Source organism: Gossypium raimondii, chromosome 9 (genome assembly GCF_025698545.1).
Source record: "Gossypium raimondii isolate GPD5lz chromosome 9, ASM2569854v1, whole genome shotgun sequence".
Taxonomy (NCBI): Eukaryota; Viridiplantae; Streptophyta; class Magnoliopsida; order Malvales; family Malvaceae; genus Gossypium; species Gossypium raimondii.
In genome coordinates, this window is record NC_068573.1 from 38,547,051 (window position 1) to 38,619,139 (window position 72,089).

The 72,089-nt window shown below is 32.9% G+C and overlaps 5 protein-coding genes, 1 long non-coding RNA gene, 1 other non-coding gene and 1 pseudogene across 7 annotated transcripts in view; 7 read left to right on the plus strand and 1 right to left on the minus strand.

Moving 5' to 3' along the window:
* LOC105799526 (transcription factor bHLH130) overlaps window positions 1-343 on the plus strand; it is a 2,333-nt gene extending 1,990 nt beyond the window's left edge. Inside the window, exons 5-6 of the mRNA XM_052621093.1 lie at window positions 1-16; window positions 117-343. The exon at window positions 1-16 is cut by the window's left edge and continues 53 nt beyond it. Of these exons, the coding sequence (XP_052477053.1) occupies window positions 1-16; window positions 117-161 (61 nt within the window). The 3' untranslated portion in view covers window positions 162-343. The remainder of the gene's footprint in view (window positions 17-116) is intronic.
* A 1,468-nt stretch (window positions 344-1,811) lies between these two features.
* Window positions 1,812-5,754, plus strand: LOC105799529 (ras-related protein RABA4d). Its single transcript, XM_012630146.2, has 2 exons — window positions 1,812-2,439; window positions 5,090-5,754. Exons 1-2 carry the CDS (start codon window positions 2,213-2,215, stop codon window positions 5,529-5,531), a joined length of 669 nt encoding a protein of 222 aa, XP_012485600.1. The 5' UTR covers window positions 1,812-2,212; the 3' UTR covers window positions 5,532-5,754.
* A 1,219-nt stretch (window positions 5,755-6,973) lies between these two features.
* TRNAL-UAA (transfer RNA leucine (anticodon UAA)) lies at window positions 6,974-7,056 on the minus strand. The gene has a single exon. It is a non-coding gene; the product is annotated as a tRNA-Leu (tRNA).
* Window positions 7,057-10,516: 3,460 nt separating this feature from the next.
* LOC105797932 (cytochrome P450 93A2) lies at window positions 10,517-12,452 on the plus strand. The gene is made up of 2 exons (XM_012627801.2): window positions 10,517-11,598; window positions 11,725-12,452. The coding sequence occupies exons 1-2, from the start codon at window positions 10,648-10,650 to the stop codon at window positions 12,334-12,336; spliced, it is 1,563 nt and encodes a 520-aa protein (XP_012483255.2). The 5' UTR covers window positions 10,517-10,647; the 3' UTR covers window positions 12,337-12,452.
* A 345-nt stretch (window positions 12,453-12,797) lies between these two features.
* LOC105797687 (cytochrome P450 705A12-like) lies at window positions 12,798-19,396 on the plus strand (annotated as a pseudogene).
* A 2,097-nt stretch (window positions 19,397-21,493) lies between these two features.
* On the plus strand, window positions 21,494-22,423 carry LOC105797933 (uncharacterized). Its single transcript, XR_001134863.2, has 2 exons — window positions 21,494-21,856; window positions 22,106-22,423. It is a non-coding gene; the product is annotated as an uncharacterized LOC105797933 (long non-coding RNA).
* Window positions 22,424-26,851: 4,428 nt separating this feature from the next.
* LOC105799531 (3,9-dihydroxypterocarpan 6A-monooxygenase) lies at window positions 26,852-28,702 on the plus strand. Its single transcript, XM_012630153.2, has 2 exons — window positions 26,852-27,829; window positions 27,951-28,702. The coding sequence occupies exons 1-2, from the start codon at window positions 26,906-26,908 to the stop codon at window positions 28,563-28,565; spliced, it is 1,539 nt and encodes a 512-aa protein (XP_012485607.1). The 5' UTR covers window positions 26,852-26,905; the 3' UTR covers window positions 28,566-28,702.
* An 8,559-nt stretch (window positions 28,703-37,261) lies between these two features.
* On the plus strand, window positions 37,262-39,559 carry LOC105799532 (3,9-dihydroxypterocarpan 6A-monooxygenase). The gene is made up of 2 exons (XM_012630154.2): window positions 37,262-38,467; window positions 38,648-39,559. Exons 1-2 carry the CDS (start codon window positions 37,559-37,561, stop codon window positions 39,290-39,292), a joined length of 1,554 nt encoding a protein of 517 aa, XP_012485608.1. The 5' UTR covers window positions 37,262-37,558; the 3' UTR covers window positions 39,293-39,559.
* The last annotated feature ends 32,530 nt before the right edge of the window (window positions 39,560-72,089 follow it).

The following is a 72,089-nucleotide window of genomic DNA, read 5'->3' on the forward strand; positions in this document are numbered from 1 at the left end:
TCAAAAACAGTTCAAGGTAACTGAAAGAGAACCTCAATTTCCAATTCAACATTTCTTTCTGGTGCTCTGTGCTTTTTTTTCATCTTACACTTGCAATAACATGATCTTTTTTTCAGACGCTAAGCGACCGTCGTGCAAACTGCAAGTGCTTAAATATCTGAAGCCGATCCCTAATCAAGTTTTATGATTTTACTTTGTTTTTCAGATTTCTCTCTTTTGTTTAAAATTTTCCCTTTTTGTGATGTAAAAAGTTGGTTGCGTTTTCATCACAGAATTCTTAATCGTGTAAGCTAAGAAAGCTTCCCACTTCATAGCAATATTGGAATAAAGCGAAAATTGTATAGGACAGGTTTATGCATTGCATTCCTCATATTACCGTTTCTCACTCTACAATCTCTTCTTAGTTTGTTCATTTTTTTTTGGTACTGCATCTCTATGTTATATAGATTCAAGTATGTATCAAGCATGAATGTATTTTATTTTTTTATTAAGTAAATTATACTCAAGTTCAGTAAATAATTAATAAGTTTACATTTTGATCACTATACTATTAGTAAGTTTACGTTTTGATCACTCGACTTCAAAAAGTTACAAAATAATCATGAGCTATTCGAAAGTTTTCATTTAAGTTAGTGAACTATTAATGTTTTTTCTTATAACTAGCGAGCTCCAAATGACGACCCAACGATTGGTATGATGGACCAATACCCATCAACAACTACAATAACGCACCTTAGATCCAAGTCGATTTGATAATCGGTGTTAGAGGTTGGAAAAAAAAACTGTTTAGATTTTGGTTCGTAATTTTGTGAAATTTATGAAAAAAAAAGAATTGTAGTTGTACAACAATAATTTTATTATTTTTATTGGAAGGAAAAGTTTGGAAAGAGGAGGGGTAGGAGGGTTGCACTCTTGGTTATAATTTCTCACGTAGTTATGACTTTTGTTGAGTAATAAATATTTGGTGATTCAACAACCCTTATCCACTCCCAAATTAGCTATTCCTAAAGATGGCTTTTGGCAACCTTCATGATTGTATCAAAAATTTTGGAATAAGGGAACCTTCTGAAATAAGTATATTCTTGATTTCTAAAATATGGATTACCCACTCAATCTTAATTTTTACAAACTCTACTTAATTATAGTCCCACATAATTATTGTTGCACATCACATATATAATGACAAAATTAGTTTATATAATTTGATATAAAATCATACGAAAATAAAATGATGTAATAATATCATTTTGATAAAAAATAAAAAAGATCTTTTTATCATTAATAACATTATGTAATATAAAGTTAATTGTGGAGTACTAAAATAATTAAATATTACGAAAATTTAAGTATTATGGACAATATTATTCATTTATAATTGGGAAATAAATTGGACAAATGTATACACACATTTTAAGAAAAATATTCATTTCATATAATCTAAAGTTTTCTAAATTAAAATTAATTGAACGTACAATGATAGTTTTATTTTTAAAATATTAAGATTTAATAAAACTTTTTAATATATTTAAATTCCATTTCATATTCTTTTAATTTAAATATTCCAACATTTTGTATTAGTTTTAAAATAATTGCAAAAATCATTTAAATATCCATGAACTTTTTTGATAAAAAGATCATTAAAATTGTATTAATTTAAATATATAATAAAACTTTTTTAATATATTTAAATTAAGTCCTCTCAAACTTGATTAGAGTATAGGGACTAACCATTGTTTGATTTGAATTGATTTTAAAATGATTTTATCAAGAGTTTTATTTATGTATTTAAATATTTAAGCCATAAACAAAAGAATAGCCATAGGTAGAACGTTAGAAACTAAAAACCGTTGATGGGGAAGTGATCGTCTTTCTCCTTCACCTATTAACCCAAAAAATAAATAAATCAAAGAAAATTTACTGTTTCACTGAATCCAAACTTTTCTGATCTTCTTCTTCGTTAACTGGCTTCCTATAACCCTAACCCTAACCCTACTTGCGGGTTCGAATCTCCCATTCACCATCATCCCTTTTAGCCGTTCTCCCCATTTCATACTGTGATTATAATTATGCCATGCGAAGCTTCATTTCTTGCATATTGTGCCAGATCCACACGAATAATCTGAATATTTATCATTGTATTTTATGATCGGGTTAAATTCGTGGATTTTGAGCGGCGGATTCATCTCAGTGGGCATCTGATTGGGTGGTGACGATGTCAAACTTATATGGCGATTATAATCAAAGGATTGATTATGTATTCAAAGTGGTTTTGATTGGGGATTCAGCAGTTGGGAAATCTCAGCTGCTTGCTCGTTTCGCCAGGAACGAATTCAGTGTGGATTCAAAAGCCACAATTGGTGTTGAATTCCAGACTAAAACCCTTGTAATTGATAACAAGACTGTTAAATCGCAGATTTGGGATACTGCTGGCCAAGAAAGGTGCGACTTTTTCCCCTGAAATTTTCAGTTAGTTATTTTACTTTTATTTTATTTTGTTTTATTGAATTTGCATAATTGTTATATTTGATGGAAATAAAGAATTGGAGTAGAAAGTGTCAAGGAACAGTTATGTTACATCCTTCTTTCTATCCTCGGAATATTTGTATTAGGCAGACCAAGTCTCATTATTTCAAGCTAGGAAATTAGGGCACTATCATTATTTCTAGCTAGGTAATTAGGAAACTTAATATACATTAGAAGGTGCAACTGGATCAATGTTTCATTGGATGGACCAAGAATAAGATAGGAAGACAATGCCTTTATACATCCTGTAATGATAATATGGAGGAGTGGTGCCGGAGTTAAGGTTGTTTAATGTGGAACTTGAGTCCTATAAATTCTATTTCTGATCCTATCATTACGCTGGATTGAAATGGTTAGTCGCAATGTCATAGAAGCTGAGCTACCTGGCCAACAACCACTTACCAGGTCTTTTTATTGTTTGTGTTCTCTAGGAATGCTTTTAGATGGAATTCATTGGAAAATTTTAGTCCTCTAATGTAGAGTAATTTTCTGCTGGTTAAGATGCTAGTTTTTTAAATGAGAAGTGAAATGTAATGATCGTGGCTGCTGTTGTATTGTTTCCTACTCTTATATGTTGCAATGCCAACTAGTAAAACATCAAAGTTAACTTCAGGATTTTCAGACTTGATGGATTGTTTGTGTTATGGTTTATTCTTGGGCTGGAGTTGTCCATCAAGCAAGTACAGAGAACAGTTGTGCATATATCACTGCCCTGGGTTCTTAGCTTATTGCTGCATCATTTTACTCAATGGTGAACCCTCTGCATAATGGTTACTGTTTCTCGTATTCTTTACCCTAACCCTTCATAGTGAGAGAACACAATTACATATAGATATAAGCAGGGGCAAAGCCAAGATTATTGTTAGGCTGGGGAAATAGATACGAAGAGCAAAGTTAAAAATATTGCTAGTTTGAAATATATGCATATGTATATGCATATATATAATGACTAATTTGATGGCTTGGTCCAAATAGTTGTCTAAATTTGGATCGACTTGGATTTTACTTTTTTATTATTATTGTATACAACCTTTTTTTTCTTTTGTAATATGAAATAATTCTATATTGATTTTTATTATTTTAGTTAGACTGGATATCTTTTTAACATAAAAATTTACATATGTAACTATGCTAATTACGATACTTAAAATTGATATTTTATTTTATTTTAAGGAATTTATATATTGTTTGCTAGATTAATGTCATATGTGATATTTAAACTTAATCTGTTCATGCTAAGCTATTTATTTATGGATCAAGCCATGCTTGAATGACAAAAACTTTAGCTTGTTCAAAACTCAATCTAGGTTGTAAGACCTTTGAAACCTTTTAATTTAAAATTTTATTTTTTAATATTTTAAATCTATTTTATAATTAAATTTAAATAAAATATATTTTATAAGATTTTCACAACAATTTATTTACTTTAAATCTTTAGTTATATATATATCTATATCTATACACACTTCAGCCTTGCAATACGACAAAAACCTATATGCTTGGTATTCTTCAAGGACCTTGAAATAATCCTTGAATTGTGATGGAAACATGAATTTTCTGTTTGCATCTAGAAAGTCTTAATTAAAATGTGCATGCATCCTTTTTTTTCTATTGCCTCAAGATTACTTTTTCTTATCCTGATTCCTGACTGAAAAGCCATAGAGAAGTGTTGAAATTTTAGATGAAGCTGCTCAATATTTTTGCCAGATATTTTGTTCCCTATCGAGTTCAATTACTGAAAAATCATTTTTTCCCCTTGTTTACCACTATTGTAGCTATCTGCTATTTTTTTTGTATGTGTTTTTGCACAAGCACATGGATGAGCCTATCATGTATAAGTATGCTTATTTTTTCATTACATGGATGCATATACCATTACCTATTTGCATGCATGTGCATGTGTTTATCTGAATGAGCTGGTGCATTCACGGACATATTTAGTTTATTTTTGCGATTTCTAGAGCAGCTCAAGCATATCAAGGGATTTGTGTATATGATTATAAAGAGGACTTGTTGTCTAGGGAGATCCACAAGTTCTGCCAGAATTAGATTGAATCTATAAGATAAGCCCTGATATAGATTACTTTATGCAGTATGCATATTGGCAAAATGGGTGTTATTGGTCATACACATTGCATCCAATCTAATCTTGAAATGCTACTTGTTAGTGCATTCACATAAATGAAAGGAAGAAATTTGATTTATCAGTTTGTTATGGTTGTTCATCTTAAATATTGATGATGACAATTACTTTGCTTTAAAAAAAAAAACTAGTTATCCTGCTGTGGCAACAAGCAGAGATTGCTAATATTTATATTTGACAGTCTTCGTGCAGGCTGCTTTGATGTGAAACTATATAAAACCAAACCATTCATCAATGTGGAACTATATAAAATCAAACCATCTTCTTTGGCATACTAAGTGATTTAGATTTGGTCCTTAATCATTTTAACTCAGTGATTAAGACCCCAAAGTAAACATGGCAATGGCTGTCTCGTCAAGCTTTTGCTTTCCTTCATAATGTATGAGGTGCGGCTGAAGTACCCTTGTTGCTTTATGAAATCAGGTACAGGGCTGTGACAAGTGCATACTACCGAGGAGCAGTAGGAGCGATGTTGGTTTATGATATGACCAAGCGGCAATCGTTTGACAACATGGCAAGGTGGCTAGAGGAATTGAGGGGACATGCTGATCAGAATCTAGTGATCATGCTTGTGGGAAACAAGTGTGACTTGGGAAGCCTGAGAGCGGTACCAACAGAAGATGCACAAGAGTTTGCACAAAGAGAGAACCTGTTCTTCATGGAGACATCAGCACTAGAATCTACCAATGTTGAAACAGCTTTTTTTACGGTTCTAACAGAGATATATCGAATAATCAGCAAGAAAACACTTACTGCTAATGAGGAGTTAGATCCTAATGGCAATGCAGCACTTCTTAAGGGAACCCGGATTATTGTTCCCAATCAGGAGATGCAAAAAGACAGTAGAGGTGGCTGCTGCGCATAATCCTAATGTTACTTTAGGTTCAGTTTTGTAATTCATCTACCTACGCGCTTATGGGGGCAATTGCACCCACCCAATTTTTTAAAATTGATTAAAAACTCTTAATAAGAATATTACCCTTCCCACTCCAAATTAACAAAATTAAATGAAAATTGTAGTTTTATTCCCACTTAATTCACCAACATCTAAAATGTTGAGCATATAAATGTTATTTTGCCTTTCATTATACTGTATGAAAACCCTAAAATCTATAATGGAAGAGTACTATCATTCTTTCAAAATTTTGTGAAAAACATGTAGAATAAAGATGAACTTTGTTTTCTTCAAAAAGACAAAAATCCAATTTAATATAAACTGGTTATCATATGCGATTTTCTGTGTTTATTTCTAAATTTATTAAATAATATATTTTATAAATTAAAAAATATTTACTAATTGATTTAATTTGAAAATAAAATTTGAAAAACAATCAATAGTAAAATATTAAGCAATTAAATAAAATAACTTATCATTCCAATCAAAGTTTCACATTAAAAATCAGTACTTTAATATTCCACCACCTTTGATATAATATTTAAAAAATATATATATATATATATATATATATATATATATATATATATTCACTTCGATTACTTCTTCACAATTTAAAATATACAATTAAATTTTAAATTAAAATATAGAAGCAAAATATTTTAGCATAAATCATATTCGTGGACAACTTATTTTTAAAATAATAATATAGTACAAAGTAATTCATATTTAGAATTAATGTATATATATATTTTAAATAAAAATATTAATTGATGTTTTAAAACAATGTTGGTTTTTTTTTGGGTACAATCAAAATATCTTCTATATTTGTTTTACGGTTTATGAAAATTAATTCTTTCAGGGGATCTGTGGTTGCCCCTCCTAACAATGTCATCTCTAAGGTTTGGACTTACATTTTTCCGTGAGAGTATAATATATCTTACTTGGCTTGAGCTTGGATAATATTTTTTTATGACTCAAGCTCAATTTAAATAATAAAAATATTTTTAAATTTAAATTTAATTATAAATATTAATATTTAATATATTAATAATTTTTAAATAGCAAAATGAGTTTTTTAGGCAAGTTGGACCAGAAATAGGCTTGGGATTGAAATCTTTTTTGGAATCAAGATGCCGCTCGACTTGGCTCGGCTTATGAAAAATTTAAATTATATAAAATTTAAGAGAATAAGATGTTATCTTTTTTCTACTAAAAAATAAATATATTTAAAATAATTATTGCTTATTATGTTTTTCATACATTTGTGTAAATTATACTCAAAGTTAAAAATTTGATATAGTAGATATCTCCACATTTACAGCCGCTAATCATTCTGAATATTTTGTCTCCAATATCCACGGATTTCCAAATTGCCATTGTTTTAATATACAATTAAAAAAACTTTATAATGCAGGCTGTGGGGTTCGAACCCACGCGTGCTTATGCACAGAAGATCTTAAGTCTTCCCCCTTAACCTCTCGGGCAAACCTGCTGTTGAGGAACCTTCGTGCATAAAGATATATAATTCTAAGTAGCAACCCGTCTTGAGTTGGTGTCACGAGTTCACCAACTCAGCTAAAAAATGACAATATTTTTATAAAGTAAATCATATTATTATGAAGTTACTTTTTTATTATATTTTATATAAAATTAATAAAACACTAAAGATTTAAACCAAAGATATCATGAATTTCAAATATTTAACTTTAGTATTTCAACTAAAACTACGGTTCTTACATAAGTTTTTAATAAATATATTTTTTACATAATATTTTTCACTCATGTAAAACTAGATTTCTTGCAAAATAAAAAATTAAAAAAAGTCCAAGTAACAATTTTTTTAGCGCATAGAAAAATTGCAACCATTTCACCTTAAAAAGAAAATTTAGGTTTAAGGATTCAAAAGTCATATAATTTTTCAAAAGAAATAGGTAAGCCTTTATGAACATTTTGCACTCAATTAAGCTATCAAATTAAGAAAATACATCAAGTAACTCTTTCGATAGACAAAACTTTGCATTACCTGTTAAGTCCTCACAACCATAACGATGTGTTTGTTAACGATTGTTAATTCAGTTTATTGTAATGATGTAACATGTTACGTGTATAATGATACTGATTTTGCACTGTTTTATATTAGGGGAGAAATTCACTTATTTCGATGTAAAACTAAAACGGTTTTATACTATTCTGTAACTTTTTATATGCTTAATATTTTAATAATTTAACCATCATATTTCATACTCCATTCATGTAGATCATGCATGTCAAGTTTGGCGTAAATTAAAATATTTTAACTATTTATTTTATGTAAAATTTTTTAACTATTTTATATTATATGTCACGCCAGAAAATAACTAAAAAATGTTAAAAAAATATTAAAAACATATAAAACAATATAATAGTTTTTTTAAAAATAATCAAAATAGTTCTAGGACCGTAATGGGGAGAGCGTTTGTATTCAAGAGTGAGAGATGGCAAACAAAGTTGGTGTCGAGGGAGGAAGAGAGACCGACATTACCTAGGTGCGTGATGTGGTCTAGGGGCCCTGATGTGGTGGCGATGATGCCTTATAGGTGGCCTACAGACTCCTCTTAGCCTTCAAGGAATGAAACTACGGAGTACGTTGAAGGAGAAGCTGTGAAGACTCTAGGGATCGATGTGTCGGGCACCAAAGGGGCTAATTCTAGAACTTCAGAGCTTCAACCAACCTATGCTATACTACAATCCATTGTAACTAGGAAATGACTATCACCATATCAAGCATGGTTGTTAACAAAAAGATGGAAACTATTCTTTACACGGTAACATCTTTTATTCCAATTGATCTTGTCAAATTAATTTTTGATGAGATTGTCAAACACGTAGAGATCACCTAGAAAGAAATGGCACATGCTACTATTTCTCTCACTCATTTACTAAATCTTGTTGCAACGAAAGAAAGACTTAGTTCAGGAATGAGATGTCACTAAGCCACCATAACCTGAGTTGAAGCATTCACACAAGTGGAGCAGAGAGAAACATGCAATTGTTGACTCGAATCTTGTTGTTGAGGACTTTGAAGCTAATGAGAACCAAGTGTGAGATTTTGAACCAGTTGTAACCTGGGTTTGCAACTACCAGAACACCTGTTGTTGATTGGGCTAGACTAATAATAGAGTATCTAGATGAAGAAGTGACTTGTATTGATAAATAGTTGACCCGTTAAGCTCTTTAACAAGCAGAAGAGTTGAGCATTATTCAAGCACAATTCTAGGGTTTTCATGTTCACACTAGTTAAAGAATTGCAAGCTTATAGTGACTATTTAAAGAAGATTTGTTTACTTGATTTTGTATGATTGAGAGAGATCACTTATCCATTCAATGTTAAAAACTTATTCTTAGTGCAATTAATATAAACCGTTTTTATGTTCAGTTTGTAATTAAGTTTTAAGACGAAAGTTTTAGTGGGGAGAGTCGTCTTAGTTGATGTTTAGGAGTGACATTGTAAATTGACAAGTAAATTAAACTTAAATTATATATTGTGCTATTGATTGATGATGGATTATTCTTAGGATACAGCTCCACAGACATAAAGTCTCTGAACTAGTAATCAACTCTCGTGTCAATCTCTATTTTTATTCTTTTAATTGTTGATCCATTTGCCACTTGACTAGCAACTAACAGACATTTTCAACATTTTACAAACCTATATATTTCAGAGAAGCAATGATAGCTAAAAACTATTGTGATAATTTCTTTATGACTTGCGGAGGCTTTTACGCTCCTTAAAGAAAGAGAGATCAAATTTTGTTGATTGATAAACAAGGAAAAGGGTTAGACCAGTATCATCTTGGTAAGTCACAGGTGAGCTGGGAATTCTTTTCCACATACAACCATTGACAAACCAAGTCAAACTGGTTCAAAGTAATAATGAAGTTTTGAGATTAAGGAAGGAGACGGAAGAATAGCCTCGTTGGTGATATATATTATCAAAGACGAGCAGACAACAATAAGCAAAAACGTGCAGCAAAGGAGCATGTATCTGTTAGCTCTAGCATTCAACAAGAAAACAATACATTTAAAGTGAAATACATCACCAAATACTCAACCAATCCCACTAAACTATCTTGAAACTTGAAAACATTATTTGACATGTCATTCATTACCCAAGCACAACAAGGCTTAACAACTAAGTTCATTTTCAACTAAGTAACATAATAAAGGAACTAAACAAAAACCAAACCAGTGCAGCATGCATTCGAGCTGAGTTTGCATGCATCAAGACATTAGCTGCATCTCGCCACCTGCGAAGTCATCTCGCACTTCGCTATTTCGCGGTGCTATTTTGTAGTTCACCACTTGACTGTGTCATTTCATAGTTCATTTCGCAGTTTGTCACTTCACGGTTCATTTCGCAGCTTGTCACTTTACGGTTCATCATGTGTTTGAGCTGTTGCATCTTGCATGGTTGGCCAACTTGTAACATGCATGACTTTATGTTTCGAGTACTAATATATCCTTTTATTGAATTTAAAATTTGTAGTGTTTTTCTGGTACTGGTTATAATGGCTTAATCTATAAAAAAATTTAAAATGTTAACATAGTAGGACCAATGGTTTTAGCCGCTAGAGTCGGATCCTGGGAAATCCAACAAATGAATTACCAGAAGTGTTGGCAATTTGAAGTTTGAACAAACCTGTAAACCAATCATTCTAAATAATGTTGGCTTACTGTCGTCCTAGCGAAGCAATTAGACTCGAAGCAAAGTCATATTAGGAGCTTTAATTAACAAAAAAAAGTACCATTACAGTGGTAAATCACGTGCTTAATTTTATATGAATTTAGTCCATGTGACTACATGCATAGAATCGTTTGACATTGGGTTATATTAATTATTAGGTAGTAGTTTATAAAAAGATTAATGAAAAACCGATGATCCGATAAATGCATGGGATGCAAAATTATAATTATAGAGATGAATGTATTATTTTTACACACACAAAACTACTCATTTAATCAAGCCATATGCTTATGGTAGCTAATGAATATAGCATAAGCAGACATGAATCATCGTATATGTTTTTTTTTATAAGAAGAAAATATGGTTTTCTCTTACATTACCCACAGTAGTGCTGCCATGGCGACAAGCAGCAAGTTCTTGCACTGTAGAAACCCCTTTTTGGTTTCCGTCCTTTCAATTATCATCGTTTATTTGCTCATAAAAAGGTGGGCAAAACCGAAATCGTCCATCCGGTACCCACCCGGCCCTCTGGCACTCCCCATTATCGGCCATCTCTACCTCCTAAGCTCCTCCTTGCCCAAGTCTTTCCAAGCCCTAGCTCGGCGGTATGGCCCCCTCATGCGCATTCATATAGCCCAATCCATCTTCATAGTTGTTTCAGATGCCGTCGTCGCCAAAGAGGTACTGAAAGTCCATGACGCTGAGTTTGCTTCAAGGTTCGAGTTTGGTCCAGCCCAGTACAACATATACAAAGATGCTGGTTTCATCACTGGTCCTTATGGCTCCTACTGGCGGTTTATGAAAAAGCTTTGCATGACAAGGCTCTTCACAGGACGACAGCTCGACCGGTTCAACCATATACGGGAAGAGGAGATGGTGAAGCTGTTGAAATCATTGGTTAAGAAATCCAGGGAAGGAAAGTGGTGTGATTTAAGTGCGGAGTTAGCCAACTTAACCAACAACTTGATATTCAGGATGACAATGAACAAGAGGTTTTCAAAAGATAATAGTGAAGGCAATGAGATGTGGAAATTGGTGACGGAGATAATGGGATTGGCGGCAAAGCTAGGAGTGAATGAAGTGCATGGTTTATTGAAGAAATTCGACCTTTTTGGAAATGGGAAAAAGCTTAGAGAGGGACTTGAAAGGTATGACAAATTAGTGGAACAGATTATAAAGGATTATGAAGAAAATTATGGGGTGGATGATGGATCTGGAAATGAAGATCTGATGGATATTCTGTTGGGAATTTATAGAGACAAGAATGCTGGATTGAAGATAACAAGAGAACAAATCAAGTATTTCATTTTTGTGAGTTCTGTTCATTTTACTTTTTAATGTACAAATTGTAAAATGAAGCTAAAGTTTATGCTGGACTACATGTAGCATACATAATCAAAAGTTGCATTGACTAACTTAACAACAAATATGTGACAGGAACTGTTTACTGCAAGCATTGATACATCATCGGCAGCCATACAATGGGGCATGGCAGAGCTGATGAACCATCCACAAGTATTTAAGAGGCTAAGGGAAGAGATCGATTCAGTAGTCAACAACAAGAGGGTAGTCAAAGAATCAGACGTGCCAAACCTCCCTTACCTGCAAGCAATCGCCAAGGAAACCTTGAGGCTGCATTCTCCGGTGCCTATTTTCCATAGGGAATGCATCAAAGACTGCAACATCAATGGCTTCGACCTTCAGGTGAAGGATAGAGTCCTCATCAATGCCTATGCTATTATGCGACACCCTGAAGCCTGGAGTGACCCTGATACGTATTTGCCAGAGAGGTTTTTGGAGAATTCGGGAGGAAACAGGGATCAGGATTTTTGGTTCCTTCCATTCGGGAGTGGTCGAAGAGTATGCGCTGGTTCCTTACATGCTTACCTAGTTATGCATGGGACAATTGGGAGCTTGGTTCAATGCTTTGATTGGAAAACTAAAGATGGGGCAAAGGTTGATATTACTGTTGGGTCAGGATTTTCAGGTGCAATGGCACTTCCCATGGAATGTTATCCTATTTTACGCTTTGATCCATTTCAGGAATGAAAAATAACCTGTGTCGTATAAATGTTCCAAGCACTCTCAATAAAACTCTCCCGGAGTAGTATGTATGGCTTTTGGGTTTGCAAATTTCTGGGTTATGAAATAATTGTTCAAGTTAATTTCTTTTCTTTTTGGAGTCTAGTTTCCCGTAGCAATATTGAGCCCTGACTATTTTGAAGTCGAGTTGGTTTGCAGAGTCTAATTTTTCAACTTGCAAGACTTGAAATCAAGATCCATTAAGCTCAACATGCAATGAAATGGTAGGTACCCGATTCCTTTTAAATAGCATAAATAATCCTTTTGTTCTACATTCCAAATTTTAGACCCCGCACAATCCTAACACACAAAAAATAAATGAGGAGAGTATCACGTGAATGTAAATATCGTCACCATTTCTTAGAATAACAATGCTTGCCACTTGATGTCAAGTACAATCATATAAGTCTGATTGTTATCAGCCCATATGTAAAACAAAAGAAAACTACTTCTCATCATCTGCCATACCAAAATTTCATGGCGCCTACTCTTGTCCTCACAGACTTCTTACTCCTGATAATTTCTACTCTTTTGCTAGTTTTGTTGGTCAAGTCCTTGAGAAACTCCAAGTCCAAAGGCAAGTATCCACCCAGCCCTCCAGCTCTACCCATCATTGGTCACATCCATCTTTTGAAATCTGGATTACCTACATCTTTCGCAACTCTACCCAGAAAATATGGCCCCTTAATGCAGATACGCTTGGGAGCTGCTAAATTCGTTGTGGTCTCAGATGCAAAATCAGCTCAAGAAATATTGAGGACATTTGACACTAATTTTGCCTCCAAGTTCCAACCCGGTCCCACTAATTACCATATCTATGAAGACAGTTCTTTCGTTAATGCCCCTTATGGTGCTTATTGGAGGTTCATGAAGAAATTATTCATGACCAAGCTGCTTGCGGGTTCACAGCTCCAACGATTCACCAATATCGGAGAGCAAGAGACAATCAAGCTCATAAAATCACTGCTGAACAGGTCTAAAGCAGGGGAACCATGTGACTTGACAGCAGAGCTGACAGAGGTGACACATAGCACGATTTATAAGATGGCAATGGGAAGGAGATATTCGAACAATCCTAGTCAAGCCGCAGAGATCAGAAAAATTATTACAGTTACCTTGAAATATGCAGCAAAGTTTCATTTAGCATAAGTGTTTGGTCCTTTGAAGAAATTTGACCTCTTTGGTAAAGGAAAGAGGTTTAATTTGACCCTAAAGGGTTACGATCAGTTGATTGAGCAGATTATGAAGGATTATCAAGATAATGATCTGAAGTACAACTGTGAAAATGATGATGAGAAAGATGTGATGGATATTTTGTTGGAGACTTACAAAGACGCAGATGCTGAAGTGAAGTTGACTAGGGATCAGATCAAGAACTTTTTCATGGTAATTATTGTTGGATAAAAATGGCAGCAGCAACAAACAAAACAAAACAAATTTCATTAAGCATAAGCTTAGAAGACAGCAAGCATAAAAAACAAAGAACCAAAAAGATAGAAAACAGCAAGTAACCGATGATGATTGTATTTTTTCATTAAATCTTTGAAATATATGTTGTTACAAAAGTAGTATGACAGTTACCTAACACATGTAACAGCTCCCATCAGTTTTAGTAACTTATAATACAAAAATAATACAAATTCAAAAGCTGATTGATTCAACTATACATCTATCAAATTCAAATCCTACTAACTATGAAATCAAGTTACATATCAACTTGTTTCATTTACAAAAAGATTACAAAATGAACTAAACAAAAGAAACGCTTCTGGTCCTGCTCGAATGCTGGTCTGCTATGTTGGTCAGCATCATGGTCGACTGTTGCATTGCAGTCCTTGCTCAACACTCCTCCTTGGACTGTAGGCAACAAACACCAATCGATTCCCTTAGAAGTTCAAACCTCATAGTACCAATAGGCTTTGTCAAAATGTCAGCCAGTTGGTCTTGAGAGCTACAATATCCAAGACTTACATCCTTTGATTGCACTGCCTCTCGAACAAAATAAAATTTCAGTTTAAAGTGTTTTGTTTTCCCATGGAAAATAGCATTCTTGGAGATTGCTATTGCTGATTGATTATTAACCATAATCTCAGTAGGCTCGAATTGTTCCTCATTCAGGTCACACAACAATTTTCTAAGCCAAATAGCCTGGCTTACTGCTCCAGCTGCTGCTATGTACTCTGCCTCTGCAGTAGATTGAGCAACTGTCTGTTGTTTTTTGGAGCTCCAACAGAAAGCTCCTGAGCCAAGTGAAAAAAGGTAGCCTGAGGTATTCCTCATATCATCAATCGAACCTCCCCAGTCACTGTCTGAGTAGCCAGATAGCTTCAGCTGACCTCCTGACTTGAACATCACTCCAAACTTCAAGGTTCCTTTCACATACCTGAGGATTCTCTTTGCTGCCTTCAAATGTGATGTGTTACAACTATGCATGAAACGAGATAACAAGCTGACCGAATGCATAAGGTCAGGTCTAGTTGCTGTCAAGTACAGCAAACATCCAATTAAGCTTCTGTACTCCCTTTCATCCACTTTTTCTTCATCTCCATAGCTACTCAACTTCTGGCCTATAACCAGAGGAGTACTCACTGGTTTGCAATTTTCCATGTGAAATCTAGTGAGTAACTTTGATGCAAAAGCATGTTGGCCAATGAAAATACCTTGGTCAATCTGACACACTTCCATACCAAGGAAATAGCTCATAATTCCCAAGTCTGTCATTTCAAACATAATCTGCATTTTCTCCTTGAACTCTTAAATCAGTTCAATTTTGCTTCCAGTAACCAGCAAGTCATCTACATAAATTGACACAATCAGCAATGTCTCATCATTGGACTTCTTCACAAACGAAGTTGGTTCACTCAAGCTTTTCTCAAAGCTGAGTTTGGACAGATACTCATCGATTCTGTCATACCAGGCTCGAGGAGCCTGTTTTAAACCATAAAGTGCCTTCTTCAGCCTATAAACCTTGTCCTCCATTCCTTGGACTTTGAAACCATCAGGTTGTTCTACATATATTTCCTCCTTAAGGAAGCCATTCAAGAAGGCTGACTTGACATCAAGCTGGTGGACCTTCCAGTGCTTCTGTGCAGCCAAGGCAAACAACAATTTGATAGTGTCCAGCCTTGCTATTGGAGCAAAAGTCTCCTCAAAATCAATGCCAGCCTGTTGGCTATACCCTTTCACCACAAGCCTTGCCTTGTGTTTGTTAAGAGAGCCATCTGCATTAAATTTTGCCTTGTAAACCCACCTGACACCAATGACCTTCCTCTGTTCAGGCCTGTCCACCAGATCCCAAGTATCATTCTTGTGGATCATGTCGATTTCAGCCTCCATAGCTTTCCTCCAGCTCTTGCTTCTAGTAGCCTCTTCATAATTTGAGGGTTCAATAATGGCCACATTGCATCTCTGGTAGATGTCAGCAATGGACCTAGTCCCTCTCATAGGAGCATCATCAACATTGGCATTGCTGGCATCTCTTTCTGCCAAATCCAGGTTGCTATCACATTCCTCTTCTTCAAACTGACTTGTATCTGAACCATCAAAGTTCCAAAAACTTGTTTCATCAAATTTAACATCCCTACTTACCAAAATCTTCTTGGTCAAGGGATCAAATATCCTGTAGCCTTTCTTACAGCCACTGTAGCCAACAAATATGCCAGCAGTCGACCTCTTTTCAAGTTTGGTTATTCTTTCAGCTGGTATAAGCACATAGCATATGCAGCCAAACAATTTCAAGTGTGAGACAACAAGTTTAAGTCCATACCATGCTTCAAAAGGTGTCTTGTCCTTCACAGCACGTGTTGGTAGTCTGTTGAGCAAATAAACTGAAGTACTGACACCTTCAGCCCAAAAGATGCCTGGAAGCTTGCCTTGAAACAACAGACACCTGGTCATGTCCATCACTGTCCTGTTATTCCTCTCACTCACTCAATTTTGCTGAGGAGTGTACACTGTGGTCAGTTGATGATGGATTCTAGCCTGCTCACATAGCTTTTGGAACCTTTCAGACAAGTATTCAGTACCATTGTCTGTCCTTAAGGCCTTAATCTTGTAGCCTGCTTGATTCTCTGCCCAAGCTTTGAACTTTACAAACATGTCAAACACCTCTGACTTCTGTTTCATGAAGTTTACCCAGCAAAATCTGGTCAAATCATCAATAAACAAGACAAAGTACTTACTGCCATTCAATGAGGTGTCTTCATTGGTCCACAGACATCTGAGTGCACCAGCTCAAGTCTGTTTTGAGCCCTCCATGCATGGTTAGCTGAAAAGGGCAACCTGGCTTGTTTACCAAGCTGACACACCTCACAAACACCTTCACTTGTATCTACCTTCACCATGTCCTCTGTCATGTTCACTTTGTGCAGCAAATCAAGTGATTTGAGGTTAACATGGCCAAACCTCTTGTGCCAAAGATCAGTATCATCCACTGAGCTTGTGTAAGCTCTTTTCTCAAGTTGACTCACATCCAGCATGAAGCATTTGTCTGCCATAGGTGCCGAGACTATCTCCCTACCATAGGCATCACTTATAACACAAGAATCATTCTTGAAAACTAGTGAAAAGCCTTTCTTAATTAACTGGCCTACACTAAGCAAATTTTGGTCTATTTCTGGCATATAGAACACATCAGAAATGACTTTGTTACCTGAACCAGTATGAATCACCACATCACCTCTGCCCTTTGCTTCAATCAAGTTGCCATTGCCTATCCTGATCTTTGAGACAAAACTCCTGTCAATGTTCTTGAATAGGCTTTCATCTGCAGCCATGTGGTGTGAGCAACTACTGTCCACAAGCCAACTACATTTACTGTTCACTGCAAAGCATGAAGCTGTGAACACATGCTCCTCCTGAGCTTGTGTATCCTCAGCAATCTTGGCTTGTACTGGTTGAGCTTGCTCCTTCTCATGACTTCTACAAATCTTCTCATGATGGCCATACTGCTTACAACTTTTGCACTGTATGTCTGGTCTGGTCCAACAAAATTTTTCCAAGTGATTGGTCTTTTTGCAGTGAATGCATGGTTGAAACCTCCTTCTGCCTGCATCTCTGTTTGCTTCTCTTCTTGCTTTGTCCTTTCTTTCAAACCAAGGTTTCTTAGCTCTCTGATTTGAGCTAGAACGTTCTCTGGCTCTTGCTTGAAAAGCTCCTTCAGGGTTCTCCTCCTATCTGCTAGATCTCCTCTGCTTAAGTGCATAGAGAGAATTAACCAGTTCAGACAATGAAATAGTTGTAAGGTCCCTCGAGTCCTCCAGTGAGGAGATTTTCGATTCAAACCTCTTTGGAAGGGTTGTAATCACCTTCTCAACCACTCTACTGTCACTAAAGTCCTCTCCTAGGAGTCTTATATTATTCACAGTTGCCATAATTCTGTCAGAATATTGCTTAATAGTTTATGACTCCTTCAGTTTTAAGTTTTCAAACTCCTTTCTTAGGTTAATGACCTGTTGCTGCCTGGTCTTGTCTGATCCCATAAACTCCTCTTTCATCTTGTCCCATGCTTGCTTAGGAGAATCACAGGCCATGATGCGAGTGAAGATAACATCTAACACTCCATTCTACAAACAGGCCATTACTTTGTGTTTCTTGGCTCGTTCCTCACCATGTTGCCTGATCTGAGCAATGGTAGGATTTGCTCTTAAAGGTGCTGGCTCGACATCACTCTCCACTGCACTCCAGAGGTCAAGTGCTTGAAGATATGTCTTCATCTTGACTACCCAAATATGGTAGTTATCTCCAGCAAAAACTGGTGGTGGAGGAGGAGCAAAACTCATGTCTTTGAAACCGATTTTTTGAAACAAAAAACTGACTTTGTTTTGAAAGCTAAAACATAAACACAGAGGTCCTCAAAGATAAGAGGCTCTGATTACCATTTGTTGGATAAAAATGGCAGCCGCAACAAAAAAAAAAACAAATTTCATTAAGCATAAGCTTAGAAGACAGCAAGCATAAAAAATAAAGAACAAAAAAGATAGAAAATAGCAAGTAACCGATGATGATTGTATTTTTTCATTAAATCTTTGAAATATATGTTGTTACAAAAGTAGTATGACAGTTACCTAACACATGTAACTTCTCCCATCAGTTTTAGTAACTTGCAATACAAAAATAATACAAATTCAAAAGCTGATTGATTCAGCTATACATCTATCAAATTCAAATCCTACTAACTATGAAATAAAGTTACATATCAACTTGTTTCATTTACAAAAAGATTACAAAATGAACTAAACAAAAGAAACGCTTCTGGTCCTGCTCGAATGCTGGTCTGCTATATTGGTCAACATCATGGTCGACTGTTGCATTACAGCCATGCTCAACAATTATACTTTTGCTTAAATTTTCACTCCATACAAAAACAGTCGACCACCATTGATGACAATTTGATGCCTGCTCTGCTGATATAGGAATTTTTATGGCTGGTGTGGATACAACAGCAGAGGCAATTCGATAGGCTATGGAGGAGCTTATCAACCATCCCAACATATTCAAAATCCTTAGAGAAGAGATAGACTCAGTTGTGGGGAACAACAGACTTATCAAAGAATCTGATGTCCCGAAACTCCCTTACCTGCAAGCGGTAGCGAAGGAAATCCTAAGACTACATCCTCTATCGCCCTTTCTCCGCCGACTTTCAAACAAAGATAGCAAGATCAACGGCTTTGATATCCATAAAGGGACTAGAGTTTTCATCAACGTCTACATGTTAATGAGGGATCCCAATTGCTATAAGGAACCTGAAAAGTTCATGTCTGAGCGGTTCTTAGGCAACTGTACTGAAATGAAGGACCGAGATTTTCATTATCTTCCATTTGGCAATGGAAGGAGAGGTTGCCCTGGTACATCCCTTGCTACATCCCTATTGCATGCCACAATTGGAGCCCTTGTTCAATGCTTTGATTGGAAAGTAAAAGATGGGGAGAAAGCTGATACTGAAGCAACGGGAACAGGTTATTCGGGTGCATTTGCATCTCCTCTCCCGTGCTATCCCATTACCCGTTTTGATCCATTTCAGGAATGAGCCCAAAGATCTGAAAACTTGTTTGATTTGGGTTTATTAATCTAATTGTTTCTGTTCCTGTTTCATTGGATCAGATTATATTACCCTTTGAATTATGTAAAAGAAAACTGTATTGATTGAAAAATGCACTTGAATGTTGAATAAGACAATTCAGTGATGGCAATATTTTTAATTTGTCTAACACAATTTTCAACAGTAGATAAATTAGACTTTCTAGTTTATATTCAGCCTAGAATATGATCCGACCTTAACAGAAGTTGCTTTCCATTCTAATATCCTCCATCCTTATTCCACAATTTTGCATTAGTTTAGGGTTTAATGCCTTAATGGTTGGAGGCTTTGGAAGACATAATTTTCTTTAGCTAGTGGTTGAAAATTCAAATTGCTTTTGGATTTCATTTCAGTTCCATCATCTTAAGTTTGATGTTCCAAGACATTAATTTTTCAGTTTTTCATATGTTAATTGAATGGGTTCAAATTAATATTTTGATTAATTAATATTTAATAAGTGAATGATATATATTTTGATGTGTCTCGAAATAATAAGTAATAGGACAATATGTTTGTTAACACCATTTTTTTGTGAAAACGGGGTCGACTTGGATTTTGAGAATGAAGCGAAAATCGGAATTGCCACCAATCTTTTATTATTTAGGTGTGATTGGATCACCTCGTGAAGTAACCATTTTAATAAAATTTTAAATTTATTAAAACATACATTTTTGGTCTACAAATTTTCAAAAATGGGTTCGGGAGCCGGTTACGCACGAGGAAAGGTTAGCACCCTCGATGCGCCCAAAATTGGTACCTTAGTTGATTATTTAATGTCTTTATGTCGAAAATGAAAGTTTGAAAAGATTTTGAAATATGATCCTCTTTTATTAACATTGACTTTAAAACACTTTAATTAAATCAAAATAATTGCTAAAGATTCTCTCGTCTCGATATATTGGAGTATCACATCCCGTAAGTTAGGGCATGATACTTTGAATTCCCGAGCACGAGTTTGTCTTTAACTTCTAATGAAATTTCAAGTATTTTGAAACTCAAAAGGATATTTGGCCATTTAGGTTTAATGAGAAAATCGAAACCCCGTAAGTTAGGGCACGATTCTTCGAATTTCCTAAAACGTTTAGATATTGCCTTATTTTAAATTTTCTTTTTGAATAATGACAAGTGTAACACTTGAACGAGGTGTATTTATTTTGTGATAAAATAAAACGGTTCATTATATGTATACAAATCAAACGCAATTTTCAAAGTGATGAAACGAAACGGGATAATAACATAGCACACATTCAATTTATGAAAAAATGTAAATAAACAAGTTATAACGTTCATAATGATAATGACCACACCACATGCATCATTTTAACATACCCATATTGTTAATCCAAGTAAACGAAACGAAATAATAGGACACAATTCTACGTAACTAATAGTCTAAAATAAGTAATTTACAAGAACTTTTCAAAATAAATGATAAAAGATTTCAAATAAACAATATATAAGAACTTAAAATGAACAATAAAAGGTTAAAAAATAAAAATAAATAACAGTAATAATGTATAAAACAAATTTTAATTTAAAGATAATATAGAAAAATTTTAAAAGATAATATATATGTGATAGTTTGAACTAAATAGTATACTATAAAAATACTAGATAACAACTTAATGTAAATAATATATATAAAATTTAAAATAATAATAATAAAAGAATCCCCCTTTTTAAAAAGAAAATAAATAAGTTAAATGATCTAAGGACGAGATTAAAATCGAAATAAAATCTGGGGGGTTTAAATTGTAAATAAATAAAAGAGGATTGCTGGGGACTGAAATGAAACACGCTCCAGGAACAAGGGACCGATCGCACAATATTTCCAGCACCAAAACGTGGCGTTCAGCGCGGATTAAAATGAAACCAGAAAGTTTTGTGGCCTCAATGTAAATAAAAAAGGGGACCTGATTGCGCTATGTTGCAAAAACGAAGGGGCTAAACATGCAATTAGCCCCTCCAAGCAAAAACACGCGGATCTGCTACTGGGTCGGGTCGCATGCGCGGGTCAGATGTGAAACGACGTCGTCTTGGCCATTGTTGCCTAAACCCAAAATGGCGTCGTTTTATTCAAAATATAAATGCTAAAAAAAAATCAGAAAAAAACAGTTTAACCCTTATATAAAAAAAAACAGAGAGCTCAAACACACACTCTCTCGCAGCCCCAAATCTGGCCAATAGTGCCATCACCTACGCCGCCGTGACCCCACTGTAGGCAATGGTCGGAAGCGACACGGAGGTCACCTTTTGGCCCGTTTCTCAAACGCCCGAAGGCTTAGGCTTCTGGGCCCTAAGACCGCAAGAAAAAGAAGCCTTCCTGGCCCCCCTCCGGTCCCGAATTCAGCGACCAAGATGGCTCCGGTGACGGAGAGAGGGACTCCGGCGATGGACAGTGACGCCGAGGTAGGCTTTTTGCTTTTTTTTTTGTTTTCAGATATACAAAAAGGAAAATAAAAATAATGCTAAAACAAATTTAAATACTTCAACCGAGAATCAAGATTTCACCTTTTATTTTTTGCTTTTTATTTCTTAATAATAGTAAAAAAATGAAGAAGCCACTACAAGCATTCGTTCCAGGCTTTTATAGTCGATTTACAATGCATTTTTATTTTTTTTGCACTGTTTGTTGCTTGTTTGGTTTTCATTTTGCAGGGGTTGAGTAGTGGAGTTGGTGCTGCAGGCGGCGGTAGCAGTGGTAGGCGTCAGAGGCGATGGGACAAGGCCGGTGGCAGCAGGTCCTAGCATGCGGCGGCCAGCAGGGCAGAGAACCCTAGGTGCGGCGCCCCTAGGGTTTGAAAATTTTGTTTTTTTGTTTCTGATTTGGGTTTCTGGGCTAGGGTTAGATTTGGGCTTATTGGGCTGGTTAAATTTGGGCTGTACAATGTTGATATATAACTTATAGATGATATAATTTTTTTTATACATAGTGAAACCATAACTTGAATAAAGAATTAATAGTATTGTCTCAAACACATTGTACGTGTTATGAAAATTGAACATGATCATGGTTCATCTGTTTGGGACAAATGATTTAATTCTTACTGGTATGACTAATGACCATTATCTTTATTGGAGATACAATGGAACCTTGAAATAACGATGATCAAACTAGGTGAATGGATGTAACTTTAAAGGATCACAAATATACTATACGGATAGCATATATGAGAAGACCAATGGAATAAGGTAAGTTTGTTTCACACGCACAAAAATAACTTACTTAAAATGTTTTATGTATTTTCTTATATTTTTATTTCATGGAAAATAGTTTAGTGAATGAAAATGACATTCTAGACAACGAAAAAGAAATTATTTGAAAATAATTTCCCTTTTGAAAAAAGTAAGTTGTTTTTCCAGAGAAGAGCCCTTTATTAGTAAATTGATTTTTATATAAAATTAATTTAAAAAAGACAAATGTTATTATATTAATAATAAATTTTAACTTTTAACTTTTAAAATATTTAAAATTAATATCAAATATTACAATTTTCAATATTATTAAACATATGTATTTATATTTAATCATAAAATAAATTGTTAATGTAATTAATATAAATTATTATTTAAATAAAATTATTAATATAAATTTTATTTTAAAAATAAAATTTAAAATTAATAATACTTTTAAATTTTAAGTAATATTCTTAATATTTTATTGAACATTGTTAATATTTTAATAATAAATATATATTAAAATTTATAAATATTTAGTAATAAATGTTTTATAGTATAAAATATAAATATTTAAATAATATCAAATTAAATTTTAATTAGGCATTGATTATTATTAAGTTTATATAAGATTCCTTCAAAAAAATTATATAAGATATTATTTATTATAAAATATAATATAATGTAACAAATATGACTTATGTTGTGTTTGTTTCACTAAAACAAATTTTAAAAAAATTCAAGAAAAATTTCAAATAATGAAAAATATTTTACACAAAAAATATCAATTTTTCAAAAAAATTAAACCATTTTCCGAAATTATTTTTGAAAGTTGTTTTTAATAAAACAAACAGATTTTCAAATATAGCTTTCATAATGCTATACAATTGGGAGGTGCGATGGGTATTTGACTTATACATAATATAACTTCACTTATAAATAATAAAATCAGAGAAAGATTACATACATTACTAATTGATGTAATTGTGTTTTCTCAAAAGAGTAAGAGATGGCTTAGGGTTAATATAATTTTTTGTATTATTAATTAATTTGATGAATAAATTAAAAACGAGTCCAAAGTAAAAATAAAATTAATATGTCATCATAATTAATTAAATTTAGAGTCCAAGTAATCCATAATTAAATAAGTTTACACATATATTTGAATATGGTATAATTTATTTGATTTTAATGAAATTAGCATTAGGTTATGTGATGTATTTAATTATATAAAATTAACTTTAAATTAATTATTAAAATGAATATAAAATCCTAATTAGTAATTAAGCTTGTTTGTTTTATCTAATTAAGAATGATAGCCTAAAAAGCATAAGGCCCTAAGCCTTGCTGCACAAGTAAGGTCATATGCCTTACAAAAGTGCGCATGAGTAAGGGTGTTCAGTCAGTTAATCGTCCCAAAATAATATTAACTGAATTAACCGACTTTTTAAAATTTTTAACTGTTAACCAACCGAATTAACCGAATTACTTAAATTAACCGAAATTTATATGTTTTTTATATATTTTTTTATTTTTATTTATTAAATTATTTGTAATTTTTATGATTGGGTTGTGTTGGGTTGGATGCTTAGGTTTGGATTGAGTTTAGGTGAATAGTGGACCTATTTATATATTATAATTTTATTTATTATTTTTTTGATTAAACCGAAAAAATTCGGTTAACCAACCGGTTTCGAACCGAATTAACCGTTAACCAAAAAATCAAAAAATAATTAACCGACCTCCGACCGAAAAATTTGGTTAACTCGTCGGTTAACCAAATTTTTCGGTTTTACCCGAATTTTGCACACCCCTACGCATGAGAAGCTTTCTTGCTCCCTATCGACTATTGCCCTAAATGGACTAGGACTCTTTTGTTTTAATTTGTCTAAAGTTTAAATGAAGATTAAACTCTTGTAGAAACTACCAACTTGGAAGTTTTCTCTCGAGTTTTTCTGTCTTTTCTAAAAGAGTCGATTCCTTTTCTGCTTTAAGTTTAATCTCAACATAGGTTTTCTTTGATTTTGAATCTTAAAGAGTTTTGCTTTAGGATTTTGAGTCTAGATCCTTTTGATTATTAGGATTTGAGTCTTATTTTATTTATCATTTGTTTGCAAAGGGGTGGAAAACTCTTCATCACTATTTCTTTGTTTGATCTAAATTTGCCAGTCTTCTTTTTTCTGAAGCACGATTGGTAAGGTAATTTTTTTTTTTTTAGAAATTCAATTGGAAGGAGATGATGTGCAACGTCTTCAATTGACGAAGCTTATGGTAGTGGGAAGGATCATTGCGGATAAAGCCCTTGATCGGAAAGGGATGGTGAGTATTTTGAGTGGTATCTAGCGGAAGCAACTGATTTGTGTAAGGGAAGTTGCGGAGAATACGTTTGCCATTTTGTTTGATTCGGAGAAGGTTATGAAGCAAGCAATCGTCCTTGGTCTATTATGAGCCATCTGATTCATTAAAAAGTTATCTTTTTTTTTAAAAAAAAATTTGAGATATTTAGAGGGTGAGTAATTGGTACATTACAGTATTTTTTTATTCCACAAGTAACCTTAAAAAAATAATTCTTTTTTTAATATATATTCTTTTAATATTTTATTATCTTTATAAGACACTTATCAAGCTACTTGTGGAGTCTCAAAACTTCACTAACAATGTACCAAATAATTTCTCATATTTAAAATACCATATTTATCGATTATCCAAACTATAAAAATAAATAATCTTATACAAGTCAATATTTACTTTTATGAAATAAAATAATATTTTAATATAAATTCAATTGTGGCAACTATAGTGAAAACTATTAAAATGCGAACCATGAGAACCAAAATTATCTTAGCCATTAAATCAAAATAAATAGTTTTAAGCCTTAAATTTTGTATTTATCTTACTTTATTAAAATAAAACCAATAACACTTGATATTTTTCTTTTTTTTTCTTTTCACTGTGTAATTATGGTTATTAAGATATTATGGTGAAATAAATTGAATAATATTTACTTTCAGATTAATTTTTTAAAAAAAAAATGGAATGAAAAGCAAGATATTATGGTTATTAAAATTGTTAGGATTTGGGAACCGTTAGCTCAAATGACCCAATAGAATCTGAATCTCTGACCCGGATAGACCCGACCCAAAAGAAGAATGTTCGCCTACAGACATAATTCACTGGGGACCCCGTTGGAATGCTAGATGTTCGTAAAGATAGCTCGCAAGGAGAGCTCGTGTAAGCCTCGCAGGAATGAGGTCGCGAGCTATGTTCGCAGAAAAGATTCTGAGCCCTGCAATGAATCCTCGCTTGTGACTAGCAAGTACGAGGCTCGCTGGAGGAGTCAGTCCCAGGATCAGAAAGGACTGCGTGCTCCGCAGACACGCGTCCAATAAGCCAAGAGATGCCTAGGGAATGTTAGCATTAGGGACAGGGAATGCCAGTACCATCGGCCCCAAAACCGAGACAAAATAGTGAACCCTATTGTGAGCTGTAATAGTAGCAGTAGGAACATGTATAAATACCCCTGTGTTTATAAGAAAAATATTACTCAACAAAAATTAATCAATTTATGTATTAGTTATTACGTAGAGTAAATATATTTTGAATTAAAATAAATAAAGCTATACACCATTTGATAATCTTGAGACGAATCAAATATATTTTAAAATAAGTCCTTGAAAATAACTTAAATAATTAACAATAGTGATTCGATAATACATAAACATCAAATTTGGTCCCCCTTTCCAGAGAACAACAAAATTTTTAATAGTACGAAAACATTAATTTTGGTCCGCTTTCATTAGTTGAGGATTTAATCCAAATAGATAATAGTGCTGAAAGCTGTGTTTTGGAATTCTTTTTAACCAACCCAACATATGAGGTTGACGTGGATTGTTTCTAATTATCTTTTTGGTCCAACTAGTTTTTCATGCTAGCATGAAAATTTTGTAATAATTTACTGTAAAATATTGATTACAAGACTCAAACTTGATCTATATTTATAAAAAGAAAATTCACTCCCATTTTTTCCAAAAAATCCTAAACTTTGTTTTTTGAAATGCACACATATGATCTTCTTTCCAAATATATATTTTTTGAATGTAGACTTCTACTGGACTCATACAAACATAAGAATTAATAAATAAACCACACGAATAGGACAGATTGTCATTCATTCATTAGAAGAGTAGAGTTTGCCTTGATACCCAAGTCCAATTATATAAGCAAGTCAGTTATCAGTACATACGCAGAATTACATCTCTTCATGCACCATACCAAAATTTCATGGCGCCTACTCTCTCTATTTGCCTCACCGACTACTTCCACCATCTCTTAATCCTCATCATTTCTACTCTTTTCCTACTTTTCTTGGTTAAGTCTTTCAGAAATTTCAAGTCCAAATCAAAGTATCCACCCACCCCTCCAGCTTTACCCATCATCGGTCACATCCATCTCTTAAAATCTGGATTGCCGACATCTTTCCAATCTCTAGCCCGAATATACGGTCCCTTAATGCAGATACGCGTCGGAGCTGCTAACTTCGTTGTGGCCTCGGATGCTAAATCAGCTCAACAAATTTTGAGAACATTTGACGCTGATTTTGCCTCCAAGTTCCAACCCGGTCCCACTAATTACCACATATATGAAGACAGTTCTTTCACCAATGCTCCTTATGGTGCTTATTGGAGGTATATGAAGAAATTATGTATGACTAAACTGTTTACGGGTTCGCAGCTCGATCGGTTCAACGGTATTCGAGAGCAAGAGACTAGCAAGCTCTTAAAATCGCTGCTGAACAAGTCTAAAGCAGGGGAGCCATGTGACTTGGCTGCAGAGGTAACTGAGCTGACAAATAACATGATTTATAGAATGGCAATGGGAAGAAGATGTTCAAACTATCCTAACCAAGCTGCGGAAATCAGAAGATTTATTACAGATTCCATGAAATATGCGGCAAAGTTTCATTTTGGAGAAGTGTTTGGGCCTTTGAAGAAATTCGACCTATTCGGTAATGGAAAGAGGCTTAAGTTGACTCTAAAGGGTTATGATCAATTGATAGAGCAGATTATGAAGGATTATCAAGATAATGATCTGGAAACTAGTGAAAATGATGATGAAAAAGATGTGATGGATATTTTGTTGGAGAGTTACAAAGACACAAATGCTGAAGTGAAGTTGACTAGGGATCAGATCAAGAACTTTTTCATGGTAACTATACTTCTGCTTAATTTCTCACTCCATACAAAAACTGTCACCCTCCAGCCATCACACTGTCTGTTATATATGCATCATATTGAAATCAAACAAAATGTTTGCTCTGCTGATATAGGAGTTGTTTATGGCTGGTGTGGATACAACAGCGGCGGCAATACGATGGGCAATGGCGGAGCTTATCAACCATCCCAACATATTCAAAATCCTTAGAGAAGAGCTCGACTCAGTTGTGGGGAACAACAGACTAATCAAAGAATCCGATGTGCCAAAACTCCCTTACTTGCAAGCTGTAGTGAAGGAAATCCTAAGACTACACCCTCCAGGGCCCTTACTCCGCCGGGTTTCTAACAAAGATAGCAAAATCAACGGCTTCGATCTCAAGAAAGGGACTAGAGTTTTCATTAACGTTTACATGATCATGAGGGATCCCAATTGCTATAAGGAATCTGAAAAGTTCATGCCTGAGCGCTTCTTGGGCTACAGTACTGAAATGAAGGGCCAGGATTTTCATTACCTTCCCTTTGGCAGTGGAAGGAGAGCCTGTCCTGGTGCATCTCATGCTATGTTTGTGATGCATGCCACCATTGGAGCCCTTACACAATGCTTTGATTGGAAAGTGAAAGAGGCGGAGAAAGTTGATACTGAAGCAGCAGGGACTGGTTATTCGGGTGCATTTGCAGTTCCTCTCCTGTGCTATCCCAATACCCGTTTTGATCCTTTTCAGGAATGAGCCCAAGATTTGAAGCTTGTTTTTATTTAACATGAATCAATGTACTTGTGTTTGTTTCATTAGATCAAAGTATCTTGGACTTTTCAATGCAATTATGGACACATACTTGCCAAATAATGAATTCTATTTCCATTGTCTATTATATGTCATCACTCCACTTCATACTTTCCCCACCAAATCTAACACAAATGCACAAAATTTCTTAAACCCTAAAATTTTAGACTCTGATATCAAAATCATAAACCCTGAATTGTAACTTTAACCCCAATATCTTAAATCTTAACCCTAACGTCGATATCAACTCCAATACCCAATAGGATATTATATACATATATAGGTATAGACATGATTTGAACTATCCTGAAGAGTGTAATTAAATTTAAACTAGAGTTGAATCCTAGGCTCGATTAAGAGTGTAGGTTGAATTTGACGTTACCGAGTTCGAAAAATGGGTTGGATGTGATTTTTGTTTTTTTAGATTTAATAAGTCTAAAGAGTTTAAATCATTGAATGAAATTCAACTACATGTAATGATTATCACTAATGACATTATGACTCTGAAGCTACAACATTGCCCATTGATTAATTGAATGTCTATAACCACCTGGGTTATTTCTCTAAGAGGGGGTGGTGTTTGAGTGGATTGAGAAAAAAAGATCGATTAAACCGAAAATTAACTTCAACTGAAGTATTTAGACGGTTTATAGGATGTAATTTCAGAAATTATGGTTATTCAAAATTGAATTGAATTATATTTTTGTTTAATATATAATTAATTTTATGTTTAATATGATATAAAATAAATATTTTATATTTAAAATAATAAAAATAAATTAAAAGTTTTTGAAATTTATTGTATCATAGAAACATTTATGAAAAAGATTTGAAATTTTGTCAAAAATATTTAAAATTCATAAAATAAAACCTATTTTATCAAAATAAGTCTAAAAAATAATATAAAAATCGAAAACCGATATTTGTGAAAGGGTAAGACAATAGATTTGTAAAATATCTTATTAACTTTGATTAATCCCTGGACCACTGGTAAAGCTTAGGGCAGTACTATAGCATTTCTTTTAAAATTTGATGGCATCATTCATATAGAAACAACACAATTGACAAATTATGAATATATGATTAATGAACTAATGACCTTACCCAATTATTTAAATCTTTTAGCAATTAATTTAAATGTCCAAAAGTTTTTATTTTTTGCCAAATAACTTCCTTTCCTAACCCTCAATTTTGAAATGTCAGAAATCTTATATTCATGTGGTTTTCAATTCGAGAAAAGTTTTATATTTTCATATTTAAAAACAATAATATTACATTTAATTTAATTTAAAATTTAGGATTAATTTAATAAAAATTATAATTAATTAATTAATGACATAGTAATTAATTTTATCAAATCAACCCTAAAACTCGAAAACAACTATAGTCATCCAAGTATTTAACACAAAATTAAATGAATCTACAATTAACACTAAGTTTATTCTATTAACAAATTCATGAAAGTTGAAGCTTAATAATATTAGCAATTAATTTTCATTAGAACCCTAAAATCCGACTTAAACTCTAAAAAATTAAACTTACCTTTGAGTATCAAAATGTATTACTTTTGTCAAATACATGTATTAAAATGGAAAAAATACCGAATGATGTGTTAAGCCTTAACTTTATAAAACAGAAAATTTATGTCATATTTTGAGTTAAAATAAGTTAAATACTTTTGAGATGAATCAAATATGACTTTTTTTTAAGAATTAACCACAACATATTCCTTATTTCTTGTTTAGTTTTTATTCCCAACATTATATATTTTAGTTGTGGCTTTCAACCTAGATTGCCAAAAATAAAATGAAAGAAAATAGGAGGAAGGAAGCTTGAACCTAGGATTTCTTGGAAGGACACTAAACACTTAACTGATTCAACCCTATTTATTTTCTTGGTTAATTCTTTCAGCTAACCCCTTATATTTTGGGGCGTAACAACTCTCCAATCCTTAAAGAAATTCTGTCCTCAAAATTTACTTGTTTCGAACAGATGAGGATATTGTTGACAAAACATCTCTTTCGGTTCCTATGTGGCCTCCTCAATATGCCATGGTTTCGCCACAGAACCTTAACAAGTGGGATTCGTTTCCTTCTCAGAACCTTTACGTCACGATCAAGAATTTGTACGAGTTCCTCCTCAAAGGACAAATCTAGTCTCACCTCAATCTCTTCAATTGGTACAATATGGGAATGATTAGATCATTATCGTCCCATCATGGAGACATAGAAGATGTCATGGATGCGGTTAGTTAATGAGGTAATTCTAATTGGTATGCCACTGGACCGACTCTCTTAAGGATTTTATAAGGTCTGATGAACTTAGGGCTTAACTTGCCATTTCGTTCGAACCTCAACACTTTTCACCATGGACACACTTTCAAGAAGACTTGGTCTCTAACATTGTATTCAATGTCCTTTCTCCTTAGGTCCGCATATGACTTTTGCCTATCCGAAGTTGCTTTCAGCCTATCCTAGATTAATCTAATTTTCCCCTTAGACTCTTGTATCACTTCGGGACCCAAAATTTTCCTTTCACCTGGTTCAATCCAATACAGTGGTGTTTGACAATTACGACCATAGAAAGCTTCATAAGGTGCTATTTATATACTTGACTGAAAGCTATTATTATAGGCGAATTCAGTTAGAGGCAAATGTTCCTTCCAACTCCTTTGGAATTCGATAATGTAACTCCTTAGCATATCTTCTAAGATCTGAATAACCCGCTCGGACTATCCATTAGTTTGTGGATGGAAGATAGTACTAAAATCTAAGCGAGTACCTAGTGGCTCATGCAGCTTCCATATATTTAAAATATTTTATATAATTAGTATCAAGTGCAATGGTAAAGTGTTGTACTTTTAAAGAGAGAATTCATATTTGAACTTTAAAGATAATATTGCTGAGAAAAACAAATTCAAAAAATTATTTTTCGTGTCCGGTGAAACAAACTTAAAGAATATCTTAGTCATAAATATATATACATTTAAATTATTTTACCACAAATCTATATAGAATATATGTTAGGTAGGATATCGATCAAGAAAAGTTTAAAGAAAATAATATAAGTTTAATATCTTATTTAGGAAGAGAAGGACGTTCTAAAGATATTATAATTTTCAATTATTAGAGCCAACCAAAGAGTTTTTCCTAAAATTTTCCACTTTATCGTACAACAAAAATAATTAGCATGACTCTCTTTTTCTTTTTATTTATTTATAAAATTGCTTTTATTTACCTCATGAAAATTACAAAGAAAACTACTGTTGACAAATATTTATCCTATACATTTGGAATTCCTTTAGCTTAGCACTAACCCAATGAAGCTCCCATTGCCAACACATTAGCAATAAAAAAAAAATCTTTTGTATGAAAGGGGGACCAAAATTGAATGCAAAATCATCAATTTTGGTCCCGTTTAATAGAACAACAATTTTTTTTTTAAAAAAATTTAACTATTTAATACATAAACATCAATTTTGGTCCCCCTTCCATAGAACAACAATTTTCAACTGCAAACATTGATTGTTTTTTTCGTACAACTGTGAATAATGTTATTCGTCGAGGAATTAATCCAAATTGATAATGGTGATGAAAGTTCTGTTAAGTATGCGTTGTGGACTTTTTTTAACCAATCCAACATGTAAGGCTGACGTGGATTGTTTTTATTTATCCTTTTGGTCCGACTATTTAGCATGAAATTTTTACAGCCATTTACCTTTATAAAAGAATCATGTAATTTCTATTTATGGGATTAAGGGATTGAGCCTTTTCGGTTTGAACATTAGATGATAGAACAGATAATCACTTATTTGCTGAAGAAAATAGGAGAAACTCGATTGATTGTTTAGGGTTAAAATATTTTTTAAAAAGTAAAGATTAGTGTTATGTTAGTTCCTTTTGTCGATTGCATATGTATCTTGTATATTCGTCAATGATAATGGCGGGTGTCAGTCAGTCATGAGAAAGGAGGGACCAAGGTACTGCCGACAATCCAACTAGCCGAGGATATTCATTGTTGTAAGAACATCGACTTGGTAGATCAAAGTGCTAAGGAGACCCCCTTGGGAATGCTAGAGGTACAGAAAACCGATATGGAGCCTGTTGAGTCATCGATGGGGTTACCACCTATAAGAGAGGTGGGTTGTGAATCAGACTTTGTGGGAAAAGTAGTGATGCAAACTGGGTTGTCAGATAAAGTAAATACTATGAGTGAGGTACATCTCAAATACTTATCTTGTGTACATTTTGACTTATTATTGGCTTAGCAAAAACGCAAGGGGCCCTTTCAAAGTTCTAAAGTGGGTAAGTTGAGGGGCTTACAAACTAGAGTTAGAGGCAATACTCAAGGTTAACCCGGTGTTCAATGTGAGTGTGTCAAAGCCTTTTCGTGTGGATCAAGAGGATTTTGATCGAGGCAAGTTACAATGGGGGCAAGTAAGAGTGACGGCCTCTTACGATTGAAATGTACAAGAGAGAAATACAGTTTGAGTTAGGCGATGGTAGAGACATAAGTCAAAGAAAATATTTCGAGGGGTGGAACTACTTGATAGAGAGACGAGCCAAACCAGTGTCATCTTGAGGACGCGACGAGGGCATCGCGAGAACGGGCAGTGGAGAATGTCACGAGCCACGGATCAAAGCCTGTGACCACATAGAACGTCCTATAAAGGTCAACTTATTAAATGGGACTCATTTGACGCACATGAATTGACCCTATTCTTGGAACCCATAGAGAAGCCCTTCTATTTGAAGTCTTGGTGGCCCAGTGTAAAATTAGAGTTACTAGGGTCATTAATGTAAATCCTAAGAGATAAAGATATATGGAGTTTAAATTCCTTAGGACTCTCAATTGTAGAATGACTCTAATCTTGAGCGTTGATGTAATTCAATCTGTATCGTTGGATCTGGGGGAGCTCAACTATAAATAAAAGCCTACTCTTTCATTTGTAATCATCCCATTGAATCTCATTGATAGTTAAAGAATATATTTGAGATCATTTACTCAAGCACTTGGTGAGCATTGCTTTCTTATGATTTTTTCAGTTCTCTAGTTGCTATTTCATTTTGAGTTTGCTTTTGCTATATTTTTTGGGTGCCTTGGAGAATTTATGAGATAATTCTTACTTTTCGAGTGTTAGGTTAACTTGGACATTTTAGAAGCAAAAAAATCACTTAAGGCCGCTTGGTTTGCCGGGCTAAAATTTTAACCTCGTAACATGTTTACATTATTATACGGAAAAAAATCATTAAATTGCCAAAATTGAAATGGTAATAATCTAGACAAAATAATAGAGTTGGAGTGATTAACCCTGATTCACTTTGCAGATAATTAAAAGGATCCAAGCTTTGTACAGCCAGAAATAATAAAAAAAATATAGACGTACAAATGCGGATTAATGATTTAGTATGTGAATAGAAATAATTGAAGGTCATGGAAGCAAGTTCCTATTAAAAACTTAGTGAAATATGCAATTTTAAAGATTTTCATTTATGTATTGTTATATTCCTCATTTGTCGCCTAAATTTCTCAATATTTGCTTTTATAAATTTAATTTCTGGCCACATTCTTATATAAGAATAACAATGTTTTGGCTTCTTAACAACTTTGTCACAAACACCTCCTTTTTATTCATTTGGCATCACTTAGTAATTTACTTCTGCAACATTATACTATATCATATTTTACACATACAATTAATTCAGAGTAAAAAAAATAGCTAGTTTAAGCTAATTTCTTAGATTCACGTCCAGGAAATTAAACCTAACTTCATACATTGTTTTCAATCTCATTGACCATTGCTGTACATTGCTTTGCTTCCTACGACCATCTTGATGCCTCTGCTCTTGGATTCAACCCACTATAGTTTTTAAATTTGAATACGTCCAGTTCAACTTCACGTCAATCAAGATCAAACAATAGAAAATGTTTTTATTATTATTTAATACTAATATTAATATATAATTTTTTAATTAAACGAGAAAATTCAGTGGACCAAATAAACTTTATTTTAAATATGGGTATGATTTTTTCTATTTATGAATTAGACCTTATCCCATTCCCACCTTCTTGATTTGGTTGTTTTTTTAAAGGAAAAATTATTAATTTATTTCATGAATGAAGTTATACATTTAGCAAAAAATAATAATAAATACTGTTGTAGATGGTGGAGTACAAACACCATCAATATAACAAAGGTTTTAGTCTTAGCATCAATAGAATATTATGTTATATTTATAATCAGCTCTGCCACAACTCGAGTACGACATATCTAGAGTGATTGCAAGCACTTAACACGATAGGAAAATTAACCCCGGATGATCCAAATCGATTAGCAAAAATCGGCAAAGAATTGAGCATCTACTAAATTGGAGAGGACGGCGACAAAATCATCCCTAAAATCACTTGCGAAAACAAGACTACATATGCATGTGCAAGACTTAAAAAACTTGTACAGGACAAGACTAGACAAAAGACTTCAAAAAGAAGAAGAAGATTTATTCAATAATGAAAAAGAAACATATAATACTTAAGATAACAGGGTTCAAAATTGACTCGTGAAATAATTGGTTATTCTTAATTGCTCTCAAAACATAAATAGATTAAAAAGTCGACGAAGAGCCACCATTCAAGTATCTACGACCAACCCACTTTTCAAGAGAAATTGTTGGTGGTCAGTGGAGGTTTATAAGTGACAACAGACATCATCACTTATCCACCATCACAACTTGTGAAGATAATAAAAATACCCACCAAATAAATCTACAAATTGAAAAATAAAGAAAACATGTGAGTGATAGTGAATGAAGAAAAGGAAGAAACAAAAGATTAGTGGGAGAGAGGAAGAAAAAGCATGCGATAGCCAACTTAAAAATTAATACCGTACGTCATTGAAAAACAATCAAACGTATTAAAAAAAAAAGGTTAGAGTCCTAATTTCAAAGAAGATTTAAACAATCCACTGCAAGAATAAGATAAAAGATTTAGATAGAAAAAGAGGTCCTAGAGAAATTAAAATGCATCCCAAGATTTTGAATTATTGAATCCAAACAAAAGCTTTTTCTTGAAAATATTCTCCACCACAAAAATTAATACAAATAATTCAACATCAATTTTGGTCCCTTTTAATTTTGTTTAATCATAATTGAAGAAAACCAAATTTGCATCATTCTCAACTGCCACCCAACAGAAAGATATATAATGGAATCACTCATGCATTTTATTTTTCCCAAGATTTTAATTTAAATAATTACAAAATTATTGCAAGATATATAATATATTTCTTTTCAATTGAATTAAAATTGATAAAGTTGAAAGACCAACTCAATCAAGTTATAAATCGTACAACATAAAAATAATACTGAAAGCTACTGGTTTCATCTCCGCTCCTCCAATCATCTATATACTCGAACCTTTCCCATGCTGGGGGTTTTCAAAAAGTATTTATTACTAATTTATTTCAAAATTAAAATTTTCCAGGGGAAAAAATGATGTCAGTTTCTAAGCATAGCACATCTACAATGCTTTATTATGATTTATAGATACCACGAAAGAAATAATAACCCAAACCTATATAAATTATATTAAATTATGACATGCTAAAATAATTATGTAATATATTTATTAAGAATTTATAATAAAATTAAATATTATTTTGGTTGAAGTCGTAAAATTGGGAGAGTCTTTTAGTTCAAATCTCAACACAATATTTTCTAGATTTTAAGATAAAAATACCCTTAACTTAATATTTATTATTTTGTTAAAATAAAAACTTTTTAGTAATTTAACAATGAAGTTGGTATTCACTCAAAATCTTTATTACACTCGTTATGTACTTGGTATATATTATTATATTATATAATATAATGATTGTATATTCATTATACTACATTAACATAAAATTTTAATTTTAAATTAATATAAAAAGTAAAGTGTAATGTCGTCAGAGTATAAATATATTCACTATTTTAGTTTTTTATTATTTGCATTTACTCATAAATCATTTAAAGTATAAATAATATTTCATTATAAATTTTGATTGATTAATTTGATGTAATAATTAATAAACGTAAAATTGATGATTTAATTGTAAGTTAATGTTTTTTTAAAATTGTAATTTTAATATAAAAAATTGTTTTTATTAGGTAATATTAAAATGATGATATTTATAAAAGTGTATAAATTTGATTAGAAATTTGTTATAACTTTTTATTATCAATTCCTCTAATGTGAAGAGGAAGTGACGAATTGAATTTTAATTCGATTGGTATAGATTTTATTGTCAATATAAAAGGACGTAGGTTTAGGTATACTAAAATACATTCGGCAATGAATGTGAATGAGAAATTGACCTATTTTACCAATTAACGGCAACTTTTAACATCTCTGTTTACGTCAGGAAACCGTTTAAAAATTAAGATAGAAAGCTTCAGCCGATGTTTGACACCATAGTTTACATATTTGGTCCATTTTCCATTGCGACTTCATGAAAATTAAAAGATATAAGTACAATAATTAAGCTAGGCGGAGAGGAAGAAGAACTCATAATATGGGGACCATTAGAAAACAAGAGAAATAGTAGGAGAAATATACAAGCATCCTCCCATAAAATACAAACATAATATTGGGACCATCAATTTAAATTTGTGGAGTCGCTTCATGTTTGTATGTTTGTTGTGATTATGAGTATAAGGAATATAATTAGTTTGATCAACTTCAGTAAATATTCAAACACTGCAAAAAGGGAGTAATTGATCATCAAACTTCAAAGTTCTCACTTAATATCAGAGATTCAATGGAACAATTCATATATCGTGGTCCCCTTGCTCTCCTGCTGCAAAATGATTTTGATGGAACAACTCTGCATTTGGACCTTATATAAGAATATGCAGTAAACCCCAGATTTTGCAACTCACATATATTTTTCGTCCTGTTCAACCATGGTTGATTCTCAAGAATACATTCTTCTCTTCCTTATCTGGTTCATAACCATCCTCTTTCTCCGAGCCATCCTTAGCAACTCACGAGGGAAAAAACCCCATCTTCCACCCACCCCACGTGCCCTTCCAGTTATTGGACACATGCACCTCCTTGGCCCCATACCTCACCAAGCTCTTAACAAACTTTCAGACCGCTTTGGACCTTTGGTCTACTTCTACATCGGATCAAAGCCTTGTCTGCTTGTGTCTTCCCAAGAAACCGCAAAAGAAGTATTTAAAAACCATGAAACTACTTTCTTAAACCGCCCAAAAATGGCCAATCTTGATTACCTTACATATGGTACTGCTGATATGGCCATGGCACCTTATGGTCCCCTTTGGAAGTACATGAAGAAACTTTGCATGTCTGAACTTTTGGGGACTCGAACCTTGGACCAACTCCTTCCCGTCAGACGTGAGGAGATGACTAGATTTGTAAGATTAATACAAGACAAAGCTGAGACAGGTGAAGCACTTGATGTTGGAGTGGAACTGATGAGGCTGACCAACAACATAATATCAAGAATGCTACTTAGTAAGAGGTGTTCAGATAAAGAAGATGAAGCCAATGAAGTGCAGACAATAGTGAAAGAGATGAACAAACTTGGCACAAAGTTTAATCTATCGGATTTACTTTGGTTTTGTAAAAATTTAGATCTTCAAGGGTTTAGGAAAAGGCTCAAGGATGTTCGAGATAGATATGATATTCTGATGGAGAAAATCATATTGGAACACAAGGAAGCAAGAAAGAAGAATAAATCGACTGCAGCTGACACCATGAAAGATGTACTTGATATTTTGATCGAAATATCGGAAGACCAAAATGCTGAGATGAAATTGACCGCAGAGAACGTAAAAGCCTTCGTTATGGTAATGAGACTTAGATGCATGTTTTGTGCAAATAACATTTACATGCACGTAACATAGCCATATTTTGTTTGACCATGAAAAATTAATAACCGTAAAGACAAGAAACATACTAGTTATATTTTGCTATTATCAACTGTTAGTAGTAGAGGATAGAAGACTGACATAACGTGAATTTTTCAGAATTTTTTTGGGGCTGGGACAGATACATCCTCGGTTACAATAGGATGGGGAATAGCAGAGCTTATTAATCACCCAAATGTGATGGAGAAAGTACAAAAGGAGATTGATTCCGTGGTTGGAAGGAACAGAATACTGGAAGAATCTGACATATCAAACCTCCCATATCTGCAAGCTATAGTAAAAGAAACATTGAGGCTTCATCCTGGTGGACCATTAGTTGTGAGAGAGTCAACAGAAGATTGTGTCATTAGTGGTTATGAGATTCCAGAAGGTACCAGGCTCTTTGTCAATGTGTGGGCTCTTGGTAGGGACCCCAATCAATGGGAGAACCCCCTTGAGTTCATACCAGAGCGATTTCTTAGTGAAGAGTGGAGGCAAGGCAAGAACCAGTTTTTGGATGTGAGGGGACAACACTTCAGCCTGTTGCCATTTGGGAGTGGAAGAAGAAGCTGCCCTGGAGCTTCGCTGGCACTACAGGTTGTCCCGACAGTCCTTGGCATAATGATACAATGCTTTGATTGGAAGGTTAGAGATGGAGCAAATGGCACTGTTAATATGGAGGAAAAAGCTGGAATGACTCTTCTTAGAGCTCATCCATTGGTTTGTCACCCAGTCACAAGGCTTTCTCCATTTCCAGCACTATGAGTATTCCGATACAGACCCTTGTCTCCTTGCAGACATGCTTGGACTATATCTAAATATCTAGTAGAAAGTGCAATATTAGTATAAATAAGGATGTATGTAAACCGTCGATTGTGTCCACATTTTCTATTCTTGTAAGTTGTAAAATGTGGGATGACTAGGCGCTCTGCCATTGTTGTGTGGCTTCGAATGGAACTTGTTTCTTCTTAGAATTACTTCTGTTGCGATTGCCGAATCGCCCTGTCAATAAATTCCTTTGTCTTATGAGTTTACGATGTGCATGTTCGTATCTCAAACTGCCACATATGTTCCTCCTTTTTGGAGGACTATCGGGTATAACCAAAGAAAATGAACAACCAATAAGATGAATGAAACCATTCCTTTCCAGTTTAACTAATTACATCCACTTCATCCACTCTGCAAATTTTGTTGCCTTTTTTATTTAAAGATTATTCATACAAATAAAATAAATTTCAATAATTATTTATGATTTTGTATGCACGAAAATAATTCATCGAATAGTGTATAATGAGATTACGGTAATTAATTATATAACAATATAAACGCTGGAAGATAAAAGGAAAATAGAATGATTTTAGAGTTTCCTCGTATGCAAAATTTCATGCCTTTCCATATACACTACTAGCTAACTAAATAGTAACAGCTCATAACTATCCAGATAAGTGTATAAACATGGTATATTGTCATAATGTCTGACCAACACAGAGTAGCTATTGCTGATCAGGTGTCTCATTTCTGGTTTGCTACTTGCAGAACCAACCAAATGCAGACGCGTATACATGGCTCTTATTGAGAACCAGGTGATGTTTCTTATACGTGGCTCAGTTGATTTATTGCTCTGTATAGACCCGTATACGAAGTTTTTGAAGAAAACTTTTGACAGGTTTCAGTGGTTGTGTAAGAATCTGGGTTTGCATGGGAGGAATAAAAAAGCTCAAGGAAGTTTCTAGTAAGTTCGGTGGAAGAAGTGAGGAAAGCCAAGGGAAGGAGTGAGATGATTTTTCTTAGGTTATCAAGTATAAGATTCATCACAACTACAAATATAAATAATAAACATCCCAATAATTATAATATGATATGTGAAAATAAAATAAAATTTATAAAAAAATTAACAAAAATGTTTTAAAATTTCATTCGTCCCTATTATATATTTTAGTGTGCGAAATAGATATTAATAGATGAATCTTGAAAATATGATGAAATATAATAATTATTTATATTTTGTACTAGTAAGTATAATACTTCATTGTGAATAGTAAAAAAATAGAATAATATTTCATGTACAGTAGTCAATAATAAACTGGACCGATTGGTGAGTTGATTGGATTGGAAATCGACTAGAGTACCGAATCGAAAGGTAATTTTGAACTGGTTAAAACTAGTTGAATTGATGGTTGAATTGGAATTTTTTAAAATTTTTTAAATTTTTAATAATGTTTTAATTGGACCAGTCGGATTGGTGGATTGTGGGCTAATCGGTTCGACCACCGGTCTGCTTTAAAAAATATTGATTGTAGGTGCATAAGTCTCATGCACATTAATAAATAATAACATGACACATCATCATTAAGTTAGACAAAAAATATGGAGAACTTGTAAATAAATACTAATAATTTTATTTAAACATTAATTGTAACTATTATAAATAAATATTAATAATTTTTAGATTTAGGATCTTGTTTAAGGTCTTGCATTTAGGGTCTAGGGTCTTAATAATTGTTTATAATGAATTATTATTTAATTATGTTTAAATAAAATTATTAGTATTTATTTATAAGTCATTCACTATTTTTATTTTATTTAATGATGATGTGTCATATTATTATTTATTGACGGTGAATGAAACTTATGCACCGACAATACATTAAATTTTGTCCTTAAAAGAATACTGTCAAAGTTTAAAAATCTATGGACGCACTACCTTCGGTCCGTGAGTCTCAAAGGCAAAGCCATCAACCCCGGACTAACTTATTAATTTTTATATGAAACAAATTAATAATTGAACTAACTTATTAATTTTTATGAAATATGAGAATCAAATTCTAACAAATTAATAGCAACGGTCCAACAATTTATATGAAATAAATTAATAAAAAATTATAAATTTATGCATTTATTAATAATTGGACTAACTTATTTATTTTTTATGAAATATGAGAATCAAATTCTAATAAATTAGATTTTTTTATATCAAGAAATTATCATATTATAAGTGTTGGGCCTCTAGGTACTTCATGCGTCTTTCAATAGAAGGAAGGAAAGAAAACAATACGTTGACAAATTATTACATTGAAATGACCTATTGAGAAAAATGAGAGAAATAAAATTATAGAGCCATCCTTCAATAGTTCCAAAGATTAATCAAATACTTGTAAATAAAGGCTGGAAGATGATGTGGGGAAATGCCTGCTCAATTCAAACCACGGTTCTGCATATATAGTTTTCTATCTCACACACCACTGTGTAGATTTTTTTACTCCTAAAACAAACATTAGAAAAATTATTTTGTGAATCTTTTTTACACCCTTATCAATTAAAAAAATATATATATATATATTTTCACATCATCCATGATTTCTCCTTACTAACCGTACATATAAACTGCAAAAAATAATGTATTTATTTTTAATTGGTAAGAACTATAAATGATGTGATAAGAAGAGTTTATAAAATAATTTCTCTGTATCTAATAAAGATATTATTATGCATCAATATCATAATTATACATATGCTTCTATTTAAATCAATAGGTTATTTAGAAATTAAAGGAGAAAGCATGCCGGCCGGTATATGACACCATTGCTTACATACTGGATGGATTGATTTCCGATCATTGAATTGATATAAAATTTGAGATAATGAAGAAAACAGGTAGGAGAAAGGTAAGCATCAAGCTAATGCTTGTATTTTATATATATCATGATCAAAATGATAATGTAATATCTCTTATTTTTGTAGCCTTCTAACTTGTCCAAGAATTTCATTTCCACGTTTTAGTAAAGGAAAGACTGAGGCTTCATCCTGCAGGACCATTAGTTGGAGGGAGTCAACAGAGATTGCAGCATTGATGGTTATGAAATCCCCAAAGGAACCAGGGTGTTTATCAATGTACGGGGTCTTGGCAGGGATCCCAATCAATGGGAAAACCCACTTGAGTTCAGATCAGAGAGTGGAGGCAAGGAAAGAAGCAGTTTTTGGATGTGAGGGGACAACACTTCAGCCTGTTGCCATTTGGGAGCAAGAAGAAGCTGCCCTGGAGCTTCACTAGCAGTACAGGTTGTCCCCAACTGTCCTTGCCATAATGATACAATGTTTTGATTGGAATGGAGCAAACAGCGGGATTAATATGGAGGAAAAAGCCGGAATAGCTCTTCTTAGACCTCATCCCTTAGCATGTCACCCATCTGTTAGGCTCTCTCCATTTCCCTCCCTAAGAACATTCTCATTACTGTTCCTTGTCTTGTTCCAAAATGTTAAGCGTAAGCCCAGATGCCAATCATGATTCGCTTGCAATGTTATTTGTTTATAACAAATATTGAGATCTTTCTTTATATTAAGTAAAATGTTGATTACGTGGTGTTTAGTATGTAGATAAAGCTCATAGAACACGTAAGGCATTGCAAGGATATCGTAAGAAGTTACAAGGTACAATTGTGAGATCCCTATGGATCAAAGTTAGTTGCCCAATTGTTGTCTTAGTATTTTCCACCCATTAAGGTTACTAAGTAGAGAAATGACTTATTTAGCTTTATGCAATATGATTTTGAATCCTTTTTATAAGTCTTGACAGTGATTTAAGGAACTATTGAGAAGACGCCTACACTATTAGTGTTGAGTTGTTGGTTAGGAAACAATTTAAACTAGAAAAATAAAGCAAGGAATACAGTAATTGGTTACGTGATTCAGAACCTTTTCATACATCTTCAAAGTCTTGCTCAGAGAGTAATCTCACTATAATTCAAAAGTACACGAGATGATTTAGGTTTAACTCACTAAACTCGTTGCAACCTCACTCCCTTACAATTATCTAGATTCAACTCTCTTACCAAGTCTTTCTCCTACAAAATAAATTATTTACAACACATAAACATTCATGAATGTTCTTCACAAAGAACTTATTTGAGTTCTCTAATTCACACTTAAAAATCAATAAACAATACTTCAATATATAAATCTTTGTAGACTTGTGAATCCTAACTAGTATAATTACATTAGATCATAAAGTGTCGCTCAAAATAAGATCCAAGAGGTAAAAATATATATTCACCAATTCAACTTCTAAAATATTTCTAAATAAGGTAAATAAAGCATACTTGAATTATTCAAAATATCACTAAATATCTTCACTAAAAACAACTATGAAAATTGCTGCTCAGAATCCCCTTAAAATATGCATAAAATTAATAGTCATTATAATACAGTCAAAATATGCCAATAACATAGGCAAGTTGCAACCAATCCAGTTGCAAAGTGAGTATGCAACTAGTAGCATTAACATTCTCCTCCTTAGGCTTATTTTGACCAAAAACTCTGCAGCAAATTTTCCCAATCAATAAAATCTTAAAATTTAAACCCCCCTTAAATATTATAGCACAGATTATGATCAATAATATCAATTCACCATTAGACATGACAACAAAATATCAGCATCACCCATCAAGTTAAGTATAGACCCAAGGCAAAATAAAAGAAGTTTGTTTCATCATCAAAATCAATAAAAACAAACCAAGCTAAGCATAATATCAACAAGAAGCAAAATAGTAGCAAGATCCAATCCAACTACCCCTGAGCAAAAACTCCTCATTAGCAGTAGTTCCCCATCCTCCCCTAAGACAAAAATCCAAAAGAGATCAAGGTGCACAAGCAAGAATATCAACCTTATAATAAAAAACGCGATTCCTCCTTATGAGAAGCTTGATTTACCTATTTAGACTCTTGATTTGTTTATCCATACACTCAATTTCTTCATCCAGGTGCTCCAACAATCTAGCATGTTCAACTACGTAGGTTTTTTAAAGTTCTTTTTATATATATATTTTTAACAAGTGCTTCATACTTTGAATAAAAAAATCATCAAATTAAACAAAATTAATTTTAAGTCAAAATAAACAAAAAATACAAATAGGTATTAAACGGTTCACTTAAAAATTCAATGGTGCAGAATAAAACTAAAAAATGTTAAAAGTTAAAAACAATTGCAATTGTTACTGTCACACATAAACATTGAGCATTTTATTCAAATTTTTCTAGCTTAAAAAGTCTCCAAAATCGTGAATTAAAAGCATACATAAATACATGCATGCATGCATGCATATATGGTAAAAGCCAATGTTATTATAAGATTTACTTGTAACTCCAAAACTCATTTCAAATTATACAAAAAAGAAAAAGAAAAGAAAGTAAGAGAAGAATTATAAAATCTAAAATCCAAGTTATAGTAAAAGGCAAACAAAATAAAATTTAAAATATATGCTAAAACAAACACACATAGAAGTAGACAATGATGTGAAAAAAGCATAATAATAATACTAATAATATGTTAGAAAATTTTAGTAGAGGAAATTTAAAAACTTTCTAATTCGAACATTTGTTGTAATATCTGAAATAATAAACCCAATTAATAACTACTTATGTATCGAGTATTTAGAGGATAGGTCATTGTCGCAAAAGGCCTTTAGGAAGGTGCCTGAGCTTTTCGATCAACTTGAACCAAAGTCTGAATACTTCAAACTTTCAACAGATGGATCTTCTTTACTCTTTTTGAACTTACAATTGCTTAAAGAGTGAGCTCTAAGAATAGCTTTATGCAAACCTTTATTAAACCCAAAACCGAAATTTTAACTTCTAGATCTAAATTATAATTGTTGGATTATTACAATTATGATTGCTCTTAATCCACCATCTCAAGTCAAGAAAAATAGAATTTATTTGAGTAACAAAAATTTTACTGAAATAAAATACCACTAAATTTCTATAGAGTTTTCTCTTAGTATTTTCTGCTATGTATTTTCGATTAACCTTGGGTGTTTACAAAGGAGATTATACAAGAATTTAATTCTCATTCAGAATTCTTACCAAATTAAATTGAGAGTGAGTTTAAATTCGAATAGGGCTCCATAAACTCAATTGATTTCACCTAATAGTGGGGACTCCCTACATATTGTGACCTTCAACGGAAGGTCTCAAGACTTGGTGAACAAATCTCGATACCATGCTTTCTAGGTAAAGGTGTGGCTATCAACTTGCAATTTGCATCATGATTAAAATGTCTAAGGTCACAACATTTTAGAAATATATTTTTTGAGTTTTATAACACTTGGCTAACAAGTCTTGATACCATGCTCTTTTAGATAGAGTTGTGGATATTAACTTACAATTTACAGTATTATTAAATGTTTAAGGTCATGGATGGATGGATTATGCTTTAGTTTTACATGCTATTTCAGCAGATCTCCGAAACTTGGAAAATAAGTGTTTTAGGGTTAATAATTTTATGTATCATTTTTAGTTTTTATGTCATTTTTGTATTTTTATCATTTTAAAATTTGTAAATTCTTTATAATTTATTGTCATTAATATTAAACTTCTAGTGATGTAAATGTATGCTACTATTTTGCTCAATAGTAGCGTGAGGTTAATTTTTTCATAAAGAAAGCATTAGATAATTTGTCACTAATAAAATTTTTGAATTAGCCACACAAACTAATCAAATAAAAATAAAAATGTCTCCCAATAAGTTTCCTAACATTTTTTTTAGTTCTTGACACTAATTGTTAAGTGACATTGTAGGGCCCAATTTTTGCCCGGCCCGTTAAAGAAATAAAGCCCAAACAATTACAAGCCTAAAAACATTAAAATTTCAGAAACCCTAACAACATTTGCCCGCAGCCGCCGCACATCCCAACAGCAGCCCCGCGCACGTCGCGCACGTTCACCTCCGTACCTGCAGCAACAAGCAGAAACAAACAGCAACAAAATAATAGGAATAACAGAATAGATATAGATCTGATTTTGGTTGTTTTTCTTTCGGATTTTCGGCTATATAAGGTCAATTTAAATTTGTAAAAGGAAAAAAAGGGGGAGAGAAAAAATACAAAGAAGGGACTGATACGAAATAGATACAGAAATTTTTCGAATATATAAGGTGTTTTTTCCATTTTTCATCTTTCTTAGTTTCGTTTTGTTATTTTTTTTTCTTTTAGCTTTTTTATTTTATTTTTCATTTAAAATATAAAGAAAGGAGGAAAAGACTTACCTGGACGCCGGAGTTGTCGACCCGGTTGTTGTTCGCGCATTCATGTTGGTCCCTTTTTATTTATTGCGAATCCGCCCCCTCTTTTTTCGTTTTAGTTCAATTTAGTCCATTTTTCAGTTTTTTTTATATTATCATTATACCATTATTATTATTGTATTATTTACTATCATTATTACTATTGTATTTTCTATACATATAAATACGCATTTTTTTATATATAATATATAAGCATATTTTTAATATATATATTTATAAGTACGCATCTATTTTATACATACATACTTTTTACTTTTATTTTTAATTTTATTTCCTAACTTTTATATACACATATATATACTTCTATATTTTGGTTTCAATTTTTTTATACATATGCACATACGTATGTTTTTTATATATTATTTTTCATATTGTTTTTACAAAACGTATATATATGTGTATACATACACATTTTAAAATACACATACATTTCCCATATTTTATAAAGTTTTTAAAACAAATACATTCATCTTCTATATATATATATATATATATATATCTTTTACATTCTTAGCTTATTGCAAACATCTTTTGTTGTTCTATATTCCATTATTTTATACATATTGTACATATATACATATATTTAAATGCACACATATTTTATGATATACCCATACATTTTTATTTTGTAAATATATACACATATCCATACATTTATATTTTTATTTTATTTTCACGATTTGCAAATACATATATACATACAATTTAAATTAAAGTATTGGATTCATGTGGTACATTAGCATTGTTACTATACTTTTTAAAGAAAATATATATTTTGGTTGCGTCAAAGCATTAAAATCATCATATTTTATAAATTTCCAAAATATTTGGCATTCATGATTCTCGAGAAAGATCGTGTCCTAACTTCTTGGATTGCGATTATTTTTCGATGAATTTAGAAAGCCATGTATTTGTTTTGCAATAAATTCACAAATTTCAAATAAAGCTTACTCTCGAATTCAAAATGTTGGGTCCTAACTTACTGGCCATGACATTTTATTATCTCAAATAAGAATTTCAAAACAAAAGGCAATATTCGTATTTTGAAGATTTAAAATATTGTGCCCTAACTTACTGGGTGTGATGTTTTATTTCTTTAAAATAAGAATATTTTATTATTTTGATTCGTTTGTGAGTAAAAAGTTCTCTTTTAAAATCTTTTCAAACTTTCGATAACAAGACATTGAATAATCAATTTGGTACCAATTTTGGGCGTTGCGAGGGTGCTAACCATTCCTCGTGCGTAGCTGACTCCCGAACCTATTTTCTCAAATTTCGCAGACCAAAATTATTTTTAACGTGAGCCGATCACACCTCAATCAAGGATCGGTGGCGACTCCAATTTTCGTTTTTAAAGTCTACAACTAAATTTTTTATTTTAAAATTGGTTTCGACAGCTTGGCGACTCCGCTGGGGAGCTAAGAGAGTCGAGCCATGGATTGATTATGTTTTGTCTTTTTTGTTGAAAATCAAAAGTTTTTTAAACTCATGATTTCCTTTCGCATTCATTGATTTTTATCAAGATATGTATGCATGATTGGACCAAGTCGATTACCTTGTATTTGCATTTTGCATTACATGGTCAGTTTTACCCCTTTAAGTGGGAGTGAGAAACTAGTCCTTCGTGATGTTTTCACCTCCGTGCAGGGTAGTGGACCGCTTCCGGGATACATCCGTACCTATGTCTTCGTGAGATTTTCATCTCCGTGCAGCCATTGGGAAATGTATCCCTCGAATCGAACTCGATCCACATGAGCCTATAATGGGTGAGGATCGAGGAATCTGCTGGTTCGGGTACCCTTACTCTAGAAACTAAGCCTCATATAGTGAGCTTTAGGAACTTGCCCTAGGTAGAACTATTCCAAAACCCTAGTGGATTCCGAAATAAGTGTTCTTGCTATTTCATGTTTGTATTGGATTATATCTTTATATGTGATACTAACTTGGGTTTGTTTTTGCTTTGACTGCATGGCATTTCATTATAGAAAAGAGATGTTGATTCATGTTTAGTTGTTAAATAGAGAGCTTGCCACGGAAAATGGATTTCTTGATAAGGTGGAAGATAATACGGTTATCTGAGTATAGTCTAAGAAAACGTGACACAAAAAGCCTAACAAGAGGAGTATACGACTTTGCTGCGTGACTTGAGGATTCAAATTGGAAAAGATTATTCAAAAGTCATCAAAGGTCCCAACCTCTTAAAGAAACTAATGAACGTGAGTGAGCAAGGAGTTACGACCTAGATCAAACAAAGATGAGCTCAAATTCGCGAGATGCATCTTAATATTTGAATGGTCGATGTCTTTGCTTGGAGTACGAGGGCGAGGCCATATATATACATCCACTTTGTGTAAAGAGATTTGTTTTCTAGTGAAGTTTTCTAGTAAAGAATTAAACCTGAATGAACATCTCTTTTTGTATTCATTTCATGCATTTGCATTACATTACATCATATGCATTAAACACCGTTAAAGGATCCTAATTAACTAAAATCATTGCTCAGTTAACCTGGAAACCAACTAACCTACCAAGCACCGTTATGGTACTCGAGCAAAGATTAAAGATATGGATCAGAGATTGGAAAAGCTTGAACATTACCAGAAGGAAATGCAAGACCAACTCCAGCTGCAAGTGCAGGAGCGGTTAGACAAAATGCAACAGGATATGTCGGAAAAGATGCAGAAATCCCAAAATGATATGATGGCAAAGCTAACCCAACTGGTAATTGGGGGAAGTGATAAAGGAAAGGGCCCCATGGCAAATGTCGAAGAGGGAAATGATGATGAACCTCTCTATCCTCCAGGCTTCACCCCTCCACATGTGCGAACTCAAGCTGAATACCCGCACAAATCTACTGTCACCATCATGCCTCAGCAGTTTCGGCCTGGTGTTTCGAACTTCCAAGCTGGATCGGGCTCTAATCCCGAAAATAACTCTGTTAACTCTGCCATTCCTGACTTTAATGAAGTGGCTGAGAAGGAAAGAATAAAGGAAGAGTTACCAAAGCAGTTAGAAGAAAGGTGCAAATGGCTCGAGGAGAAATTCAAGGCGATGGAAGTCACTGAAAGCTATCGAGGGATTGACGCTAAAGAGTTGAGTTTAGTTCCGGATTTGGTACTACCTTATAAGTTTAAGATGCCAGAATTCGAGAAATACAATGGGACAACTTGCCCAGAGGCTCAAATCACCATGTTTTGCAGGCGAATGGCTGGATACATTGACAATGACCAACTATTGATACATTGCTTCCAAGATAGCCTCACAGGGGCAGTGTCCAAATGGTACAATCAATTAAGTCGTACCAGGATTGGTTCATGGAGAGATTTGGCGCAGGCTTTTATGAAACAGTACAGTCATGTAGCAGAAATGATTCCTGATAGAATCACTCTACAGAATATGGAAAAGAAATCGAGTGAAAGCTTTAGGCAGTACGCACAAAGGTGGAGGGAGGTGGCCGTTCAAGTTCAACCTGTAACACCCCTTACCCGTATTCAATACCGGAATAGGGTACGAGGCATTACCAAAACACATGCACTTGTAAACGTATTTAACCGAGTTATAAAATTTCATCTAAATTAAAACTTTCAAAATAATTAACATGCTCCTATAACTTTTCACAGTATATCCTCAAAATGTTATAATCATAATAATTAGGGCTTACGAGACCCGATACATACTCATGCAATTCAATGCTTCATTTCCATTTCCTTCAATTCGCAATTTCTCATGCTCACGATTTAGATCATATCACTAGCAATTTCCATTTAATTCACGTACAATTCAATGACATCAAGTTTAACACTAATACATATTTACCATTTAACTCAATGTTTATTGATTATACCATTCAATAACACATTTATGAAATTCTCAATTTTGCAATGAAAATATCACTTTAGCTTGAATAACAACATCGTCCTGATATAAATACACTACCACTTATCCATTTACTTTAATTCTTTTGGGCCTATTTGTCACTTACCATCCTTAATCAAATTAGGAAACGGTTACAGAAAATTGAGTACTTCACTTTCACTTTGCCATAGTATAACTATGGTCTTACGTATGATCACTTATCACTTGTCCCTGATCAGATAAGTGTAGCTAGGCTACCACTTATCACTTTGTCACTTGATCAGATAAGTGTAGCTAAGGCTACCACTTATCACTTTCTCACTTGATCAGATAAGTGTAGCTAAGGCTACCACTTATCACTTTCTCACTTGATCAGATAAGTGTAGCTAAGGCTAACACTTATCACTTTGTCACTTGATCAGATAAGTATAGCACTTATCACTTTTTCACTTGATCAGATAAGTGTAGCTAAGGCTAACACTTATCACTTTGTCACTTGATCAGATAAGTATAGCACTTATCACTTTTTCACTTGATCAGATAAGTGTAGCTAAAGCTACCACTTATCACTTTATCTCTTGATCAGAAGTACTCAAATCCGACGTTCCACTTAATTTGATCATTTATTCGATTTTTCACATTTTTATTTTATTCTCATTTCAAAAATGAATACATTTCATCATACATTGTATAACTCATGAAATTAACATTTAATCATTAAATTTCAACCATATGAACTTATTATTTCATTATCTTTCCACACTTGTTTCTATGCACATCACACAAGATATAAGCATATCATTCAACCATAGTTGCAAGCTAGTGTATTTAAACATAACTCTTTTTGGAACTAACCACACGATAAACCATTTCAATGCATAACTTATAAATTTAACGTGGCATAATCTATCCACTACTTGGCCAAAGTCTAAGCATATACACCAAATATGTTAGCCAAATACACGTATAGCATAAGCATTATAAGCATGGATGAGCACAACATTTATTCATGTATCAGGCTTACCAACATGTGTTAATTCATAAACCATTCATGACATTATTTCATGCCAAATCATATACCAAATATACCATACACACATACTATGAAACTTTTATTTTCACACATGAGCTTAAACCATGACCAATAATGCACAAATATAAGCATCATTTCTATTTCATCGTTTATCAATTAAAATCAAGCATATGACCAATTATACACAAATAATTCATATATTTCCCAATTTTCCTCCTCCTCCTCTCCATTCCACATCCTTAATGTGCATAACACACTTAAACAACATTAGCTATAATTTCACTATTCACTCACATGTATATTCAAAACTGTTTATCCGAGTCAGAGTCACTAAATTATTTTTATCTAGAGCTACAGAGCTCCAAATTAAGATCAGTTAATTTTCCCTGAAACTAGACTCACATATCTTCATACCATAAAATTTTCAGAATTTTTGGTTCAGCAAAATAGTACAGTTTATTCTTTAAAGTTTCCCCTATTTCGCTGTCTGAAAGTTCCGACCACTCTTCACTAAAAATTAATTATCTCATTGTACAGAATTCGGATGATATTTTCGTTTCTTTCTTCTAAAAATAGACTCATTAAGGATTCTAAACATATAAACTATAACTCATAATAATTTTTTTTACAATTTTTAATGATTTTCCAAATTCAGAACAGGGGAACCCGAATTCATTCTGACCTTGTCTCACAAAATCTATTATATCTCATGATGTACAATTCCATTGCTCACACTGTTTCTTTTATAAGAAACTAGACTAAATAAGATTTAGTTTCATATTTTATTCATCCTCTAATTCAATCTATACAATTTTTGGTGATTTTTCAAAGTTACACTACTGCTGCTGTCCAAAACTGCTTTAGTGCAAAATGTTGATTTCCATTTTGCCCCAAATTTCACAGTTTATACAATTCGGTCCTTTCTCAATTAACCCCTCAATTAATCTAATTTTCTCAATTAATACTTTACCTAGACATTATAAGTTGTTACACAACTATTGGAATTCAGAATTTCCACATATAACTCTATCTTCAAACTCTTTTACTATTAGGTCCCAAACATTCACTTTCTATTCAATTCTTTCAATAAAATCAGCATATGAACAATTTAAAGCTCTAATTTCATGATAAATCATCATATAATTCCAGCACATATTCATATCAACTTTCAACTTCTTTCATAAAATCAAAACTAATGAATTTAACAAGTGGCCCTAGTTGTAAAAGTCATAAAATACAAAAATTTCAAGAAATAGTCAAGAATTGAACTTACTTGTAATAAAAATATGAAGAACCAGCTTGAAGAAGCCCTTCCATGGTGTTTTAGCTGATGAGAATTCAGAAAAATGAAGAGAAATCTAGATAATTCCTCTTTGGTCCTAACTTTATTAAGCAAATTTTGCAATATTCCAATTTTGCCCTTAATTCTTCTTACTTTCTTGCTGATTTCATGCATTTGCCGTCCAACCCAAATAGACCTTGGGTCTATTTGCCTTTTAAGCCCTCTTCCTTTTATCATTTAAGCTATTTAATCATTTCCCAAAATTTTGCATTTGTTACAATTTAGTCCTTTTTATTCAATTAATTATCGGAACTTTAAAATTTCTTAACGAAACTTTAATACTAAATTTTTAATACTCCATAAATACTTTTATAAATATTTATGGCTCGGTTTAAAATCCCCGAGGTCTTGATACCTCATTTCAATTCTAATTATTTTAATATTTATTTCTAGTGCACTATTCACTATTTCAAAAATTTTCCTAACTTCACATTTAACTTATACTTACTAAATTAATAATATTTTCTACCCATTTGTCGAATTTAGTGATCTCGAATCACCGTTTCGACACCTCTGAAAATTCAAGCCATTACATTTGCTTTTCTCGTCGGATTTGTGGTCCCGAAACCACTGTTCCGACTAGGCCTAAAATCGGGCTATTACACAACCGCCACTGTTAGAAAGAGAAACAACAATGCTCTTTGTCAATACGCTGAAAGCCCTATTCATTACGCATATGTTAGGAAGTGCTACAAAAAGCTTTTCTGATATAGTTATGAATGGTGAAATGATCGAAAATGCTATAAGAAGCGGGAAAATTGATGCAGATGAGAGTAACAAGAGGTCAGTCTCAAAGAGAATAGAAAATTAGGTGAACAACACGGGTTACTCTAAATCAGTTATTGTGAGTCAGCCAAGAAAGGTGGTTGGTAATCAACAAAATTCATCAAGGTAAGATTCCGGCATAAAGACTGAGAAGTTCCAGTTTACACCAATCCCAATACATATAGGGAACTGTATCAAAATTTGTTTGATACACGTGTTGTTTCTCCTTTTCCTGTGAAGCCTCTACAACCTCCGTATCCCAAATGGTATGATGCAAACGTACAATGTGACTATTATGCGGGAATTATGGGACACTCGATTGAGAATTACACTGCCTTCAAGAAACAAGTTGAAAGACTCATCAACATGGGTATTGTCAGGCTTGGTGACTCGTCTAGTGCAGAAAATCCGTTACCCAATCATGATTGATAATAGAGAGAGTGCAATGTATAGAGAAGTGGTGAGATTTTCACATCGACGCCATATGTGCAGACACAATGAAAATGGTCCTTGTTAGATATTCGCCTTTGAGGTGTTCTAAATAATTGGACTGCAGAAGAAACCCTATATTACTTAGAGTCTGATAGAGTAATGTTCAGGACACACTTGTTACTTTTAGCCTAGAAGCAATAAGAACTTATTTGTGAAATAGACTCATGTCTGAACATTATTATTTTAATAAAATACATCACTGCAATCATCTTTGAGCAAATGTTCTTTCATTCTTTACGATTCTTTCGTTCTTTTGGATTTTTTCTACCAAACCATTCATTCATTCATATTATTCTTTGTATATCCTTTAGTACCTACAATAGGTCCTTGGATATCAATGACATGATTAACACTGCTACAGACTCTAGATCTCCTTTTAAGCAAGACATGTGTTTAGAGGGATCTCATGATTTTGAAGATGACATAGACTTTTGCTTTTCTCCAGACTTGTTGAGGATGATAGAATAAGAGGATAGTCAGATCCTACCTCACAAGGAATCATTAAGCTCGGTGAAGATTGGAATTGACATGACCACAAAGACGAGGCGAGATCTTATGATGTTACCCCAAGAATTCAATGATGTCTTCACATGGTCATACCTAGATATGCTCGGGTTAAGCACTGTCATTGCAATCTGAACAACAACACGATATGAGAAATCTGTAGTATGTTCAAGATTAATATCATGAATGATGCAGTGAAAACTCTATCGGAGCAGTGCCTCTCTCTTTAGTTTATCATGATTTTTTCTATTGAAGTTGAAATTTTTTCTCTCCGGGTATTGGCTGAGCAAGTTGGATAAAGCAGAACGGATCCAATCGCGATGTGATCAATTAAACTTGATAGAAGGAAGAAGGCTAAAAGCTATTCATCACTGTCAGATGTACCAGAAATGAATGATGCGAGCCTATAGCAAAAGGTTCATCCTAGAGAAATTCCACAAGGGTGACCAAATGTTGAAGATCCTCCCTCTACAAAAAATATTTTGAAGGGAAACGGATGCCAAATTGGGAAGAACCTTATGTTATAGAGAAGGTTTTTTCTAAACGAGCTTTGATTTTGAGCGAGATGGATGATAAACCTGTAAAATCCTGTAAACTCAGATTCAGTCAGGAAATACTCCGCTTAAAGAAGGAAATGACCAAGGTAAAAACCCACAAAGGGCACTTTGAGTCTTAAAAAATGATGAAATGAAAAAATGAAAAGTGAAAATGAAAAATGAATAATGGAAAAGTAAAATGGAGAGGCTAAGGTGAAAACCCGCAAAGGGCGCCTTAGACAAAGGGGATTTGAGTTGAAAACCCGAAAAAAGCGGCTCAAATATTGATCAGAATGGGGCATGAGGTAATCAGAGTAGCTTAAATACTGATCAGAATGGGTTATGTAGTGGTCTTGTTATACCTGAATCAACAGGAAAGGGTAGGCGACATCTTGGGGCATCGATAAAGCACTCCTAAACACATGTTAAACTCAGAATGGTCTTCAGAAAGTTTGTACAGAGAAGTTCAAGCTACGATATCTGGGACACCTAATCCTTATACTATTTTTGTTATTCTTGGAAACTTCATTCACTTCCAAGATACGCATTCCTAAATCAATTTCTTTGTTATCCATCTTTATTATCTTTGATAATTTATTAATTTCGAGCTATGCTCATAACCAACTCTATTTTTATCCATTATCTTTTCGCAAGCATGTTGCATTAGAATAATGATTAATAGACTAATAAAAATTTCACAAGAGAAGTTTTGCATATTACTCTAGAAGTTTCTAAATAATACAGGAACCTGAAACATGACTATTGTTTAGAACGCACCAGGTTAAAGGTTGGAAATCTAATAAGGAAGAGTCTAAATTAATACTATCCTTTTGAATTTTGTCGTCTAAAACATCGATTGAACAAAATGGAAAGATGTCTTATTGGTGACAAAGCTTCAATGAACAAGCAAGCAATGATCACCCAATAATAAGAAAAAGTTGTTCTTGGAGAAGAAAATTCTTCATTTGTGCATGAGCATTTGGTATGACACCCTGGGAATGGTGTAAGAGACCAAAGAGTTTCACATCCTGTATCCTTGAATTATGATAGCAGAGGTTTGAGAAAAGGTCAAATCTTTTTACTCTTGGGTTACAACGGGAGAAAGATGATACAAATTTTGTATCCCATTGGATCAAACTTGGAGGTTTACAGTGGGGACAATCTGGTCAAGTGGTTCTTTGGAGACGCCAGTTGAGCAAAAGGTGTTATAGCACATTAGTGATGAAATCTTAATAAACTTGGAGTAATAATAACTCAAGCATTAAAATATCATTTTTATGACATCCTGCATTCATTCAAATGTCATTCATACATGTCTAGTTAGGAGCATTTGATTCATTCTGATCATGACATCCTAATCACTAGGCATAATTAGGTTCATAAAGTGAATTGTACAGGTCATGTTCCCCAGAGAACAGATTGGTGAAATTATAAAGCCTTATCTCCCTGAGTAATAGTGGAGCAGTTTGAAAAGCAGCAGATCTTGTCTTCATGTATTGACATGAAGTAGATCAGAGATAGTAGATCTTATCTTCATGTATTGACATGAAGTAGATCGAAGATAATGGATCTTGTTTTCATGTATTGACATGAAGTAGATCAGAGATAGCAGATCTTATCTTCATGTATTGACATGAAGTAGATCGAAGATAATGGATCTTGTCTTCATGTATTGACATGAAGTATATCAGAGATAGCAGATCTTATCTTCATGTATTGGCATGAAGTAGATCAAAGATAGCAGATATTGTCTTCCTATACTGGTGGTGAAGTAGATCAAAGATAATAGATCTTGTCTTCATGTATTGACATGAAGTAGATCGAAGATAATGGATCTTGTCTTCATGTATTGACACGAAGTAGATCAGAGATAGTGGGTCTTGTCTTCATGTATTGACATGAAGTAGATCGAAGATGGCAGATCTTGTCTTCCCATACTGGTGGTCAAGTAGATCGAAGATAATGGATCTTATCTTCATGTATTGACACGAAGTAGATCAGAGATAATGGGTCTTGTCTTCATGTATTGACATGAAATAGATCGAAGATGACAGATCTTGTCTTCCCATACTGGTGATCAAGTAGATCGAAGATAATGGATCTTGTCTTCTTGTATTGGCATGAAGTAGATCAGAGATAGTGTCTCTTGTCTTCATGTATTGACATAAAGTAGATCGAAGATGGCAGATCTTGTCTTCCCATACTGGTGGTGAAGTAGATCGAAGATAATGGATCTTGTCTTCATGTATTGACATGAAGTAGATTAGAGATAGTGGCTCTTGTCTTCTTGTATTGACATGAAATAGATCGAAGATGGCAGATCTTGTCTTCCCATATTGGTGGAAAAGTAGATCGAATATATCAAATCTTGTCTTCATGTAGTGGCGTGAAGTAGATCAAAGATAGTAGATCTTGTCTTCCAATACTGGTGGCGAAGTAGATCGAAGATACCAGTCTTATCTCCCTGAAGTTGCAGTGGAGCAGACAGAAGAAACCAATCCTATCACCTTGAAGTTGCAATGGAGTGGATTAAAACCACAGATCTCATTTATCTGAAGTTGCAGTAGAGCAGATCGCGTCAGATCTTATCTTTAAGTTGTACCAGAACAAGTTGAAGCTATAAGTCTTATCTCCTTCAAGTTGCAGTGGAGCAGATTAAAGATAGCAATTTTTGTTCTTTTGACGAGCTACAACGTATGAATTCTATCTCCCCGACATTGCAGTGGAGTAGATTGAAGCACCAGTTCCTATACCTCTGAAGATACAGTAGGAAAGAATAAGGCTACTGAAAGCACTGAAGAAGCTGAGACATAATAAGACCAGGCACAATTGGGCTTTTAGTCTTTGCTCGTTTCTGCTATTACGACAACGAGCAAAGAGGGCAATCAGAGGGCCCAATTTTGCCCTACCGTTAAAGAAATAAAGCCCAAACAATTACAAGCCTAAAAACATTAAAATTTCAGAAACCCTAACAACATTTGCCCAATGCCGCAGACATCCCAACAAAGAATTTCACAAGACGTTATGACGTCGCCTCAGACTGAAGACCAAGCGAAACAAACAAAGAACAAAATAATAGGAATAACAGAATAGATATAGATCTAATTTTGGTTGTTTTTCTTTCGGATTTTCGGCTATATAAGGTCGATTTAAATTTGTAAAAGGAAAAAAAGGGGGAGAGAAAAAATACAAAGAAGGGACTGATACGAAATAGATACAGAAATTTTTCGAATATATAAGGTGTTTTTTCCATTTTTCATCTTTCTTAGATTCGTTTTGTTATTTTTTTTTCTTTTAGCTTTTTTATTTTATTTTTCATTTTTATTGTATTTTATTTTTTATTTCTCCCATTGTTGATCGCGCATTCATGTTGGTCCCTTTTTATTTATTGCGAATCTGCCCCCTCTTTTTTCGTTTTAGTTCAATTTAGTCCATTTTTCAGTTTTTTTTATATTATCATTATACCATTATTATTATTGTATTATTTACTATCATTATTACTATTGTATTTTCTATACATATAAATACGCATTTTTTATATATAATATATAAGCATATTTTTAATATATATATTTATAAGTACGCATCTATTTTATACATACATACTTTTTTACTTTTATTTTTAATTTTATTTCCTAACTTTTATATACATATATATACTTCTATATTTTGGTTTCAATTTTTTTATACATATGCACATACGTATGTTTTTTATATATTATTTTTCATATTGTTTTTTACAAAACGTATATATATGTGTATACATACACATTTTAAAATACACATACATTTCCCATATTTTATAAAGTTTTTAAAACAAATACATTCATCTTCTATATATATATATATATATATATATATATATATATATCTTTTACATTCTTAGCTTATTGCAAACATCTTTTGTTGTTCTATATTCCATTATTTTATACATATTGTACATATATACATATATTTAAATGCACACATATTTTATGATATACCCATACATTTTTATTTTGTAAATATATACACATATCCATACATTTATATTTTTATTTTATTTTCACGATTTGCAAATACATATATACATACAATTTAAATTAAAGTATTGGATTCATGTGGTACATTAGCATTGTTACTATACTTTTTAAAGAAAATATATATTTTGGTTGCGTCAAAGCATTAAAATCATCATATTTTATAAATTTCCAAAATATTTGGCATTCATGATTCTCGAGAAAGATCGTGTCCTAACTTACTGGATTGCGATTATTTTTCGATGAATTTAGAAAGCCATGTATTTGTTTTGCAATAAATTCACAAATTTCAAATAAAGCTTACTCTCGGGAATTCAAAAATGTTGGGTCCTAACTTACTGGCCATGACATTTTATTATCTCGAAATAAGAATTTCAAAAACAAAAGGCAATATTCGGTATTTTGAAGATTTAAAAATATTGTGCCCTAACTTACTGGGTGTGATGTTTTATTTCTTTAAAATAAGAATATTTTATTATTTTGATTCGTTTGTGAGTAAAAAGTTCTCTTTTAAAATCTTTTCAAACTTTCGATAACAAGACATTGAATAATCAATTTGGTACCAATTTTGGGCGTTGCGAGGGTGCTAACCATTCCTCGTGCGTAGCTGACTCCCGAACCTATTTTCTCAAATTTCGCAGACCAAAATTATTTTTAACGTGAGCCGATCACACCTCAATCAAGGATCGGTGGCGACTCCAATTTTCGTTTTTAAAGTCTACAACTAAATTTTTTATTTTAAAATTGGTTTCGACAGACATAATCCTAATATTTGTTAAAATCATCATATAAAATATAAGAAAAATAACTAGGAGAAACAAATTACTATGTACTTCACATTAAACCTATTTTTGTGACAAAATAACACGTCCCCGTTTATACATCATAAAAATTAATGAATAAAATTGTCAAAAACAAAACCTATTAATAATAGTGACGTAAAAATAAAAGAAAATTGTTTAGAATATAAATAATTCATCACTAATAAAAATTTATACATTAGTGACAATAAAAAATCGTTGCAAGATTTCAAGACATCACAAAAACATTTCCCTCCAAAATTTTTAGAGAAAAACTTTGATGCCAAACATATAAAGACATAAACCTATGGCGTTTTAAGAAATTGGCATATAATTAGATATACCACCAATTATGAAACGTGAGGATTTTTGCTTTCATCACATTTGTAGTATATTCTAACATTATTTTAAGTGTCACATAGAAAATTCATCAATAATTGATAGATTTGTTGTAGTGTTTATAAGACTTGAAAATATTTTAAGTATGATTAAATCAAATTGCAACATTTGATTAAAGGAATTTGGAATTATTTTGTTATATCAAAACCTTTGAAAATCAAAATTAACAATCTTACATTATTTTAATATGGCATTAGAGCCTTTTGTTCTCAGTCCTAGCCTATACACGTTTTTTCACCCCTTCGTTCAAATGAACATATTCTTGAACCTTCATATGGGTACAACAATTTATCTTTTTCAACTGAAACAATGTTAATTCTTGTTCATCAAAGTCAATTAATCAACTTTCTTTTATCACCAACCAATTATTGGCTCCTATATCTATTCAAAGTGGTGAAGTTCATGTCTAACTATCTTGATAGTCAATAAAGGGGCCTTGCCTAATGGATGTTATTTTGTTATATCAAAACCTTTGAAAATCAAAATTAACAATCTTACATTATTTTAATATTACATTAGAGCCTTTTGTTTAACAACATGGTTTTCAATCCTAGCCTATACACATTTTCTCACCCTTTCGTTCAAATGAAAATATTCTTGAACCTTTATATGGCTACAACAATTTATCTTTTTCAATTGAAACAATGTTAATTCTTGTTCATCAAAGTCAATCAAACAACTTTATTTTATCACCAACCAATCATTGGCTCCTATATCTATTCAAAGTGGAGAAGTTCATGCCTAACTATCTTGATAGTTAGGAGAGGGGTCTGCCTAATGGATGTTAAACCACACCTTAGATATATCAATGTAACACCCCAAATCTAGTCTAGAAGTTTAAGCTGAATCTAGATGAGTTACACCAACGTAGTAAAAACGTATCTCTTTTCTGAGTTTTAACTCTGAAAACCAGAAATTCATTGTAGTCGATTTAGATAATTTTGTAGTTTCATTTTAGACTTGGAAGATACTGACGAGATTATAAAAAAAAAATAAGACAAGTCCAAAACAGATTACAAATCCAAATGATTAAATTGTAGTTATCTCAGTGCAAAATAATCCGAGCTCCTGCATGCCGTTCAATCCTAAATTAGATGTCTTCTTGACAAATAAAAGTAAGATAAATGGTGGGTCACTAAGCATCGCGTATAACCAAACTCAAATAAAAATAAACAGAGCATAATATATAGATCATTGAAACACAAGCATTTGATAACAGTTGTATGACCAGTACGGAACAGATCTAGAGTATCACAGAGATTTCAACAGAGGTAGTACAATAGAACAAAGCAAAACAGAACAGAGTAGAACAACGTAATTCAAACAGAACAGAACCAAATCGAGCAGAACAAAACATAATGGAACAGAGCAGAGCAATGCTGAACAGAACAGAGCATGCATATTTATGCAAATGCAGTATTTTTCAAACAGATCAGAATGCAGATTTATCAAAAACATCCTACCCAACTCCACTACACATGGAAATAGAGTTTCCCATAACTCGTCTAGTCAGATCACACCAATAGATAACTGTGGACAGTGCCACCAGTATTTTGCAGTTAAAACTGCCAAATTGAATACATATGGTCAAGCCACTATAGTACAGTCGAATTGCCAGAATAGAAGTGTGGATAAACCATCAGATAATACAGATCATTAAACTGCCAGAAACTTCCTCTTTTTACATCAGCCCAAGTCTCATGCAATGTGTCATAACATGCTTATGCAGAATCAGAATAATGAACATGTAAGTCATGCTATCACTTAATAACAGAATTAGTAAATATGGGAGTCCATGTTTTTTAAAGCAGACTTATCAAACAGACTTATCAAACCTCAACAGACCATATCAGATTTGCCATGAAGTCACATGCACGGTTATAAATCAGAATCAGTAACAATCAATCTAACATGTTCAGATATCGTATATTCCTCATCAACAGAGTAACGTAGAGGCGTACCAACAAACTTAACAAAATACAGATCGTACCTAGATAATTATCACACATAGACAATAACACATTACGTTTTGAAAGATCCTGTAACACCCCTTAACCGTATCCAACACCGGAATAGGGTACGAGGCATTACCAAAACACATACACTTGTAAACGTATTTAACCGAGTTATAAAATTTCATCAAAATTAAAACTTTCAAAATAATTAACATGTTTCTATAACTTTTCACAATATATCCTCAAAATATTATAATCATAATAATTAGGGCCTGCGAGACCCGATACATACTCATGCAATTTAATGCTTCATTTCCATTTCATTCAATTCGCAATTTCTCATGCTCATAATTTAAATCATATCACTAGCAATTTCCATTTAATTCACGTACAATTCAATGACATCAAATTCAAAACTAATACGTATTTACCATTTAACTCAATGTTTATTGATTATACCATTCAATAACACATTTATAAAATTCTCAATTTAGCAATGAAAATATCACTTTAGTTTGAATAACAACATCGTCCTGATATAAATACACTACCACTTATCCATTTACTTTAATTCTTTCGGGCCCATTTGTCACTTACCATCCTTAATCAAATTAGGAACGGTCACGGAAAATTGAGTACTTCACTTTCACTTTGCCATAGTATAACTATGGTCTTACGTATGATCACTTATCACTTGTCCCTGATCAGATAAGTGTAGCCACCTATCACTTTGTTTCTTGATCAGATAAGTGTAGCCACTTATCACTTTGTTTCTTGATCAGATAAGTGTAGCCACTTATCACTTTGTTTCTTGATCAGATAAGTATAGCCGAAGCTATCACTTATCACTTTTCACTTGTCACTTGATCAGATAAGTGTAGCCGAAGCTATCACTTATCACTTTCCACTTTCCACTTGTCACTTGATCAGATAAGTGTAGCTGAAGCTATCACTTATCACTTTGTCACTTGATCAGATAAGTATAGCCGAAGCTATTACTTATCACTTTCCACTTGTCACTTGATCAGATAAGTGTAGCTAAAGCTACCACTTATCACTTTGTCACTTGATCAGATAAGTATAGCCGAAGCTATTACTTATCACTTTCCACTTGTCACTTGATCAGATAAGTGTAGCTAAAGCTACCACTTATCACTTTGTCACTTGATCAGAAGTACTCAAATCCGACGTTCCACTTAATTTGATCATTTATTCATATATCAGGCTTACCAACATGTGTTAATTCATAAACCATTCATGGTATTATTTCATGCCAAATCATATACTGAATATACCATACACACATACTATGAAACTTTATTTTCACACATGAGCTTAAACCATGACCAATAATGCACAAAAATAAGCATCATTCATATTTCATCGTTTATGAGTTATAATCAAACATATGACCATTTATACACGAATCATTCATATATTTCCCAATTTTCCTCCTCCTCCTCTCCATTCCACATCCTTAATGTGTATAACACACTTAAACAACATTAACCATAATTTCAATATTCACTAACATGTATATTCAAAGCTGTTTATCCGAGTCAGAGTCACTAAATTATTTTTATCCGGAGCTACAGAGCTCCAAATTAAGATCCGTTAATTTTCCTGAAACTAGACTCACATATCTTCATACCATAAAATTTTCATAATTTTGGTTCAGCCAAATAGTACAGTTTATTCTTTAAAGTTTCCCTGTTTCGCTGTCTGACAGTTCCGACCACTCTTCACTAAAATTAATTATCTCATTGTACAGAATTCGGATGATGTTTTAGCTTGTTTCTTCTAAAAATAGACTCATTAAGGATTCTAACCATATAAACTATAACTCATAATCATTTTTTACAATTTTAATGATTTTCCAAAGTCAGAACAGGGAACCTGAATTCATTCTGACCTTGTCTCACAAAATCTATTATATCTCATGATTTACAATTCCATTGCTCACATCATTTCTTTTATAAGAAACTAGACTCAATAAGCTTTAGTTTCATATTTTATTCATCCTCTAATTCAATCTCTACAATTTTTGGTGATTTTCAAAGTTACACTACTGCTGCTGTCCAAAACTGCTTTAGTGCAAAATGTTGATTTCCATTTTGCCCCAAATTTCACAGTTTATACAATTCGGTCCTTTCTCAATTAACCCCTCAATTAATCTAATTTTCTCAATTAGTACTTTACTAGACATTATAAGTTGTTACACAACTATTGGAATTCAGAATTTCCACATATAACTCTATCTTCAAACTCTTTTACTATTAGGTCCCAAATATTCACTTTCTATTCAATTCTTTCAATAAAATCAGCATATGAACAATTTAAAGCTCTAATTTCATGCTAAATCATCATATACTTCCAGCACATATTCATATCAACTTTCAACTTCTTTCATAAAATCAAAACTAATGAATTTAACAAGTGGGCCTAGTTGTAAAAGTCATAAAAATACAAAAATTTCAAGAAATAGTCAAGAATTGAACTTACTTGTAATAAAAATATGAAGAACCAGCTTGAAGAAGCCCTTCCATGGTGTTTTAGCTGATGAGAATTCAGAAAATGAAGAGAAATCTAGATAATTCCACTTGGGTCCTAACTTTATTAAGCAAATTTTGCAATTTTCCAATTTTGCCCTTAATTCTCCTTACTTTCTTGCTGATTTCATGCCTCTGCCGTCCAGCCCAAATACACCTTGGGTCTATTTGTCTTTTAAGCCCTCTTCCTTTTATCATTTAAGCTATTTAATCATTTCCCAAAATTTTGCATTTATTACAATTTAGTCCTTTTTGTTCAATTAATTATCGGAACTTTAAAATTTCTTAACGAAACTTTAATACTAACTTTTTAACACTCCATAAATATTTATAAAAATATTTATGGCTCAGTTTAAAATCCCCGAGGTCTTGATACCTCATTTCGATTATAATTATTTTAATATTTATTTCTAGTGCACTATTCACTATTTCAAAAATTTTCCTAACTTCATATTTAACTTATACTTACTAAATTAATAATATTTTCTACCCATTTGTCGAATTTAGTGATCTCGAATCACCGTTCCGACACCTCTGAAAATTCAAGCCATTACATTTTTTTTTTCGTCGGATTTGTGGTCCCGAAACCACTGTTCCGACTAAGCCTAAAATCGGGCTATTACAGATCCTACTCACTTAGGTTTAAACATAACAGATATACGTACAGATCACAAGTTGTTCATTATCAGATCATTAGATATCAAGTTATATAGCTTAATTCATTGTACAGACCTTACAGTAGGCCTACACTCGTTTCGAACTATGCTTGTGGCCTCAAGGAAAAATTCCAAATATAGCTTCACACGCCCGTCTAGTTTCACATAGCCTAGAAAACTGGGCCGTGTCACTTGCCCGTGTGGTCCCAATTTGCAAACAGTGAGTTACATAGCCTGGACACACGCCCATGTCCTTTTTCGTGTGGCTCACACTAGGGGTGTGCAAAATTTGGGTAAAACCGAAAAAGTTCGGTTAACCGACCAAATTTGATTAATTGATCGGTTAATCGAATTTTTTCGATTGGGGGTCGGTTAATTATTTTTTGATTTTTCAGTTAACGGTTAATTCGGTTCGAAACCGATCGGTTAACCGAATTTTTTCGATTTAACCAAAAAAATTAATAAATAAAATTATAATATATAAATAGGCTCACTATTCACCTAAACCCAATCCAAACCCAAGTATTCAACCCAACCCAATTACCCAACCCAACCCAATCATAAAAATTAAAAAAATTTTAATAAATAAAAATAAAATTCTAAAACTAAAACTAAATCTAAAACTAAAGTCTAAAAGTCTAAAAATAATTTAATTATGTAGTGATTCAATTCGGTTAATTCGGGTAATTGGGGTAATTTAGTTAATTCAGGTAATTCAGTTAATTCAGTTAATTCGGTTAATTTTTAACCAAAAACAAAAAACATATGATTTTCGGTTAATTCGGTTAACCGACCGAATTAACCGAAAAAATTTTGGTTCGGTTAATTTTTTTGAAAAAATTTTGGTTCGGTTAATGGTTAAAAATTTTGAAAGGTCGATTAATTCGGTTAATATTATTTCGGGTCGGTTAACCGACCGGTTAACCAAATGAACACCCCTAGCTCACACGGCTTGAGCACACGCCTATGTCCTTACTTATGTGGCTTACACGGCTTGGGCACACGCCCATGTCCCTGGCCGTGTGGTTCTAAATCATAAACAATGAGTTACATAGCCTAGACACACGCCCGTGTCCTTTTCTCGTGTGAACCTTGCACTAACATGGCCATACACGGCCAGGACACACGCTTGTGTCCTTTGCCCGTGCGGCTCAAACTCGATGAACAGTGAGTTACACGGCCGTGTGGCGTCAACAACCACCATTTTTGGCGTCCAAAATTCATAAAGACAGGGGTTTACAGTACGCACCTGATGCGGATTCGAAGTAGAAACAACAAGGATGAGTTTCCGTCCCTAAACGACAAGCAATTATCCAACAAACGGTTAACTCGCAATCAAATCGCTAAAAACTAACATTCCAAAATCGAAGTTGCGTTGAAGAACTTTCGACACCAAAACTTTAAATCAAACTTACCGACCAACGGATTAAACTAGGAGGATAAGTCGGATCCCGTACAGAATCAACGCAACGTAACGTAACAAAAAGAAAGGTCACTTTAAAAGGAAGTAACCAAAACAAATAAACTACATATCAAGAAAGGAATGATAGAAGAAACATGACAAGAAGGAAAAAAGAAAGAACAAAAAGATGAGAAACCTCACTGGAGGTTTCTGGAAGGTTTTAAATAACCAAGCGAACTAACTATCACACAATGAAATGAAAAAATAAACATTCCTTAACATAGGCCGAGGTTTTAACACAGAACCACAGATATAGACAAATGTTTAACCATCGAACCAGCAGACTCATTCTTGACATCAATTGACTGAGTTTAACTTATAAACCAACATTCAAAGGTAAGGGTTTAAGCAAAATGACAAAATTTCCAAAAATAAGATTCAAACCCAGAACCTCACACACATACCCAGAACACTTAACCACTGAACCATATCAATTTACTTCTCAAGAATTTCCAAAGTCTAAACTCAAATCGAGGGATGACCCCTTTTGGTTTCAAAATGTGATTTCTTGTAAGCTAGTTTTTTGGGATGTTACAACCAACAACTTCGTAATTTATAATACTACATCATAATCTCCAAAATCATAATTTTCCCAAATTAGCTATTGTAACTCACAACAACATTAAAACATTTTTAGTCACAAAGTCCACCTTTTTCCCCATCAATTGTTCACTTAGTTCTGTCATCATCAATCCAATATTGCTTCTCTACCGACCATCAATCTTTGAAGGTTGTAATATAGTTTTATGATTTGAAATATTAAAATAAATTTGTTACCTATCTATACTATATATTTAAGGTCTGGTTGAGTTGGTTTCACTAATCAATCAAGTCTCAAGTCCAACCTAATTAGAAATTTACCAAAAAAGCCCATGACCTTTTACAAAGCAACAAATATTTTTTTTGAATGTATTTATGTCTTTTTATATTTTGATAAATCTAGAAAAATAAATGCACAGAAGGGGAATAATGAGATTTGAACTTAAAACAACATGCTTTTCAAGATTTCAATTTTGCCATTTCAACCAAAACTACATTGATTTGTCACATGATTTTTTTTTTATACAATACTTCGAACTACTCATAACCCCTCCCCAACCTATAAACAGGAGGATAATGCGCTTCAGCGCACTCGAACCTATATCCTCCTGCATTGGCAATGATGTCCATGCCAATCGAGCTATGACTCAATCGACTTGTCACATAATTTTTGAATCAACATGATCGGTGTGTCATAATCTAGCTATCCTTATCCTACCTTTGAATGATTATTAGTTTTATAAACAGAAGTTTCTGTGAATACAGAGATTCATTTCAATAGTCTCCTATTACTTAATATTGCACACCCTTAATCAGTGCATCGTTTTTAAAGTTTGATGCTTTTATGAAATTAAAGGGGGAGTCTGTTGTCTTTTTATCAACAATGGCAAATGCAATTAGAAAAATGTTTCGGTTACCATATTATGCAACTGCCAAGAACGTAAGCTTATACTTGCCATATAACCAAGTGTCATCTATTTGGACAATGGGCTTACAATGTGGAAACCCTTTAATGCATGGCTTAAACGTCCAAAATACTTGAGAAGCAGTTCCAATTTCACCACGATACCGAGAACAAACTATTGTATTACCATCAAATATGCTAGTAACTTAGCATAAGATTCATCCTAGTCACCAAGCAGTTCTTCCATCACATTTGGTTTTGTGTACCATGCATTGTGATACGAGACAGTACAGCTATATCTGCTTCGGATGTCAGGGATTAGCACTAAGGTTGGAATCCAATTTATGCATTGACTTTATGCATTGACATTATTGCACCATCGACTTCATGCATTAACATATGATTTTGGAATCCAATTTATGATGGTCTTGCGTTCACTGTCCAACAATGCATGTAAATGGACCATTATGCTTTCGTATCTCCCAAATCTGCTTCTTCTTTATAAGTGAGGCCTTAATCCACCAATTACACCCATCGCCAATTTTAACGTACTTGCCTACATATATGGTTAGGGCCGACTCCACCATCTTATAATCGTAGGAAGCTTTAATATTTTAATGCTTCACGACTGCTTATATAGCCTCATTCGACAAAAATTGTGTCCCAATAGATATATTGTCGGAATGTGAAATTGTAAGCTTATGAGTCGGTAATATATCGAGATATTCAGGGAATTCTAACGCATCTATTGCATCTTCATCGATCAGGTGTATATGAAAGGAAGGTTCATATGGTGGAAGATCCACTTCTAGTTCGGCAGCATCCACTTCTTCATCACAGTCTGGATCATTAAATTTTGTTACGTTCGTGTTAGCCTCCCTCTCCTCTTCCTGTTCCTCTTTTCTTTTTCTTCACTGTAACTCGATACAAACATGTCTGTTGAAAGTTGTATCAGCGTGAAAGTTCTCACTCCATTGTAGGAAAATAGATCTTCCTATAGAGGAGGTGCAGATGTTGATGGTGCAATGAACTGATATGGATCTTCTAGACTTAAATTCAAATCAAAACTTGACCTGTATATAGAAGATCGTCCTCCAACAAGTGAGATATACTGATATTTATTAAAAGGATCACATTGAGGATATGGTGCTCAAAACATTTCTGCAGAGGATTAGATGAAGATGGAACATTAGGTAACGCGTTCCCCTACTCAACATCACCCCAACTGTGCATAAAGCTCCGCTATATTATTCCCGGATAAGGAATGTATTCTGATCATTACTTCAACATCATCATCTTCAACTAATTCAATTAGAGCATAAATGACTAGGTGTGAAGATGCCATAAGTCTATAAAATAGAGTGGACACTACCTTCTCACAATGAGCGATGCTTTTCATGTTCTTATTGAACATCATATTTAACGACCGTCTTATTGAACATCATATTGCATTCAATTCTTTTATTTTCATGTTCTTATTGAACATCATATTTAACGACCATCTTAGTATAATGAACTTATCAGTTTTAATGAATCACAATATTGAATTTACAGTCTATCTTCTTAAACCAACCTGCATGTGTAGAAAAATAATAGAACAATATAACTGCACACAAGTAACATTATCAATTCCAACACTGCAAATTAACCAAATTAAAAAATAATTTTTAAAAAAGGCAACTAAGAAAAGAAAACTTACTTCAACAGCTTAAAGAAAAGTACTTGTGAGAATATTACTAGGGGAGAAATAGAAGAGGCAGTTATATAGACTAGGGGTGAGCAAAATTCGATTCGACTCGAAAAAATCGAAAAAAAATTTGAATTTCGAGTTAAACGAATCGAGTTATTCGAATCAACTCGAATTTTTTTTTCGAATTTCGAGTTCGAATCAAGTTGAGTTTTCGAATTCGAATAACTCGAATAATTCGAATAATTCGAATATCAAACTATAATATTTTACAGTTTTACCCTAAACTTCCAAACTTTTTTACTTTTCCCTCAAAACTTTTACTCCTTCCCACTTTTCCCCCAAAACTTTTACTCCTCCTCCCAACCCCCAATATACCCAAAATCCATTTCCCACCAAAATTTTACTCTTCCATTCATTTTTTTTTTCAAAATTTTACTCTCAAAAACCCTCAAAACTTTTTATTTTCCCCCAAAATTTTTACTCCCTCCCACTTTTCCCCTAAAACTTTTATTCTCTTCACATCCCACCTCCCATCTACCCCAAACTCTCCCCCTCCAATTTTTTTTAATATTTTCCTCCAAAATTTTACTCCCTATTTACTTTCCCTCAAACTTTTATTCCCCAAAACTTTTATTTTCCCCTAAACTTTTACTTCTCACCCTTTACTCTCAAATAAAAATCAAAATTATCCAAAAAATCACTAAACATAAATAGTAATAATTTTATTTATATATACTATTTATATTATTAAATTAAATTTCACATTTTATATTATTTATATTATTGAATTGTTTAGTCATATTAAATATTTATATTAAAATTGAATTCTTAATTATGCCATAAAATATTCGTGTTAAAATTTTATATTGGTATCAATTTCAAATTTTATTTTTAAAATAAATTTTATTAAAAATCATATTTTTATATTTAATATATTTTTAATTCCAAAATACATAGTGACAAGAATCCAAGATAATTGAAACAACTAAGCAAACAAATAAGCTAATCAAGATATAAAAATTAATAAATAAATTATGAGGTGATGAAAGTTAATAAAAATTTGATTAAGGTGGACAAATTTTATTACGATGGGTGACAATGGTTACAAGGACCCAAAATTATTTTTTAAAATTTAACTCGAACAAATATATTCGATTCGATTCGATTCGAATTCCATCTCACTCGACTCGATTCGAGAAAACTTCAAATAAAGTTAGGATGATAAAATGAGATTCGAAAACTCGATTAACTCGAAAATTTTCGATTCGATTCGATTCAATCGAATGCTCACCCCTAATATAGACTGCATTAGGGTGTTTTCGTAATTTTATTCTCAATTTTGGAATCCCATAGTCTAAAACTACCACTTGACATGGCTATTTTAGAAAAAAAATTATTAAAGCGCCATGTGGCGAGATGTTGTCAGGGACTAGGGTTTTTATGGACTTAAGGGAGTTGACTGGATAAATTTTTTTTTTTTAAATTGAAATTTTTTGTTCAATGCATACTTCAATTGACTATAGGGTAAGGGTTTGAAACCGCGCCCTAAATCGGTTATTATAGAAAAAAAATTGTTATTTTGAAACCATTGTTTAAGGGGGCACTTTTAGAAACAAATATTTTTTTTTAAATATTCACTTTTTAAAATAGAAAAATTGTGTTTTTCTTTTTAATATCATAAACGAAATATGTAGAAGTCGGGTGAAATTTCCTTTTCTATATATCTTGAAATCGCTAGGACACTTTTAAAATTTTAAAAATATTTTCTATATAAGAATTAAGAAACGACCCGTCAAAGCCGAATGAAATTGTCTTTTTTATATCTTGGAATTAATAAAAGAAATATATATATTTTATGTTACAAATGACATGTATTGAAACAAGTGAATCTACCACCTGACATGGAGGTTTCACCTGTTTTCAATATGGGTTTTACTATCACAAAAATATATATTTTATTGTGAAACTATCAAATGACACGAAAGTT

Excerpts from the sequence above, each read along its gene's own strand:
- LOC105799529 (XM_012630146.2), top strand. The coding sequence starts at position 2,213 with ATGTCAAACTTATATGGCGATTATAATCAAAGGATTGATTATGTATTC. Across the intron at positions 2,440-5,089 it reads GATACTGCTGGCCAAGAAAG|GTACAGGGCTGTGACAAGTG; the intron begins GTGCGACTTTTT and ends TTATGAAATCAG.
- LOC105797932 (XM_012627801.2), top strand. The coding sequence starts at position 10,648 with ATGGTTTTCTCTTACATTACCCACAGTAGTGCTGCCATGGCGACAAGC. Across the intron at positions 11,599-11,724 it reads AAATCAAGTATTTCATTTTT|GAACTGTTTACTGCAAGCAT; the intron begins GTGAGTTCTGTT and ends AATATGTGACAG.
- LOC105799531 (XM_012630153.2), top strand. The coding sequence starts at position 26,906 with ATGGCGCCTACTCTCTCTATTTGCCTCACCGACTACTTCCACCATCTC. Across the intron at positions 27,830-27,950 it reads AGATCAAGAACTTTTTCATG|GAGTTGTTTATGGCTGGTGT; the intron begins GTAACTATACTT and ends CTGCTGATATAG.
- LOC105799532 (XM_012630154.2), top strand. The coding sequence starts at position 37,559 with ATGGTTGATTCTCAAGAATACATTCTTCTCTTCCTTATCTGGTTCATA. Across the intron at positions 38,468-38,647 it reads ACGTAAAAGCCTTCGTTATG|AATTTTTTTGGGGCTGGGAC; the intron begins GTAATGAGACTT and ends TGAATTTTTCAG.